At 38.2% G+C, this 72,089-nt stretch overlaps 2 protein-coding genes across 7 annotated transcripts in view; one reads left to right on the top strand and one right to left on the bottom strand.

Moving 5' to 3' along the window:
* Positions 1-20,112: 20,112 nt before the first annotated feature.
* Positions 20,113-63,143, bottom strand: LOC118237088 (PH and SEC7 domain-containing protein 4-like). 6 transcript variants are annotated; one of them, XM_035435517.1, is made up of 17 exons: positions 63,055-63,143; positions 61,908-62,279; positions 61,578-61,685; positions 54,225-54,309; positions 53,484-54,039; positions 48,809-50,221; positions 48,258-48,338; positions 47,882-47,994; positions 43,407-43,465; positions 37,725-37,814; positions 34,651-34,694; positions 33,655-33,824; positions 30,386-30,456; positions 29,217-29,362; positions 25,186-25,330; positions 21,224-21,370; positions 20,113-20,564 (listed from the first exon to the last, which is right to left on the bottom strand). In XM_035435517.1, exons 2-17 carry the CDS (start codon positions 62,064-62,066, stop codon positions 20,289-20,291), a joined length of 3,663 nt encoding a protein of 1,220 aa, XP_035291408.1. In that variant the 5' UTR covers positions 62,067-62,279; positions 63,055-63,143; the 3' UTR covers positions 20,113-20,288. The 6 variants fall into 6 exon arrangements, with proteins under 6 accessions (XP_035291408.1, XP_035291409.1, XP_035291405.1 ...); XM_035435518.1 differs by having other exon boundaries at positions 54,225-54,303; XM_035435514.1 differs by having other exon boundaries at positions 61,578-62,279.
* A 3,615-nt stretch (positions 63,144-66,758) lies between these two features.
* LOC118237091 (zinc finger protein 436-like) overlaps positions 66,759-72,089 on the top strand; it is a 13,035-nt gene continuing 7,704 nt past the window's right edge. Inside the window, exon 1 of the mRNA XM_035435524.1 lies at positions 66,759-67,120. Coding sequence (XP_035291415.1) covers positions 66,892-67,120 — 229 coding nt within the window. The 5' untranslated portion in view covers positions 66,759-66,891. The remainder of the gene's footprint in view (positions 67,121-72,089) is intronic.

Below are 72,089 nucleotides of genomic sequence, written 5' to 3'. Positions count from 1 at the left end.
CAAGCAAAGAAGAGAGAAAAGTATTTCCTTGTTCATACAATGGACACAAACACATTGCATTCCAGGCACTGCATAGGTACTGACTGCATAGGTGTGCACACAAGGATTTAAACTCTCATTACAATCAATTTCCTTGTGGTGTCCCCATAGGCACTGGATTAAAACAATCACCTGACTAATCATACAATTAGCGGTCAACAGTGACCCTCATGAAAGCAATTTGTTTTCATAACACAGGGTAAGAAAGGAAAGTAAACATGGACAGAATGTCAAAATAAAAAACGGTGAGTGATAGAATGCAGTACCATCCACCTGGCACACTGCTCACAGACAGATTCAACATATTCTACACAGTTTCCAATTTATCCTTACATGCACACAAAACAACAGTAGATCAACATTTAAAATTATAATGTACAGTTTATTAATAATTGCTTCAGCAATTGTTTAGCTATCACCAGATAAAGTTAGAGAGCTGTAGCATCTTAAAATCTTACCAGTCTAACCGTATGACGACTGTAAGGGTTAATTTAGTTGGCAAGCTATATCATGGGTAAGTAGGATAAATCAGGCAGAAGTATTATTATTATTAGTAGTAGTAGTAGTAGTAGAAGTAGTATTTATTGTGTTATTGATGTGCTGTTATGACATCATTAGTGATGTATTCTTTTTCATCATACTCTTCTATAATAATACTAATAATAATAATAATAATAATAGTAATAAGTACTTACTTGGTGGTACATAAAGAAAGTACTTATTAGCTATAAAGTGTAGCCTAGACAGTGCATTCCGAAACATTATGCCAATATAGATTGGAAGATGTATTTGTTTAATGGCAGCTACATGTTTAGACAGTCTAGTTGTGTTCACCATGCATGTAACTGTGATATGGCCGCTTGCTGAAAACGAGTAGTAAAATTGAAGAATTGTTATTTAGAAGGTATATTGCCTCACATTAACAGTAATTTAAACATATGCAAAAGTTAACCACAAGAGAAAGTCAGCTGCCAATGAATGGGCAGAATGTGCACTAGAGGCCTACATGATGAAACAGCTTAAAAAAAAAAAAAGTTAAGTATAAAAAGGTTAAGTATGCTGATAAAAAATATTTTTATCGGGCGAATATTCTAGTTGAAACACATGACATATTGTGAAGCATTTTTGTGGTTAGGGGTGCAGTAGCCAATTTATGAAGTTTTCAAATGTTACCGTGGTGTAGTTTCATAAGATGAAGTAGAACAGTATTCGTCTGCTGCAATGTTATTGTTATAAATTAGCTTGGTGGTTTGCTTCACAGATGACTGTTCATCTGTCCTATTATATGTGGCTCAACATTGAATTTTCATTCCCAATTAATTCTCTATGGGACCTTTTCCCTAAAAAACTTATACTAAATAAACTAAATAGTTGGAACTATTTGGAATTTCAAAAAGCTTTGAACAAGCACACTGCTCTGAACCAAGCTGAATATTATGAAGCTGGAATGGCATGTCTAGCTTAAATGCTGTAGGAGGCATCGTATGCAGAAATTTGGGCGGAAAAAATAACAAATAAGAAGAATAGTAAGTATTCAAAAGAACAGGTAGAGGGTTGCTGAAACAACTACACTAATTTAATAAATCCACTGTTTTGTTGTATGGAGACCAGCAACAAAGGGAATCATCTGTCCGCAGGGCATGAAAGAGCATTGAGTAGCTGATAGATGTCATCCACGATTTTATTAATGCATTGCTGAGTGAAAAAATTTCACGAGAAAAACAGGATAACTCTAAATGATGTGCATTTCTCAATGCATGGAATCAATGGAAGGGCAATCCCTTCTCTGAATTACATCTGTAGGATTGTTGGACTTGTTTTTAAGCATTGTCCAATCAGAAAGTTGGACTATACAGGAACACAATCACCAAAGCAATGTTCAGACCTACCAATAAAACTCAGACTTGAGCCATGTACAATGAGATGGGGCAGTTGGTATTCAGGTCCGTTGTGCCATTCCCGGTGCTTCAATTTCTATTCTAGGTTTGTGGACCTGGATATGGACACCTCACCAAGTACTGTTGTGATGTGCAACAAGGGTTTATGGGCACAGCTTGCACTAATTACAACAATAAGAATGAACAACTAAAAAATGCTGCCAGATGTTCAGTGCAGTCCAAACAATAAATATGTTTCAAAACATTCAGAAAAGTTATGAAAAAACTGAGAACATATTACAGCCCTGATGCACTCCAACAAAACTTCCTAAAGAAACCATAGGCTATGTTTTTCAGAATGGTGCATGGGCATGGCTGGTGAATGTTTGTTTAAAAATGTTTTTTTTTTTTTGCCACAAATCATTTTATGAAAAAAATACTGGACAAAGCAAAACATGTTCATGAGGATTATAAAATTTCCATCAATAAGTTTGTTTGACTGCACAATTATGTTGGTCAGAACTAATACATGTAGAAATTTCTAATGATTATTACTTGTTTAATTCAAATGCTAATGATTTCTACATTTTTGTTTTATGTTGATATTACATTTATTACATATTACATTTAATATGCCAAAAATATAGTATTAATTATAAAACTGTGTTTGCTTGGGGTCTAACGGAATTTGTGGACTGGTTGAAAGAAACGTGGCCCTTCTTTCCAGCCGGCACATGGCATGCTGCGAGCTGTCACACTGGCAAAGTGGTATTTTAGGCATCGATATTGACGGGCCTGAGCTGTTTGGTCATTTCGTGTTTGGCTTTTGATCACAAGCAAATATGCGCACTTGACAAAATTCCCTCTGGATTCAACTTGAAATTAAAATTTATAAAGGTAACCTGGTGGGGGCAGTCTTTCTGGACCTTTAAAAAGCATTTGGCACCATTAACATCAATATTCATATCACTAATCAAATTAGACTTTTCTGACGATGATTTGGATCATAGGAATTGCGAGCAATGTGTTATCATTAATAAAAATAGGCTTTCATAGAGATCAAAACAGGAGTTCTGCAGGGCTCCATTCTATACTAAATGATCTCTAAGAATTATGTCAAGGCGTAAGTCTCAGGGTGTGTGTCAATATGTTTCTTGTTCAGGAGATGGCATGGCAGATGCAGTAAATTAACTACATTTAAATGTCAATGGACAATCAAATAATGTTGGACCATCACCTAAAATTATAGAATCACATAAAAATGGTAATCAAAAGTAAATTTATATACATTTAGATCTATTATAAACTGTTTTCCATTCCATGCTGCAAATACACTACGTAACCAAAAGTATCTGGACACTCATTTTTTTCATAGTTTGGGCTAGGCCTTTTCCAGTGAAGGCAAATCATAATGCTACAGCATACAATCACATTTTGAAGGATCCTGTACTTCCCCAACAGTTTGGTGAAGGCCCTTTCCTGCTTCAGCATGACAATGCCCCCGGGCACACAGGGAGGTCAATATAAAAATGGTTTTGTCGAGAACAGTGTGGAAGAACTTGACTGGCTTGCACAGAGCCCTGACTTCAACCCCATCCAATGCCTTTGGGATTAATTGGAAAGCCAACTGCGAGCCAGGCCTAATCGCCCAATCGGTGCCAATCTCCCTGTCCCTCTTCGAACCTCTCCCTCACTACCCATCTTCCGTCGTGGTCTGACTCATCTCTTCAGACTATATCTGGACTAACTACTACCACACTGTATATTTCACTTTAAATCCCCCCCCCCCCCCCCCCCCCCCCCCCATGACACTTGTTACATGTACCCCCATTCCAGCACCTTTTGGTAATTTGTATTTGTCCTAATATTGTAGCTTGTTCTTCTGCCTAGTTGGCTTGGCAGAGGTTAGGTCAGAATAGTGTTCACTGTGTGAACAAAACTGTGTTCTTGGCCAGAAACAGCTGTACAAAATAAGTATTGTATCTTATTGAACCTGTGTTTTGTAGTTGTCCATGACCATGAAATTCACGTTTGTACATCGTATTGGATAAAAGCGTCTGCCAAATAAATGTAATGTAATGGTGCCCAATCTCACTAATGCGCTTCTGGCTGAATGGAAGCAAATCCCATGCAGCAATGCTGCAACATCTAGTATAAAGCCTTCCCAGAATAATGTAGGTTGTTATAAGCAGCAAAGGGTGGACCAACTCCAGATGAATGCCCATAATTAGAAGAAGAAAAAAACTTTTGGCCATGTAGTGTATCTTCATGGATTAAATGATTTTGTTCACATTTAAACTATTGTGTAACCTCAAGCAATCTCTGCTTTAATCAAACATTTCATGATATACAGTACAACCTTGCAATACAAATTTTGTACAACAAGCCAATTAGATTTCACCATTACCATGTCCTACAGAAACTATTTTTGGATCTTTCTGTTGAGTTTGCCAATACTAAGCACATCTATAAATGTTTATATAACCAGGCTCCAATGCTTTCATTTATATGGTGAAACCTTTTCAGGTGCCTGATTCAATTGCCACCTCTTTTGGACAGACAACCTTCTCTGTACAGAGGGTTAATGCATGGAATTATTTACCTACACTACTCAAAAATGACCATAACTTGGATCACTTAAAAAACAAACTGAAACCATTTTTGAAGAACAACAGTCATATAGTCATATGTGATCTCTTCATTTTGTTTCTTTTTCATACACTCACTTTTCTCTCATTCTTTTTATTATTAATTTTACAGAACCTTGTAAATACCAGCAAAGACATAGCAATGACACTGGCATAAAATGTCATACATACAATGAGGTACTGATTGAGCAGGAAGGAAAAATGAAAGGCATTTTCAGTGTTCAATTCAGAGGTTGTTTAAGGGAAGGTTTGTGTGGTCTTACACCTTCAAACTCCTGAAACCATGCACAAACCAACTTAATTCTGGAATGAAACACCTTCATTTTGATATGAGAAGAAAATATATTTTAAGTTGTCAGAATTAAGGTATCATCTTCCTAGGGCTCAAGTTGGGGCAGTATGCAATTTTAATGGTGCGATTACTCTGAGATGGATACTGCTACAAAGGAATTTGAAGGAGATGCTTGTGGAAGCAGGCATCAGAACACTGGATTTTATAAGAATAGTTTGCATAGAGCCTTCTTGAACTGTTGTTTGTGTGTATTCAATCTATGGAATATACTGTCAAGTGAAGATTCTGTGCGCTTACATGAGGTCTAAGGGTTCCGAAGTTAATGTTTGTGAAGGACGAGAGTCTGTGGTCATTAAAGTTATTTCTGTAGGGAAACCCTAAAAATTGGGCATGCCCCACAAAAACTAACTTAGCAGATGGCATGGCCTATCTAAAATGCGAACTGTTAACGGTCAACATAACTGTTTGATAACACTACATTGTCTCACAATATAATGCATCTTTCTGTCCATCTGAATGTGAATTCATCCCCAAGCTGACATCTTTGAATGGGTGATATTCATAAATTCAGGACAGGGGAGGGAGCAGTGGGGCTCACAAAAGCCACCCAGCAGAAACATGTAAATCACAATCAGTAGTAAAGTGTGTGTCTGCCTGACAAGATAATTAGGTATTTAAGGAGCTGTGCATTCTGGCTGGTGCCTCATTAAGACAGCTGGCATTTGGACCTCCTCCTGAGCCTGTGTGGCATTCCACTGGTCATCTATTGCTAGTCCATCCCCTCCCTTACTGCTCTTCTCTTTCTTCTCCTCCATCTATCCTCATAGCATAATGTTCAAGAAATCAGCTGTGATAAGACTTTTCATTCAGCAATACAATGTGTTTAGTCCCTATTAGTAAACAGCTCTGTCAGTTTATTTTGCATTGAGCATTTTGCAGTGGTCTCCCCTCCTCTTTATCCGAACTCTTTCTCTTTGTGACAATGCTGAATGGGCAAACTGCATGCAACCAAAATACAAACAGGGAAGCCTTACTAAGGCAGGTGACACAGTCCCTTTATCACGTAAAATAATGAAGCACCTAATCAATAGTGCTACTAGATGGAGTGGGTGAAAAACAGACTCCAACTTTCAATCTACAGAATAACAATGAAAACAGCAACACTACCTCGGTCTTTTGCGTCTTTCCCACTGCCCCATGTGTTGTGTGACAGCCATTAGTGGTAGTGGCAGGGCAGTGCTGCCAGCATGGAGCCCTGGAGCACAATATGGGCATCAGGCTGGAACAGCAGAGTGATGCAGAGTGAGTAAGTGAGTGAGAGCTTGGTGAGCTGAGAGCAACTTTGACAGTGTGTGTGTGTGTGAGCATGTGTGTGTGTATGTGTTTGAGAGCATTTCCCTGCTACCAATACACTGGGACAAAAATAGAGGGTCCAACAGAGTGGCTCCTGCCAAAAAGGCAATGCAGAGTAAGGGCCAAGTCAACCAAACATAAATATAAAGTTTACTCTCCACAGCGAAGAACTTGCTGACCACCACCTTAATAATGCACCCTCGGCCAAAATGGCTGAAAAATCAATTAGTGCTGCTCAGAGGACTGCATTTGAAAAACTCCAGGATTCACTCCTATTCAGTTGGAATGTATTATAATACTTGAATTGCTATGTGGAGAATACTGACTTGGACAGGCAGCCAAATGGCAAACAATGTAAGGTAGAAACTATGGATAGAGCCGAATACAAATAACATATTCAGCATCACTCGAATAATGCATTCTCCTTAAATGTTTTCTCCTCTCAAATTTGGCCAATATTATTTGGATTTGGAATTTTTTTCCCATATCTTTGATGCAATCCGATCAGAAGTCAGCAGCAAGTTTTCAATTAGACACACGCAGACCTACAGAGAGGCAGCAAGTGGGAGTTTCCTTTAATACTAGATAGGCATTTTGGTGACTTATAATTAAATTACTTCAGTGCAGTAAATGCTATATCCTTCTCCTTCCATGACTGTCCTAAATATCTGCACTTTTAAAATGAGAAGGAAAAAAAATAGACTCAGTAAAAAAATACAGGCAGTTCATGCCATTTTCTGCACAACTCTCTGACAATCGACAACAGCTGCTTTTACCCAGGCGCTAACGTGTCACTGTCTACTCAAACATGCTGTTCTGGAACGATTATGTGTAATAATGTTCAAGGTCACTCATTTTGATCAAACTCTTAAGTGATATTTTTTTAAGTAGTGATTTTTTTTTAAGTTATTGACACTTATTAATTTTTTACATTTTGGCCTGTAAATTCCAACCAGAATTCCCTTTCGGAGCAGACTAAAAGCATGTATCACACAAATGCTGCTTTTTGTGCTCCTATCACGTCGATGCTAGCCCTCGCTTGTAAGTGACCCTTACGTAAGTGACACTAATAATTAAGCGTAACTCGAAACAGAGGGGGAGGTGAATTTGGACTAGGGGGTTGTGTTTACGTTTGTCCCTGTTGCATGTGTGTAGATTTGAATCATATTTCAGAGCACATATGCAGGTGGTTTAAATCTGATTTGGAAAATAAATTGTATGTCATGTGGGGTTTTTTTGTGCTGTTCAGACAATAAAAACAACAACCAGATTCCAATCATATTTGCAAAAATAAAATAAAAAATAAAAAAATAGGATTTGTCCTGCCGGTGAACCTTACTCTCAACAAGCTATCAGAAGGAAACCTTTCCTGCAGTTTCATCACTAAGTCAATGTCTGAACTCTCTAGTTTCAACACAATACTTAAATAAGCCAGAGGCTTTTCTGGAACCAATTGCTATGGACTGATGAAACAAAAACTGAACTCTTTGGCCACAACCACCAAAGATACATTTGAAGAAAACAGGGGAAGCATTTGAAGAAAAGAATACATTTCCAGCTGTTAAGCACGGAGGTGGATTTATTATATTTTGGGGTTGTGTGGCAGCCAATGGCACAGGTAGTATTATGCAGGTGGAAGGAAGAATGGATTCAACTAAATATTTTTAAAAATCCAAGAGGCTAATTTTGCAGAGTCAGTGAAGGAATTGAAGCTGAAAAGAGGTTGGATATTTCAACAAGACAATTTAATCTGCTAAATTCAGCAAATAGAAATAATTGTGCAGTAAGTGCAATCAACCTCTGCATCTTTTACAAGTATTTCTAGCATTTTCTATTTAGTCAAACATGAAAAACTCCTCAACTGGCCATGTCTCTGCTGTACTTCCAGGGAAATAGCAAGGCTGTGGGATACCTTGGTCATACATATATTCAAATTGTGTCATGTACATTAATTCTAGTGCCAAATTAAATAATTTTTATGCGAATATGGCTCAATTTAGGGAGTGTCCGTTCCTGAAAAATGATCGTCCCTCACACTAAGCTGGTCTCAGAGTGCAGCCAAATCTGGACTCCGGAACCAGTATGTCTATGTGATGATGGTTTTTGAACAAAACTGTTTGGCCACAGTAGGGCACAACACATAGAGCCATAAAGCCTTACTGTTGGTATAAAGTAATACATGTAACCTTGATGTTGCCTTGTGGATTTCTTTTAGAGAGTCATGGAGCTTGAAGCCCATCAGACACCTCATTTTTCCATCTATGTGGACGATGCTGGGTTCAACTTGGCCAAAACACGCCGGCGAGGACAGAATTTGATCGGCAAAAGAGCTACAGTGGGTGTTCCAGGCCAGATGGGTGCCAGTATCACCATGTGCAGCGATATCTTCAGATGGATTGCTGCTACACAGACCGCTCATTGGGCCATACAATACAGAGCAACTCATTTTGTTTCTTGATGAGCTCCATGGCAGGCTTGTGCCAGTGGAGGAAAGAGGGGCGGTGAGGCAGTTCTTTGTTATTGTATGGGACAATTTGGCATTTCACCACTCCTGTGCAGTCACCAAGTGGTTTGCAGCCCATCCTACTATGATGTCACTGTTCCTGCCGCTGTACTCATCATTCCTCAACCTCATTGAAGAATTGTTTTCTGTGTGGAGGTGGAAGGATTATGACCACAATCCACACAATCAGATGTCACTTGTCAATGCAATGAATGCTGGATGTGAGGACATATCCGCAGAGGATTGCCAAGCTTGGATCCAGCATGCCAAAAGATTCTTTCCCCGGTGTTTGGCAAGGGAGAACATTAGGTGTGATGTGGATGAAAACATGTGGCCAAACGCAGGAGACCGGGTGGACTAACATGATTTGTGTGTTTCATTTTTTGTTTCGTTTTTTGAGCAAACTATTACAGTATTGACTTTTGTTTTCCTTACAGCAATTTTAATTTACTGTAGTTTAATTTTGAATTACTTTATGGCAAAAATACAGAAAAAGAAAACCCTGTTTTCCTGTTGCATTTCTATGACTTCCTGTATTATACTGTAGTACATTCTATAAAGAGTTACCATTCTTACTGTATTTTGTAATGAGAACTTTGTTCACTGTAAAATAAGACAATGTACACATTTCTTATACTAACAACAATAACAAACAAAAAACAAAAAAAAAAAATATATATATATACATATATATATATATATATATATATATATATATATATATATACATACATATATATATATGTATATATATATATATATATATATACACAACAAAAAACTAGGGAGCACAAAATGATTTACTACTGTTAGTGTTTTTTAGGTAATTGTGTTATGAGCGACAAAGTGTTGCTGTTGGAGAAAACTAGTGCTGGTGTTTTAGTAGAATTATTTGATTTTGAGTATGCAGTGTTTTGGTAGTTTTGGTGCATTTTGGGTGTGAATTTTTCCAATACTTTTTCATGTTGTTTTTGGGTAGGCTGCTTTTTTTTTTTTTTTGAAAAATCCAAACTACAAATCCCAGCATTGTTTCAAGAAGCCTTATAAACACCTTATTATACCAAGGGGGGAAGTTTGCACTTTGCAAAATGTAAGGGTTATTTGGTTGAATTTAGTTGAATTCAGTTTTGCATAAAATTCATAATGCTAAATCATACTTTTGAGTTGTTTGTGGCTCAGAGGACCACTACAGGATGTTTTGGGTCTTTTACTTCCTTCACATATGATGTTTCCTCTGGAATATTGACACCAGCGAATTTCTATTAATATGAAACTACAGTACATTACCTTCTTTTGGCTTGTCATACGGAAATGATAATTGTTCTCATAAAAACTAGTTAGTAATCATAAAAAAATTCAACATAGACAATATTTTTGGTGCAGTAGTTTTATGGATTTAGGCCACATTTGAGGAGTTATTGTTTGGAGATGGACATTACACCCTGCACTGGTAAATTAAACGAGCTCAGGACATTGTTGGAAGACATTAATGTTTTAGAGAAATGGCAGCTGAGAAACTTGAGCAGCTCATGAGTGCATATTCAATAATGGAAAAACAGGTTTGCAGCACTGACAAAACAATAAACTATTATTTTTTTAAATTTGAAACAAAAGCTTACCAATGAACAGAAAAAAATATTTCAAATAACTCACATTTCTCAGTGAGAATTCCAAACATTTCTGTATGAATTGCTGAGGTGGTAGTTTATGTTTGCTGATGATGACATTATATATGTGACAGGCAGGATTTCAGATCAATCATCAAACATTGCCATTACAATACTGTCATGGTAGATACCCCCTGGCTCTCTGACATTACTGGGTAGTGTGGGCTGGAGAGAGATGGGGTGGGGTTAAGTCCTTGGAGGGGAGGGGGTGTGGCCAGGACTGAATGGGTGTCATGTTTCTATGGTATTTTTATGTTTGTTTATTAATGGATTCTTGTTTGTGTTTGGAATAAGTGCTAGCTGTATTGGAGGAGGTATTAAGGGTACCCTTATGTACCATTCATTTAATTCATCACCCTAATGCAATAAATAGCTATTGGTTATGCCAGTGCATCAGTGAGTGGCACCTCATCTTATCCTGTTAAACACATCCTGCATTGTCAGGTGTTTGTGTTCAGTGTGTGTAGGTGTCCTTGTGTGATTGGTCCTGGTTAGTTTAAATGTGTGTTTGTTTGATAGTGTGGAAAAAGAGGGCCGATGGACACACTGGCTGGTTGCCTCTTGCGAGGGCCAGTTGCTACCAGATTTAATCAACAAAAATTACAATCGATCTCCCTGTGCATTTCTGCTGTGGGTCCGGGCTACTGGGGCAGCCCATGACATTTTGATGGCAGTGGTGGGATTTACAGTCAGTTGATGCTGATTGGACCTACGGCACAATGAAGGGTGCAGGTGGACAACCTGGTGCGTGTCCTAAGACATGGCAATTTGTGGGGGAAGACGACGTGGACCTGCCGGTAGAGACAGCGGCTTTTTCTACACCGGCACCGGTGAGAGAGCATTGGGACCAACCGGACCAGCTCAACGCTTTATTGGAGGTGGCGGGGGTGATGAAGGTGATGCTGGCAGGGAACAGAGCGAGAGAGGAGAGGCAGGACCGGAAATGGAGAGAGATGCAGGAAACCATGCTATGGATCAGAGATGGCATTCAACCACGTCAGAGGCATACAGGTGATTCACCAGACGAGCTACTTGGTGCAGAAGCCGGTATCTACATCCATCAGCTACAGCTGAAGCAGAAGGATGCCCAAACACCAGCTACAAGCCAACCGCAACGGCAACTACAGCAAGGTCTGATCAACCACGGACACCCGCAATGGCTGCCAGACTCAAGATACAACGACAGACTAGTTTCTGGCCTAAAGGTACCAACGCTCACAGACAAAGATGAAATCAAAGTGTATTTGGCAAGGTTTGAAAGAATCACCGAGACCTGTCAGTGGCCTCCAGAGCAATGGTCAGTACGGTTGGCGTGCCAGCTGTCTGTTAAGGCAAGAGAAGCTTATGGACATTGCTATGGACATTAACTATATTAACGATTACACTCATCTTAAGCAAGCAATCTTGGAAAGGTATGAAATTAACCGATTGGCTTACTGGAGACGGTTTCATGAAGCCACAGTGCAGCCGAGATGCCCAGAGAGCTGTATGTGTGACTGAGGGAGCTGGCGAAGAAGTGGATCCCTCCCGAGGAAAATACAGTCCAGATGGTGATCGACACAATTGTGTTGGAGCAGTTTTTGAACACCCTGAGGTCAGACATACGTGTGTTTGTATTGGAGAGGGGTCCTGCAAGCGCTGCAGAGGCTGCTTCGCTGACTGAGTCCTACCTTGTGGCAAGAAAAGCCACTGATAGTTTCCGGAGGAGAGATGAGACTTTTGCTAGATCCCATAGGTTTGGGGATAGTAGCGGCAGTGGAGTGCAAAAGTTTAGATTCAAATCAAAACCTATGCAGTCACTCAGCACTGACAGGAACAGAAAGGATAAGGATATCATCTGTCATTTTTGTGCATGCAGAGGACATAAAGCAGCTCAATGTATGGCCTGTAAAAATTGTCTGGTCTGTTTATGTTATGCCCGGGTTCGAGTAAGTTTCTCCGGTTCCGCCATCCAGATTTCGAAATAACAAGCGTGTCTGCGAGATCACGCTCAATGGTAAACGTGTGACCGCATTGGTTGATAGCGTATCTATGTTCCCAGGGTTCTATGTTCCCATGGTCCTAAGTTCCCAAGATCCTATGTTCCCAGGGACCTATGTTCCCCAGTTCAATATTCTGTTAACACACATTAACCCTCCTATTGTGTTCGGGTCAAATTTGACCCATTTCAAGTTAAATATTTCATAAATATTATCCAGTTTTTGTATCGGAACAAGGCTTCAAAACAGCTATATAAACACAACAAACCCAATGGTTATCATTTTATTTGATTTTGAAGGTCTCTAAAAAAAATTGTTACATCTGTGGTGTTCCTGGTCAAATCTGACCCAGCAGAGAATATTAAAGAGTTCTGTGGATAAAATTTTACTCAGACTTGACTCAAACTCTTGTTTGGGTTGGGTTTGATCCACAAAACTACCAAGAATGTTTTATTACTGCATGCCATACTATTAAAAACCAATGTTCTCTGTGGGTCAGATTTTACCCTATTTTTGATGATTTGATGATTTGGTTTGATGAGATTTTCAACATCAAGGTAAATGTGGCCTTTGGACCACAAAATAAAAAAGTAAATGTAGACTTTGTGGTTATGAATGGATAACAAGTTAGTTATGAGTTAAAATACTATATTGGGTAAAAATAATTGTTTGTTGAATGTTTTGCGGTGAATTTTAAAAAATGGTTAAATTTGACACGCGAACGCAAAAGGTACGTGCTCCTTTCTAGCACAATATGAGGGTTAAGTAAACTTTTCAAGGTTTTATGTTGTCAGGGACTCATTTTCCCAGGGCCATATGTTCAACTCCATACTATGTTCCCTGAACATGCCCACACATACAAACACCAATTTTGATTTTCTGACATAAGTTCATAATATCTGTAATTATGTGCATGATTTGGTTCCAATTACTGTAGATTCCCATGCTAACACACATTCAAGTCAAAGGCTACATACCACTGGGGAAGAATGACAATCTACAGTATACCCTAATTATTATGATTTTTATTTGAACATCAGCATAAACAATAGTCAAATGTATGCACCAAAATGAAGAAAAGGCCATACTGTAGCATATTGTGATGGAGCTACGTCTCCGTTACAAACAGTGCTAAGCATTTCAGAGCATTTTAAAAACGGAAGAAGCACGCCGGCAATTATTTCTTAATGCCGGTCTAATTATGAATTGCTATGATCCTGTCTGTGTACTGGCAATGTGTTGTCAAACATCTGAAAACACAAGACAAAGCATATTAGTGTTTACATCGCTAGTGGGGTGGTAAATGGTAAATGGTAAATTGATGCCTCTCATTCGCCAGAGCAGTTAGGGATTAGGGGTTAGGTGTCTTGCTCAAGGACACTTCGACATGCCCAGGGCAGGGTTTGAACTGGCAACCCTCCGATTGCCAGACAATCGGTCTTACCTCCTGAGCTATGTCGCCCCAGCGGCCAGCTAATAGTGCATGCATCGCTATGTGTTTGTGCGTTTCACACTACCATTGTGCGGCTCGTTTGAATCTGGTATCACTATGTGTTTGTGCATTTGGACTGCATTTATATAGCGCTTTTATCCAAAGCGCTTTACAATTGATGCCTCTCATTCGCCAGAGCAGTTAGGGGTTAGGTGTCTTGCTCAAGGACACTTCGACACGCTCAGGGCGGGGTTTGAACCGGCAACCCTCCGACTGCCAGACAATCGGTCTTACCTCCTGAGCTATGTCGCCCCATGTCTTACCTCTTCAGCTATGTCGCCCCATTTAACATTAATACAGTGTGCTCATAGAGATCACGTTTATAACTGTGTATTAGCATGTCATGTTATCTTTATGCTGGCATTTAAATCATGTTTGAAATGTTGCTAACTTTAGAAACTTTAGAAATTAATCAGAGGAGTTCTTACCGTGTGATGTAGCATGCTTCCTGGTTGCGTCATCACATTGGGGCAAAAGGACGCGGCGCAACTTCCTACAAGTTTTTGTAGTTTTTAGTTGCCGCCAGTTTGATTGGGACTGTCTGTTATTCCCGGGGTTGTGTAGTTTATGGTAAATAAAGGGGTTTATGATGTACCTAAAGTATTTAAATGAAATGTATTGATTATCTAAATGGGTTAATTATTGATTGGATTTGTTATGGGTAATTTCAAGCTGTTGTAGAACTTTATTGGTATTAGAGGTAATTGGTAGGGTCCAAGGGAGGAGAAGCTATTTAAGCCCAGCTACCACCATCATTATGGGTTGGTTTGTTGTTGGGTACAGACTGGTCCAAGTCAGGGCGGTGTATTGGTATTATTATTATTATTATTATTGAACCTTTCAAACGTAGTTACATGTTACTTTCTTTTTGTTTTGCAAGTCTTTTTGTTTGTGTATTTTTATTATTATTTCACTTTTGTTCACTGTAAATGCTGGCATCCTTTTCTCCACCTGTCTAGAAGATAATAAATCTCACTTTGCATCTTAATTTTTGGTCGACATCATTGGTTTTCCACCACCGTAAGGCCTGTCCTCTCACACCTATAAAAAAGAAAACTTGGTTAGTTTTAGTATGACGCTTTCTCAGTAAAAAACAAACAAAAACAAAAAATACATGATACCGGACAAAACATTGTCCGAACGAAAATAATAGAACGAAAATAATAACCTGACAGGCAGGATCTCATTATTATAATTTTATTTGAACATCAGCATGAACAATAGTGAAATGTATACACCAAACTGAATAAATGCAATACTGTAGTCTATAAAACACAGTAAACGGTCAAAAAAGGAACAAAATGTTAAGTACAAACATGTCCCAGCCTTCACTTATGCTGAAGCCAAACTCCAGCTTTAATGTAGGTGTAGGTCTCTGTTTGATACATTCACTGTACTAAATGGCTGTTTCATCTCAGGGCTTCCCGTGGCTAAAATGAACTTGTTGAATACAGAGGCTGAAGGACTGGCTGTGGACTTGGTGAACAGAAAGCCTTCAGATATGAACTTGGATAACATAAAAACAGAAGATCTTGATGATCTACTGATTCAGGACCGGAGTGAAAGCTGGGGAACAGCTTTGTCAGGTTCCCATTATGTGGGAAAATCAATTATCAATTATTCCAAAATCAAATTGTATTAGGTTAATTTCTGTGTGAATACATATACTTCCTGGGTGAAGGGCGCAAGCCAAATGAGTGTGTATGTAAGTCCTTAAACTTTTGGCAAGCAGGTGACCTGAGGCTGCTCTTTAAATGGTTGCTTCAGATTTTCCACGGGCCGCAGCTCACTCCTACTTTTATTGGCAGCGAATTGGTCTTGTTTTTATGTTTTTTGATCTAATGTGATTGGACAATTCTCATAGCTATCTTTCATGTTCACACCGGCCATTAATATTCTACGGATGCGCGACTGTCATTCCTGCTCCTTAGCTAGCTGACCCGTACTTTCAGGAGATGGCAACTTCAAGTGGAACCGCGGAAAACAAAGAAAATTCGGTTATTTCCTTACAAAAACGCCCTTTCACAAAGCGTTCGCTGGAAGAAAAAAAGAGAATAAAGGAGCTTGGACCGGACCGACCCGATTTACAAATTTAGCAGCAGGCAAGTGATCAAGGACAAGCCTACACGCGGGGCTTCTCCCGCTCTTGTTATAACAAACGGAGTTGGCTAGCTGGATGTGGCCTAAGTAATGCGTTTTATTTTTTTCCCTGTTTGCTATTTCAAGGTGTCGGCACCGAAGCGTTGTGGACAACGACGGGGGTACAAGACCTATAACATCTTTCTGAAAAATGCAAACGGCACGAAAGTAGCCGCAGTCATCTAGACAATAGTATGAGAATAATTTTTTTTTGGCAGGCTTAGCATTGCTGAACAGCTAGATGAAGGCTACAGGGCATAAGAAGGTACAACGAAGAGGTGACAAAATCGGCACATCCTGTCCGGAATAATAGACTTCGTGAAATTTTGTGGAGCCTTTGAGTTGGCTTTGCGTGGCCATGAAGAGAGTGAGAGCTCCGATAATCCCGGGATATTCCGTGGGTTGGTGAATTTTGTTGTCTCCTTTAAACTTCAGCATTCACATATTCACATTTTGTCCAGCAGATGGCTCTATAAATGACCTTGGAGTTAGCTAATATGTTACTGCTCTTTTTATGATTTCATAGAATGTAACAGTGGCAGTAAAATGACTTTAGTAGTTCCATATTTAGAAATTGAGCTGTTGCCTGTTGGAAACTTTTTGTCATCTCTAAATATTATTTTATATTATTAAGGAGGGCAAAATATGTTCAAGTAGTGCTACTGGCCAGTGTTTGGGCAACATTACAGTGTGTTGTGTTGTTTTAGTTTTTTAAATTTTTTTTTTTTTTTTTCTGAGCTATGAAGTGCTGCTTCAGTTTGTTTGTCCCCCCCCAAAAACTGCCCCCCCCCCCAAAAAATTTTTATCACCAGCCGCCAATGTTCACATACAAAGAAATGCTCCTTTTCAAAAGCTTCTGAAAACGCTTTCAGCTCAATGGAAATGATGCATAATGAATAATGACTTTTTCTTGCCTATGTACAAAGAGCAGATTGATTGCATAGGGCGATTTTGCAATATCAATACCATCACTGTAATTTTAGCAGTTTTTTGACTTGTTGCAGACAGGTATTGGATTATGAAATACCATAATCATCAACCTGGAATGTCATTTTCAGCCCTCCTTTGAGGAAGATGACTGCCTTGTTATTTCTTTTGTGATCTGTAGTGCTTTTACGGATCAAGATGGGGTGTTTTGTATAACAGCTTGAGTCAGTCTAAGCTTAATAATGCTGTAGGTATTATAGTACTGTCATAATTTAAGAGAATGCTATTTTTAAACGCTGGTGTCTGATTTCATGGCCACGAATGTTAAGGGATGAAATGACTGATAGGCTTTTCACAGTTGTCTCTATTTTTATTTACAGGCCCCAGTTGTTAATGGTGTGTTTTACTTTTTTGCCATATTTTCACAGTATTTTTAACACTGTAGTGCAGTTTGAGCAATGTAAATGAGGGGCGGGAATTACATTTAGCCCCAGGCCAAAATATGACCAAACAGATGGCAGACAGACCAGACCATAATTCTAATCATCCGTATTTTCTAAATTGCCCATAATTTTAGCTCATAATTTGAACTTCAAAACGACTGTATGCACCTGTCAAATATATTTCATTAATAATAATTAGAATTTAATTTTTCATTGTACATTGTCACTTTTTAAATAGATTAAATTATGGCTAGTCCTATATTTTGTTCTGTGCAAGTTTTATAACACCATGCAAGAACCTACTCCAAGCTTGGCAGCTTGAAAACTAAATTCTGAAACAAAAGGTTGACTATGAAAATCTCAAATCTGAAACAGGGAAGATATGAATTCATCCTACTGTCGTTCTTTTATACTAGACCAGTGCTTTATATGCAATGACGGTCGCAGTTCCAAAACACTTTTATCTGAGACACCATTACAGATAAAGTTTCAATGTTTTGTTTCCATGAAAGTCAGACACAACGCAGAGCATTAAAGATTTAACTCTGCTATTCTCAGAGCAGAAATACCCTTGTAAGTTGGATCGCTCATCAAGAAAAGTCAATGGCAGTGTCATTGGCAGTTGTACAGCATTTTACATATGGCATCAAACCATAGGTTTTCAATTAGGTTATCCAATTTTTCTCTTTCTGATGAGAAAGTTTTTTCCATCACATAAGGTTTTCCATCACTGCTGCTTGGTGAAAGAAAAAAAAAAACATTTTATGTAAATTGCCAAAATAATAATGTAAGCATTTTGGTCTACAAAAGTGCAGCACCAAATCTGGACAATAGTGGCAATCCGAGCATTTCAGGATGCTTTCAGCATAAAATGGCTTAATATCAGTGTCTTTCTATTGTAGCTATTAGAACTTGTGTTTTTGATTGCAGTCTTTAAAAATCTATATTTCACATATTCATAGAACAATTTCAAATAATTTGGATACTTTACACAATATACAGATAATGCATGTTATTTAAATTAGTAAACAAATAATAAAAAAAAACATTTATTTTCAATATACTTTTTATGGATAATATTTTGACTCTAACATTTCCCTTTTATACTTTATTTTATATTACAGTGTGTATATTGATGAATGGCATACTCTGTTTTGATACATTTTCCCAACCCATTTTTGTCCCTAGAATTCTGATTTACAAATGCAAGGTGCAAAACATGACACTGTACAACTCTATCTTGCTTACTGTGCTAAATTGTCCAATTTGTGTTTGTGAATTGATTTTATTCTTAGAATTTGGATGATGTAACAGAACATACAGAGGATCATGGATATTTGAATAGGAACATAAACATGTATACACAACTTTTTTCCCATGAACTCCATGTACTCTCCATGAGCTGACTGAGAATCCATAGAGTTGAGCACAATAATTGGCGATTTCCAGTATCAATATCATGACAACAGTTCATGCTAAATGCTAAATAATAATGTTTGATTCAGTCAGGGGTGTTCCCTAGCCTTCATTCACAATTCTTGCAACATACTGCCTTCCTGTGGCCAGTTTTCAGAATTGCAATTTAAACATGATCCCTTAGTATTCCAGATACCTGTTAGTCATAACAAATGTAGAAACAGCATGTTTATTATTTAGGTCTACATGATTTACATGTCATTTTCCAGCATTGGACAAGCCTGTCACATAAATAAACATGTTCACTGAGAAAATGGCTCCAAATTGTTTCAGAACTAATTCTTTGGCAGTTTTCCCCTGAAAAAATAAACTTCCATTACTTTTCCCAACAAGTGAGAATCTACGTTCCCTGAATTTAGATAAATAATTAGGGAGAACTTTATATGAAAGGCGATATGGAGATGGTAGGTAATGCAGAGCATGATTGTGTGAGTATATTTCTGAATGCACTTTTGATTTCCCAGTCCACACTGGTTGGTTTACAGAGACTCTTCTGCCTTGGTGAGGCACTTCTACAAAGCTCACAATATTAAAACTGAATATTATAACATTAAAAGCACAATATCTAAACATGTAAAACTATTGGATGAATTGCTTTCACCTCATTGTACAGTACTTTTTATATGAGGACTAAAGATGTTTCACCGATAGAAAATATACAGTACTGTGCAAAAGTCTTAGGCACCTGTAAAAAAAAATGCTGTACAGCTAAGGTGCTTTCAAAAATAATGAAATGAAAGGTTATAAATATCAAAAAAATAATATAAAGAGCAGTAAACAGTTAAAAACTAAATAAAATCAATGTTTGGTGTGACTACCCTTCGCCTTTAAAACTACATGAATTATCTTAGGTACACTGTCCTGCAGTTTTATAAGAAAATCGGCTGGTACGTTGTTCCAAGCATTTTGGAGAATTTGTCACAGTTCTTCTGCAGATTTTGGCTGTTTCGCTTGCTTCTGGCTCTCCAGGTAATCCCAGAGACCCTTGATCAAGTTTTTATCCGAAAAGTAGTCTATTACTTAAAAATACAAAGACGTATCTGTAAAATTTCATTTTTTGGAAAATTCATGTTTGGAAATCTCAAATTTGCTCTTTTCTACTGACACACTAATGCAGAAAACAAAAAAATAAACACCTAAGACCAAATATATACTACATATTATATTTAAAAATCTAGGGTGCCTAAGACTTTTGCACAGTACTGTATTGGTTTATTTCTTTATGTTCCATCTGTTATACATGTGATTATAACTGTGATAGGGTGAACACAGAACAAGAACAAACAAATCTCAGATTTATTTGAAAACATTTTTTTCCAATGAACCGAGGAAGGACAGCACTCCTATATTGGTGACCTCCAGTTGATATGTAACAGTACAGTCAACTGAATATAAACCACAGATGTAATATTTTGTTTCATCTATAGGTAAATATGGTGCAGTAGGCCCTCTCTCACAGCTCTCTGTTGCGTCGTGGGATTATGATCTTGCGATAGGTGCGTCTCTCAGAGATATTGCGCTTGACTTTCACTATGGGGGGTGGGGCCAACTCCAGGTTCAGGGAGGGGCTGGAATGGGACTTCTTCAGGCCAGCTTCCTCTTCCTCTGTGTCTACGTACAGCTCCTCATCGAAACGCTCAAGCTCCACAGCCCTCACTGCACCGCCAATGTGTCCACCAAGGCCCTTCCACACCTCTAGCATCTGCTTATACACCTCATACCGACTCTTCTGGAGAGAGGGAGAAAGAAAAGGGAACTCAGATGGATAGAGCCACTTCATCACACAAGCATAGGATAAACCGTAAATTAAAGTTATAAATACAGACCCACTGATAACACTGATAACATGAAACACATAAACATCCCTCCATGCATGTACGAAGACACACACAGTCACACAGTTCACATACACAGCAGGCTATACCGGTTATAGAGTATTAATATAGCAGAGTACTAGCAGTGATTGTTTTTTTCCAAATGTGTTTTTTAAATCTTAGTTTTATAAATTGTTAAATCCTTCAGTGAAGCTCAACTCTGACTTGTCAGTGAAAATGCACATTCTGAAACTGCTGCTTTATTGCTAAGGAATTACTGACAATTCAATCACATGGCTAATGATTAAAAAGCAATGACCTAAAAGAATGAATGGAATGACTGACTGTACTACACATGACAGCTTCAGAGATACTACCCAGGGACAGATCCCAGACATGACCCCCACACATGGCCCTTAGGGGCAGTCCCAAAGGATGACCTCTAGCTATGGTCCTTAGGGACAGTCTTAAGGGATGACCCCCAAGGGACCATCCATAGGCAGGAACTGAAGGGATGACCCCCAGGATTGGTCCTTAGGGATGGTTAGATGTACTGTAATTCCCCCAGTCTGACCTCGTGCAGCAGATACTCCTCCCTCTGTCGGCGCTCCTCAAGCTCGCGGGCCTTGGCCCTTCGGCCCTCAAGCACAGACTGCTGCAGGAAGGTCAGGTCAGTTGAGAAAGAGTCCAGCATGCGGGAGTGAGACTGGAGCTGCTTCTCCTGCAAGGACATCAACACCAGTCAGTGCTCTACACATATTAATACAAGAACTCAGACAAGAGTTTTCAACATCAGTCAAACTTCAGCTACTGCATTCTAAGGCTGCGTTCACACCAGACATGTTTTAAAAGCAGGAAGCACCTTTTTTCAAAATATTTTCAATGAGTCTTAAAGGCATACTATGCAATTTGTCAGCCCTTCTAGACTCTGTATTTGTAAATAAAGAAGTCTCCTCCATTCTCAACCCCACGCACATCTCTCTTGAGGACACACCCACGAGCGCGACAAGCAAAATGTCAAGCAAAGTGGTGAGTTGCTTGAGATATTGAAGATAGCATTTTTAGCAACATGAATGATTCCGTATAGGTTGTAACAGTAATTTGACAGTGTGATCTTTACGGAGCATGTGGGAACATCGTACGGAAGTTGCTCTGTAGTGCTGTTGCAGCTATTTTGTGTTTTTCCTCATTCCGTGTTTAGCTATTCTATACATTTAGTTTAGAATTTGGATGTAAACACAGAATCGTGTGTGGAATAAGAAAAATTAGCAGGCCATAGGTAGACACAGTTGAGGACAAAAGTTTACATACACCTTAGCCTCGTGAGCCTGTCTCTTGTTTCACTTCGTTCAACAGAGCCTGGTCGATGCTTGACGTTCTAGGCATAACCAATCAGAGTGCAGAGGGGCGGCGCTCCAAATGTGGTGACAATTTTGGCCCACAGACTGTATGTTTTGGCCAGGCATGGTCTGAAACATGCACTGGAGAAACATTACCGGAGGCAGTGTTGTGCAAGTTCACACTTCACAAGAGCAAGCTCAAAGTTCAGTTCACACAGATTAAAATGAACTAGTTCACGTTCATAGTTCACAATGGGACAGGCAGTTCGATTAACCAATAGGGAAGCCGCCGCTTCGGGAAGCGAGGCTCCTCCCTTTTGCCCCTGAAAGTACATGCGTTCATCCAGACTATATACACCTAGGCTAAAGACATTCAAACTCAATTTTTCACAACTCCACACATTTCATGTTCCCATACCATTTCCTATGTTAAGTCAATTAGGGTATCTACTTTATTTCCGTAAGAGGTCATTTCAAAATAATAGCTTAGAGACAGATTTATTTCAGCTTTTATGTGCTATATCAGATTTTCAGTGGGTCAAAAGTTTACATATACTTTGTTAGCATTTAGTGGTGGCATTGCCTTTTAATTGCTTAACTTGAATCAAATGCTTGGGGTAGCCTTCCACAAGCTTCTCACAATAATTTGCCAGATTTTTTGCCTATTCCTCCTGATGGAACTGGTGTAACTCAGTCAGGATTGTCGGCCTCCTTGCTCAGACATGCTTTTTCACTTCAGTCCACAAATTTCTATGGGATTCAGGTCAGGGCTTTGTGATGGCCACTCCAATACTTTAACTTTGTTTCACTTTCACTTTAAGCCATTTTGTTACAACTTTGGAGGTAAGATATGATCACTGTCCTGCTGGAAGACCAAGTTGCGAGCAAGTTTTAAATTTCTATCTGATGTCTTGAGGTGTTGCTTCAGTATTTTTAGATAGTCCTCCTTCCTCATGATGCCATCTATTTTCTGAATTGCACCAGTCCCTTTTCCAGCAAAACACCCCCACAACATGATGCTGCCACACCCATGCTTCACAGTTGGGATGGTGTTCTTTGGATTAAAAGCCTCACCCTTTTTCCTCCATATATAGTGCTTATCATTATGGTCAAACAGTTCAATTTTTGTTTAATCTGACCAGAGAACACTCCCCCAAAAGTCTTTGTCCTGGTGATCACCTGCAAACTTCATTCTGGCTGTTTTATGCTGGTCTTGGTGTAGGGGCTTCGTCCTTGTGCGACAGCCTTTCAGGCCATGGGGATGTAGGATTCTCTTAATGGTGGATGTAGATACTTTGGTACCTGATGCCTCCAACTCCTTCACCAGTTCCTTTGTTGTCTTGGGGTTCAGTTGAGCCTTTCGGACCAAAGTTCGTTCAGTCCCAGGAGTTAATTTGAGCTTCCTTCCTGAATGATGCAGTGTCTGTGTGGTCCCAAAATTTTTATATTTGCATACAATTGTTTGTACAAATGCGTGTGGTACCTTCATGTGTTTGGAAATTGCTCCTAAGGAGGAACCGGACTTGTGGAGGTCCACAGTTTTTTTTTCTGAGGCTGAGTTTCCTGGATTTTCTCATGGTATCAAGGGCAAAAAGGCAGTGGCTCTAAAGGTAGATATATATACAGTACATGTTTGTTATATATACAGTATATATATATACAGTATATGTTTTCCAACTACCTTCAGTATGCAGTTATTGTGTGTCGCTTTGGATAAATGTGTCTGGAAAATAAAATGTAATCTAATATTACATTGTTATATTTCTGAAATATAGCATTAAAATGAATACATTGAAAGTTCAGCAAATATTAATTTAGTGTAATTTTCTACAATTCAATGGAAATACTACAACATGATTAGAAAGTTTGTTAGCTTTGTTAGTGAAGTTAGCTACATGCAGCTAGATAGTATGCATGCTGTATCAAATTCAGCTCCCCTGATTAAAATAAATGTCTACATCTAGCTGTCTAATGTAACTATCTACAAGCAATGTTACTTACAGGTCCAACAGAAAACAGGTAAACTCCACATCACTTTTCATCCCCTTGGTGAATCCAGCTGATGCCGCAGAGGGGAAAAAAATTTGAAGGTTGACGCTACTTTTTCAACTCTGTCAGCTTGTCTTTTTTCTTAGCTGTATCTAGGCTTCTTAGCATCTGCCATTGCAGCAGCTATCAAGCAACAAACACTTCGCTGGAATCGGATCCCAAACCACAGGCTCTATAGCCAAGCTCACCCCTTGCCAAACAGAAAAGAGCACCATGGCCAGAAACGTCCCAGACACATGTTGTAATAACAACTACAAGTTACACGAATTTGGTGAAAATGCATGAAGACTAAAATTGGCAGTGCATCATAGATGTACCTTAGCATAGTTATTTTACAATATTTTCAAGCAAGAAATTCTGCATAGTATGCCTTTAAGCATTTTTTTATGCTGCTTTTGCACGACCTGTACAAACACATGAAAATAGAGGTGATATGATTCTGGGCAATAAAGAAGATGGAAGAGAAGTTGGTCATTTCAGTTTCTGCCCATTCAAAGTTGTACAAGTTCACAAATCTTGACTACCTTGACAAAAATAAGTGGTCCAAAATCACAGCGAGAAATTAGGGCCATGATGTGGATGTAGATGGCGAGTTATTTTTGGGTGAAATTAGCAAATGCCGATGGATAGCCTAGGTAGTGCTTCTCGCGTTTCCAAGTCGATAAAACGCATACAGTGTGAACCCAACCTAGGAGTGCATTACTTTGACCAGCATTAATAGTGTGCTACCATTATCAGATGTAGGTGTTAATCAGTCTCTACTTAGTAAAACTAGTTTTGAGCTCTTTTATTCCTGCTGAATAAGCTCTTTTATTCCTGCTGAAAATGTCAGTGTATGTATGGTTGTAGTGAATTTGTATATACTACTAAAGTCTACTGAACTTCTTGCATCCTATGGCATGGCTGTATATCTGTATAACTGTATATCTCTGTAAATAGCATGTTTGCATATTTTTCATATTATTGTGTGTGTGTGTATGCTATTTGTGTGTCTTGCAGTTATTTAATCTATGCATCTCTTACAGTATCACTGCTGAACATCACTGTTCAGCTTGGAGAATAAAAAAAGATCTATAAACAAAGTATTATTGGTGTATTTCCCAATATGGTATTTTTGTATTTGATGCACCCCTTGTGTGAACAGTACCAGAGTAAGTGCCGACTGCATGGCAGGTAAGATGGGTCTGCTGAACCTCTTCTGTGATCCCACAGCAGCAGGGAATGGAGGAGATGAGTACAGGGCTGATACCAGGTTTATCCTGTTGATCCAGGAGCTCATATGCTCTAGTGTGCTGCAGAATAAGCACAAACACACAGGAATGCTGCAGCTACAAATACAGGTAATGAACAAAAAACTGGAAGCACAACAACGTTTCAAAAATATAGGGTTTTTGTGGTTCTGCAATGTTATGTTCAGAAAGTGAAACTACCCAGATGATTAGTTAGAGGACAGAAATCCCTCTGAGGCTCAGTCATTATGTGCTTACACAATTTTTAAAACCAAAATGAAATACAAAATGTTGAGGATGCATGTACTGAAAGTAAGAGAATTGTGAGTTAATTTGAAGACAGAACAAACTTTCTTCATTAATTTTACAGATCATGGTCAGGATCATGGTGAATGATGCCATCCTGTGATCACAAATATATGTTTGGTATGCAGAGTGTTGAAATTTTTAATATATACAGTAATGCATTCAGAGAACATGCAAGCAGTTAAGGTGTAAATCTGAAACATATGTCCAAAATTTTAACTCAAATGTAGAGGGTGAATGGGGCATGGTTATTTTCATGAACTGTTATCATGATACACTGCTGGAAACGTAAGTGCTTTTGAATGATAATTTCTTTAGTTTGTGCTCTTGCATGTGTGAATGTTTGTGTGTGAGTGGGCCAATCATATGCTTTTTAGTTTTAATGACCTTTATTGAAATAAGTGAGATGATTGGCCCTCTCTAATAATTTTAAGATTGCTTGAAACTCAGCGCTGGTGCCTCTGACAGTGAAACAGTGTTTTTCCAAAGTCTACAATAATAAATTTGTCAAGGGCAGGAGTAGTCTTTCTAACTTTCAACCGCCATTTTGTTTAAAATGGAAACTTTCTTTGGGGATTTTTATGAAAATAAACAAGAAAGACCAAAGTCAACGCTAGCGTTTAGTGATAATAACTATACAACACTTAGGAATACGTGTTTATGTTGGCCAAACACGCAAGGCTCTCCACCTATGCATCAACATGTGTGATGGAACAATTAAAGCTATCAAGCTGAAGATATTCGTACAGACATACAATTTCTTATTCGGCTAATAAAATGGCATTAAGGACAATACAGCAAGATTTTTTTTTTTTAAAGGATAATGACAAATCATCATTAAATCCTCTTGGTTCCACAGTTTCTAACTCACATATCGAATATTCTTCTTGTTTTTTGACAATGTGAACCCCCCAACTCCCCCCACATTGTGAGATCTGGACTTGTTCAAAGAGCAACAAAGAGTGCAGCCCATGTTTGGCTTTGATACAGTGTCTAGCAATAGCATAGTCTGGGTTCCTGTTTCAAATAGCAGCTTTGTGCTCTGCTATGTTTTACCAACCTAAGGGGCACCACAAATGCATTTAAGCATGTATTCATGTGTGGTAGAACAATTAATGAACCTTTTAATTTGGTACCGTTCCATATCAACTATTCTGTGCTACTGTATGAATTTAACCAAATTTAACATAGATTTATCATCTCGTAAATTCGCATCTGGCTATGAATGTAGCTAACAAGGCTCTGTAGTTGGGTTCATCATCTAGCAGTCAGCCTTGTCTTATTATCTTCATAGCTAAGAAACCTACATACAAGTCTATCAAGTTAACAATCGCACCAGTAAACTGTACGTACGCAAAAGAATGTGCCGAAGTACACAATAATGTGACAGCCTTGTATCCAATAAGGGGTTGATATGTCCGAATGACACCCACACTGGAAACAAAGAGTGTGCACATCTACTGTCCTGGTAATTAAACTGGCTGCTTCCTGGAACACTAACAGTTTGCGATTCCAGCTGCCGGTGTGTTATTGTGAGCTTGGCTTTAAATATAAAGATGCTAACTAGTATGGGGGAATTTTGTCTCAAAAATAAATAAATAAATGTAACATTTACATTTATTTATTTATTGTTGAGACAATAATATCCCCATTACGTAGACTGTAATTGAACAGCTTCACTTCCAAAGTTCCATTGAACAATTAACTAAAAATCAATTTTATGTGTTAGTGCTATTGGCTGTAATCAATAAAGGCTAACTACACACCAGCAATTGCTTTGTGTAAGTTTGATAATCACTGCAGTGTAGTTCACACAAACTACAATTTTGTGAGAAATATGTTGTCAAGCTTACATGCACACACTGCTGTCTACATTCTAGTGCACCATTTTGCCCTCCCTAAAGCAATCAACGTTAGGAAATGAAAGCGTCATTATTTCGATCCAGCACTCAAACATTTTCTTAGCTTTTTACTCATTATTCAGCTGGGGATTGCAACATTAGCCACTTAGCACAACAATAACTAGATAACATTAGCTGGCCTAGTTAGGAACCTGTCTGATTAAGAACCTATTGCTTGTTAGCTAGCCAATAGCCAGCCCATTAACAGTTGCATTGACATACTGTGTGTGTGTGTGTGTGTTTCTGCATGTGCATTGTTTCACAAGCTGCATTTTTATGTGGGCATATCATTGACAGAGTTAAGGCAACAAACCACCTTTAAATGTATATCTTTCCAACTATTTTATAGTTAGTCACCTTTATTAGTGGGTCTATGATGCCATGAGGGATGTGAGGATGACTAGAATAGGCTGTTTCTCCTCTCTGGCTGCTGTAGGCTGTGCCTGTTCCCTCCCAGAACAGGGGGGCCTACAGGACAGCAGGGGCCTGATGTACAGGCATGTTTACCAGAAGCTGAACAGCAACTAGCTGAGATGCTGCCCATTGCTTTCAGGGCCATTCAGGCCTTTTATAAAAGCACAGCCTGCTGTCCCTTACGGGGCGAGACTTTGTGGAATGCTGACAATGTGCATCTGGCTCACTTCAACCTTTAAAGCCTGCTAAAAGCTTATTCTCTCTGTCTTTGTGGGGAATATCCCTTTTTCTGTTTTGTAGTACCCAGATTTTGATATTTTCTAGTTTACTGTGTTTTCTTTGATTTGCTGTTTCTTTTTTTAAGCAGAAGGCCAATTCTTCAGTCCAGCTGGATGTTTCTTGCTCAGTCTCTGCCCCACACAGTGGTTCCTGCTGGCACTGTGCCACATATAAAGGAATAAGGCCACTAAATGGGACAAGGAGGCAAATTCAATTCAAATTTTCCAGCTGTGGGTGTGTGTCAGGATCAGAGGTGGAAAATCCATGTTCAGAAATTAGAATTCACTCCCAGTATCTTGTTCCAATAACCTGGAATTGCTAATTAACACAATTCTTCAGCCAGGAAGTAGAACTAATTACTGCAATCAACTGGCTGAGTTCATGGGTTGAACAAACACATGGCAAGATTTTTACATTCTGACCCCTGGACCTTCCACCTCTGGTCAGGATGAACTAATTTAATTTGCACAACCCAGGATCGACTGCCCATTTTAGTAAACAGGAATGTTTGTCAAGTCAGGATCTGGCCCATGGCCTACAACCACAGTGGACAGTAGTACATACACATAAATCACAACATACACACTGTCAAGCACCATGGAGGACTGTAAATACGAATATGAACATAAATAATGAAGCATATAAAAACTGCCACATAAACCAAGGGATGCAAACACAGTCAATAGACACAACATTATTCATTTACTAATTTGTTTTGTCACTGTCTCATGCGGCGTCTTGCATTTCATTTATAGAAGTGGGTAAACTGGGTACAATACTTGTATTTATTCTGGGTTTATGCAGCTGCACATAATTTGCTTCTGGAAAAGAGCACAACTACTAGGGGCCTGTGAATCTTCTAGGTCTTTTCTGACCATTTTATACTGTACACTGTCTGTAATATATCCTACATGAGAAAATTTTACTGGGGTTTACTGCACGCATGCATGCAAACACACACACACATACAGTGCTCACATGCATGCACACGTATGCAGTTAAAGACACACAGCTACATACATTTTCACGCACGTGCACGCTGTACTTACGATGCCTGGAAGAGGAAGACTCGCCAGTCAGCCGTTTGCAGGCGGAAGACGTGTGGCCTCTTTGTATAGTCATCAGCCCTTTCAGCCAAGGCATGGTGCACACTGACTACCTCTGCTGAGTTCTGCCACTCTATGTTGTATTCATCCTGCGGGAGTGAGGGATGGATGGATGGATGGATGATGTGAGGACAGGAACAGGGGTGGAGTATGCAGAATTGAGTGCGATAGTTTTAGGTTTAGTGAGACAGGGTCTTCAGAGTTATCACTTAAACACTGGGTTCTACAGATTGCAGCTTTGAAGGAATACTGTGACATATTGAGTCACAGGGACATTTTTTTGGATTGAGGAGGTAATGGAGAGATGGGGAAATTAAGTTTGATAAATTGATGAGGGGAAAGAAGATAACACAAATCTAAACCACAAAATTAGAATTTTTATAATGCTGATAATGGTGTAAAACCCTCTATCCCCTTATTATTGCCTGTGAACACCTCAGTCTCACTGGTTATCTTGTATATGGAGCTGGCCTCCATTTCAGAATTAACAAATAGCCTGTGCATAAACATATACTGTTGTCCATAAAAATGTCTCTGTATCTAGGAATTGTAAAAATAGAGGCTATTTCTGTACCAATCAGCTAATATTGGATGTGAACAAAAACTGGGGGCTGAACCTAGAATTTACACTGAATCTTTCTGCAAAAATTGCAAACATTGTTTTTTTTTTCTTTGTGTTTGCAGCTAATCGGGCACATTATATCTCACTGCAACTTGATTCTAAAATTAAGCCTGTTGGGTTGTCAGGGTGTCTACACGCTGTCATGAGAAATGTGTTAAAAATACACAGTACACAGATATTAGAAACTTTTCTACTTTAACTAAAATGCATCATGAGGTAATGACCAACTGATGCCTACCTCCAGGAAAATGGGTTTTGTCACAAAAATATCAAAAAAAGAGGAAGCTATCAAATGTGTGCTTAAATACAACAAAAATATGCAAGAACGTGTACAGGAATCCACATTTATACAGCAAATTATCAGAAGACTGTTGTGTCAGAATGTATTCATTCTTGACAGAGAAATGAAAGTGAGAGAGAGTAGCTTTAGCTAGATAGCTATAGTGCTATAATATCTATTTTAGCTTGAGCACTATAGAAAAGCTTTTACCTTCTGCAGGTACAGCACCATTCCTTTCAACACAGCATAGAAGGTCTTCCAGCTACGCTTCCCCCAGGGAGCTAGGAAAAGCACATTCAGATATAACAAGGTATATTTATCAAATCTTCTCTCCCCACAATTTTTTTGGAGGGTTTCCCCCTCACAACAGAAAGAAGATTCGTGAGAAATAGTGTAAATGTCATATAAAATAACTTATTGTTGGGCTGCTGGGTGGCTCATTCAGGTAAGACACCATGCTCTGGTGCATGGATGAGCCCCACAAGTTGCAGATTGAATTCGGACCATCCAGGCCACATACTGTGGCTGGTTGCTCCACGGGGAGACACAAAATTCCCGATTGTATCGCCCAGGACACAGGAAGGTTCAGTTGGTTGGGGGGTCCACATTTTATTGCACGCTAGCAACACCTGTTGGGTCATCACTAATAAATTATTCAACAAACATTGAATTGTTTAGTCTGTGACAAGATTGGAAATAATCACACTGATTCCCGTTTAAAAAGTATATATACTAATAATAATTACTCTGAATTAGTTTTTTGTTGTTACAGTTATAAAATCCATCTATTTGGCCCTCCTCACTGGGTACCATGCTGTTTGGGGCCAGGTGTGAAAGGTTTTCTATCAGGAAACTTATATATTTGAACAGTTAACCACTTAAGTAGCAGCCCCCTTTTTAAGAAAAGCCTGAAAATGACACAGCCAAAATAAAATGGTTACTATTCTTGAACAGTTTTGACAGTTCACCTTGGTCTCTTCTAAAAGGTAATCCTTGGAGGTTTTACTCAAAATATCACTGAAGAAAAAGTAACAGAAGCTCAAACACAGTGGAAGTGGAAGTTTGCTTCTCACCTAAAAGATTTTTTTGAGTGGATACAGATGGTTGTGGCTGTGCCTGGTGGGCTTAGAAACACAATGTAGCCACAGCCACAACACTGGACAAATCCTTGTTCAGATTTGATGACAATATCACCAAACATGAGCATTTTGTATTGCTTTTTCAGAGCTTTGTTGAGGCAGGATTCCAAAAATTCCATTTAGAGACTACAGAAGGACACTTGGTAAACAAATGATATTATGGTTGTTTAGATGTGTAAAAATGTAGTTATTGTATACCATATACTTTTTGAAAGAAATGTGTCACCCTCCCCCTAACTCTCCATCTCCTTCTCACCCTCCCAACCCCACCCCACCCTCACTCCACCCCACCCACACCTCCCTCTCCTTGCAACCTCAGGCAGCAGCAGAATATAAACACATTTGTAATCTAGTTCATTAATCCATTTATTTAAGTCCATTGATTGAAGTTTTTGTCAAATACCCACCCCCATCAACATATCAATATATTCCCAATTCTCAATATTCTCAAAATATTTTGATTTTTATTCAGTGTGCCTACTCCTTATTTATGAGAGTACTGAATAACAATACAAATATTTTAAGGATGTATTTAGATGCTCACTGATATGAAATGAGATCAAGTCAAGATCAGTGAATCAGTCGAGATCAGTGAATTTGCCCTCTGCTGTGAATTTAAAGCTGTTTTCACTGTCCTCAGAATTATTCACTCAGATGAGTGAGTTCTTCTAAGGCCTCCAAATGCCAAGTCTGTTAAGACTTGGCCATTTAAAATTTAAATTTTGCAGTAAAAAAGCCTTTATAGGCAAGTCTCAGGACTCATTGAGACTCATGAGCAACATTTTCAGCATGCGGACTGAAAAAGTTGTGGTTTGTTTACACAGGAGAAACAAGTTCTTTATGAAAATCGAACAACCGATACTCCATTAGAAATGTCATTTCATTATCTAAATTCTTCTCAGTCACCACTATAATAGCCTGCCACTGGCTGGCAGTGTACTGGGCAGAAGTTATACTGGCCATGTTGAGACGTTGCAGGTCACGTTGGCTATACTGAGGGGCTACTCGTCCAGTACTGGTCAGAGAAGCTTATAGGTGGGCTTGTTTTGGTCCAGAGAATCTATTCAAAGTGAAGATAACATTTTTTATGTTTATAGTACTTTTGGTGTGTATGCACAGATGAAACGGACAACAATGATAATTCCTCTGGAGAATGTCTAAGCAAACACTGGACATTCTATCGAGGTTTCTCTGAGTTGGTACGTTTTTGGGACTAAAAATGACTGGATTTTGTTCGCTGGATTCTTGCTATGACAAGCATATTGACTTTTTCATGATTTGTGTTGTCTGTGGAGTTCCAAAATGTAAAGAAGGGGAGCCCCCAAGCTGGTTCTACCACCCCACATGTTACAAAATAAGGAACCATTTTTAGTGCAGTTTTAGCGCTGTCAAATGGTATATCGTGTGACCAGACTAACTGAAAATTTCACTGTAAAAAAACAGAATGAATACAAATAAACCCACTCCGCCCATGCAACTTAAGGGGTTAAATGATATGTAATGCAATTATTTTGGTTTGGCACTGAATGAATCTGCTTCATGTACTTCTGTGCATGCACCACCATGCACTAACCTTTCAAACAGTGAGCATGTTACATGTTACATCTCCCCTACTACACAGGAGTAATACTGAAAACCCCCAGTACAGAAAACAGATTCAAACACCAGGTAGAAACCGGGGTGGAAGAGGGTGAGCAGCAATTTTTAGAGCAATAATTATTTGAGCAACAATTCTTGAGCAGCAGCAACAGAGTTTACAAAGCGCAGCACAGGCAACGTGCACCATGAGAGAAGTCTGACCGCCAATTTAAAAGGCGCTCCATTAGTGATGTGTGCATGTAACAGATTGAGTATGAGAACATGCAATGATGTGTGTATGGGATTGGCTGAGTATGAGAAAAAGTACTTACTGCAGCAAGAGTTTTCTGACCAAACTTGCTATGTGCATTTGATGCGTGATGCATATTTGTACAGTAAAAATTCATAACTAGAGCTTTGTGAAATAGGGGTTGCACTTGAACAAGTTTTGCAAAATCAACTATTTGTAAAATAGGGTTCATACATGTGCAATCCATAATATAACAGGCCCCTTGTTTGTGAGTGTCATAAGCACATGCAGTGCCAAACAAAGTTCAAACTATTTTTACTAATACTGATTTGAAAATATAATTAATTATGGCACTACACTTATTCTATGTCCAGGTGCACAAATGTGTTTGCGTATGTGTATGTGTGTGTGTGTGTGCATGCGTGTGTATGTGTGTGAGTTTGAGTGTATTTATGTGTGTGCATGCATGTGCATCCATCCACACATATAATGTGTCATTGTTTCTGACTCACTGCGTTTGCCATCTATGTCAGCGTGCGCCTTGCGTGTCAGGAAGCCCTGTTTGTAGACCATGGCTTTCTTGTCATGAGGCAGATCCTGGAAGGGGTTGCTCTTTGAGCGGAGTAGTGGGTCTGCTTTTTCATCTTGTTGTAACACTGAGCTCTTCAGTTCTTCCTCATCACTACAGAGGGGAAAATAGAGAGCGCTGAGATGAAAGTGGATTGCATAAAAGAGAGCAAGAGGAGCAGTCTTAACAATATTGAAAATGTGATAGTGCTCACAGGCAGTATAGAATTTTACTGTAACTCTATGAACTGGCAGCTGGCTATGAGATGCCTCCAAGAGTTTGCTAGAATAACTCAGCATTATAGAAAGCAGAAAGCTGTAGTGACCTAGGGGTTCAAACTCTCTGTTTTCTGGCCCATTCAGCCAGTTACAACAAATTTACAACCAAGAAATTGGCTTCAGTGAAAAATCTTCCAAAAATGAAATAGGCTAACTCAAGGTTAGCTAGTTTTAGAAATTTTGTATCCAGCCATTCAAAATGATTAACCAGTATTAATCATTATCTGTTGTGTTCTATCCTCCTATCCTTCCTTCTATCCAATGTATATAGGGCCTCTAGGAGGCACTGCTAGATAATTAGTGTCAAGATGATGACGTCTAAGAGAAAGCAGAGTTCAAGATGGCAAGCGCATGTTACAAGGCCCACATTTGGAAGTAAATTCTTGTGTAAAGCTATTTGCTGTGACTTATTACTTTATTATTTGTATGCTTAGTTCCCAGGGTCTCAGTTACATCCACAAACAAGGCATTCTTATTACTGGATAGGGCCCCTTATCCCACATCTACTTTGTTCCTATGATAAAGCTTCACAAAAGTATGCAATGCACATCACCCTGGAAACATTCATTTGCAGGATATAGAGTCAGAAAGCAAAAGGCGAGTAGTTGGAGGACACACTCTATCCTCCAAAGAGCCAGACCAGACTTGGTTCAGTAACTCACACTGCCCATTCCAGAGGTTCATTCTTTATGCCGTTGTACAGATCCTGAAAGACAAGAGACATAGTCACCAAGGAAATAATTCTTCCTTCACCACTCACCATTACCCGAAAGTGAAATTCCAGAACCTGACCTGTTCACTTTAATATCTTAATTTATTTTTACACTACAGTCAACATGATTCATTTTGCGAGAAGAGTGAAAATAACAATTATTTTGGGAATGAAAACAGAATAAACAAATGCAGACATTAAGGCTTGGTTTAATATCCAGGCCTTAATGTAGCCAAACTTTGGCTACATTTAGACTGTCATGATTAACTGACAGATCTTATTTGTATTGGTGTCGGGGAAGTGAGGTAAAATATGTTTATGTTCTGAATTCCGCAGTTTTAACTGCTAACACCTTTGTTTAATGTTCGGCACTCAGAATACCGAACCCAAGTAAATCAGCAGTTAGAACACAGTTATCCAATATATAAAATATATTTACTTTATTTAATTAGGTAATTATTATTAAAGATATCAACTATCAATTAAATCACCAATTTTTTAAAAATAATCAGAGCAACATGTTGGATCCTTGATGAACACCTCAGAAACAGATAGATTAAAATAAATAAATTTCAGTTACAGTGAGAATTCAACGTCTAATCTAAAGGCAAAGGTCAACAACCTTAAAGGACCATACCAGTGTTACTACATGTCATTGTCCATTTTCAACATCGGCCACATAGTTTACATAAACCTTGACCATTTTTCCCAAAATTGCTTTATTTTTGAGATATCATGTTTGTTTACGTTTTGTCCAGACAGATGTCATTCACTGTCATTCATGTTGAAACGGTGTGGAAAAACACTCTACGAGACTTGAAAGTTGCTAGGTATAGGTAATTCACCCTTTTGAAAACTACGCCGTTTATTTTATCTAAAATTACTGTATTACTCTAATACAAGCCATTCAAATTTGCGCATAATATCAAGTTCAAGAGCGTCTCATTTAGGCGTACGCCGGCCTCAATAACAAGCACAAGCATCGAGGTCAACAATTGACTGAAAGTTACACCTCAGACTTGTGTCTTTACCGCTTCCTGGTTACAAAGTCCAATCAGAGCCAGCCAGAGACATTTTGGCCAGTGTGATGTAGCCAAGGAAACGTGTTCTTTGCGCGGAAACTACAAACAGAGGGTGCTTGCTATTGTACTCTGTAGTCTGTGTAAACACAGACTACAGAGTACAATAGCAATAACACAGACTAAAACCTGCATTATATGCCTTTTACTTGCACTAGTGTTGTGCCTTTCCTCTGCTGGTCTGGGAATGTCGTTAACCAGGTCTGACACTATTGCTCATATTAATCAGGTGAATGCACTTGCTCTCCTATATTGTAAGTCACTCCAGATAACAGCACCTGGTAAATTGTGTTTGCTACACTTTGAATGTTTCAATTCACCCCAACTTAAAGACACAACATGGTTAAAATTGCATTTCACTGCTACAACTCATTCATTTTCCCCAGTTTCCTATGCAGAGTCATGTTGCATCACATCCTAAAAAAAAAAAAAACGAATTAAGTAAACATACAAATTACCATTTCTGAAACTGCCACTTAGCCACAGCTAGGGAAATTCGTAAGTACTTACCAGGGACAAAATGGCAAATTTACTACAAATATAAATGTGGCTTGATTCAGGAGTTTTCTGGCTTTCCCCTTAGGACCAGTATACTGGTCCTAGCTTTCCCCTCATGTCTAATGGCCTGAATCCACCTGTTTCTCCTCATTTTTTTCTCCTCCTTTTTGCACGGTAGGACACAAAACTTGAAATCGGGATTCTTGGCTTTGTTATTTGTACAGCCCACCATGCAACAATGTTTTGGCATTTTTATAATTGTGATAATCCCCTGACTGCTAACTATATGGAGTGCTATGGATTGTTTTCCCCCATCGTGGGGGCATAGCCTATTACAGGTGCACCGATGCATACTTAGTATGTAACTGTAGCAGGTCCTAGCAGTTGATTAAAATTCTTTGCATTTCACTCATCACGAATGCCTTTGAAAATACATTTTCAGGATTAATAAGTGGATTCAAAATGCACATTTCTAAACAAATTTTCGGTTCTTGGAAATCACCACCAGGAATTGTAAATTACTTGACTGTCTTTATGCGAGGAGTCATACAATTGTGGGTACCTAAAAACTTGCGAAGCAAGTTCTTCCTCAAATTCTATTTTGTGCTTCTGTACCTCTGCTAGTGCATCCGTAAAATTTAGCATGTACACGACATGGCAAGAGAAAGCGATGTGGTACCCTTGTGCTGGCGCATGTCAGCTGATATGACATTGTTTTGGCCTTGCAGACCCTTGCGACCTTCACGAATGCTTCAGGCATTCCCATAAGGCGAATCAAATGGGGCAACCAGCCTGTGACATGGATCAAGCTGCGTGACTTGGAACTGGAGTGCCTTCCCCTTTTCCAAAACAACTCCTACGGATTTCGCCCCAGAAACCAGAATGCATTCAGACAACGGAAGCATTTCAGAGGACTCAAGAAAGGCTGTAACTCTGGGCATATAGCAACAATAACATTTACAACTAAATGGTGTTAATAGTTAATGTGTTGACTGGTTGCTGTAAATGTGTGTTTTAACCATTTGCCATAGTTTTTAATATACGTCCGTTTATGTTATCTCTCAACCTAGATTTCTAAGCCCTCTAGACATCTAGATTCCATCTAGATTTGGGTTCACTGGGGCATCAAGCATAGAAAAGACCTTGCACGTGATCTTAAATACAAACCGGTCATTACACGGCATATTGTTCTCAAAGAACATTGATAACCATACCTGTTTGGCACAGTTCATGTGCTATTGTTTAATCACTAGCTCCAGGTGGTTCCAAACCTCCTTCCATTTTAGTCTTTGGTCCCCACTCAACACGCACACTCAACACGCTGCACAACCCCACACACAGGAGAACATGCAACTCATGAGCTTCACTGGTATTATGTCTGTACTGAAGGCTCAAGAGACAGGTGATAGAAGAAAATGATAGTTTGCATCAATGGAGATTACTTTACCTTCAGTAGATTCTTACAGAAATGTTCCCCTTCATTCATACCATCCAAGTTGGACACAAAGGTGGAAATGGACATGGATTTCCCCACATTCTGGATAAAGACACAGACATGCACATCTGTTTTCACACACACCATTTGTGGCCTGCTCCGTTGTACAGTTTTCACTATGAAGCCATTGATTAAATTTCATGAATTAAATTCCAAAAAGGCCATAGAGATGAACACATTCCCAAAGGTCAAAATCCAATATGGCTGAAAAATGTTTGATAAACAAAAAATGTGTTAAAAATCGAATGTATTGTTGACAGCACATAATCTGTCGCCACACATTTTCGCAATGTGTCCAAGTTTTCCTTTTTTTTAAAATGTGCATATTATATGGTACACATTATCCTGGACAGGACAATATCAGATTTGTTCAGTACAGATTTTTAGAAAGTAATATGGCTATCATGAACTAAAACATTTTTAATTTATTTATTTATTTATGTATTTAATATTGGTTTAAGATACTATGATCCTCACTTATTGAAATTAGCACATGTTAAATGGATCAATTACAATATGTTAATACGAGGGGTGCTACTGTACCTGTGCCTGTTCAACCAACAAAATTATATATCTGTATTCGGTTAGAAATCAGGAAGTGGATTAAACCAAAAATTTTGTACACAAGAAAAAAATGCCTATCCTAATGTACATTGGCTTTGCAATTTAGCTTTCAAAGCACCAAATAATTAAAGACTGACATATCATTTTTCATCCAGTAAAATAACATACTTTCTTTGTAAAGTATCTGACTTATAAATGACTAGCCATTATATACAGTACAACTATATTTAATAATAGTCTCATATACATATACATATACATGATATATTTTACACCTATGTCTGTTATGGCTAGAGTTAGCTCTAATGCTGCTCACATATTGATTTTGAGTAGTTCTTCAAAAATGCCTTATATATCCATATTCCCCTCAGTAAGAACCACTCTGGTCCTAACGATCCATTGAACAAATGCCCATCTCCATCATATTTTCAAAATCTCAAAATCCTAGTTTATGATTATGTTTTTTACGACCCTCAGTTTTTATTTTATTATGATTTTATTTTATTTATTTATTTATTTTTTTACAAATTTAACAGGTTTATCCAATACATAACCCCTCATGCAACCCCTCATTTTGTTCACAAGACTTGCCCCTATTAGGAAATGTCAAAATTTGCCTAGTTACTTGTGCTTTTTGTGTAAATAGCACAGATATTTTTTGAGATATTTGCAATTTTACATTGGAAAATTTAACATTGATTAACACGTTCGGAATGTGAACAACACACTCTCAGCTGCAAGTTACAATCGGTTGCTGCCGCTGCCATCTCGCTCTTGTTTTCAAAGCTTCTAACGGATGACTTCTCTGCAATAGGTGGGTAATGTTTGCTGCAGTAACATTAGAAACAGCAAAGTGCATTCAACCCAAAATGATATTGCTTTTAATTAATTCCTGCCAGCTACATAACACACTGTGCATTTCAACATTCCACATGTTAATTCTTATAAGAGATTGACACTCAAAACTTGTTAGAATGGATACTCCACAGTTATCTGTTCAAAATATATAATTTTGAGGCAAGAAAATTCGTTTTTGTGGTGTAGGTTACGTGTTTGAAATGGGCAATTTGGAAAGGTTTTGGAACGTCTTGGAAAAACCCTTAAACAACTCCACTGCTTTTAGTTAGCGGCAAAATTCTTTCTGCAGTGGTGGAAAACAGGTTGAGGAAGTACATTTTTTTTGCCCCTAGCTGATGTGAATTTTATAAAATAAGCAATAGAAATGCATTTTTATGAACATTTTGTATATAACATGAATAATTCTTCATATTTCCTAAATTTTGATACATAGGGGAGAGTGGGGAAATAACGTTTTTGCAGCAGCAGCAGCAGAAGTAATTGCATCTGTTTTTAACGTCTGCAAAAAGCAGGTGTTAACTTCAAGATCAACATGGCCTTTCATAAGATGAGACATCATCAGAATGTTTAAGTAGGAGAGAGTCACCATAAACAGTTTTCATACATGCACAAAATATTTAAATAATACACGACACATGCTAATTACATTGAGGGTGGTACCCTCTGGAACCCCACAAAAAATATTCTTTATTTACACATTTTCTCTTTTTATCTAAGCCCTGTATTTCAGTCAAAAGGTGTCCTTTTGAAGAGAATCTATGTACAAAACGTCTTCACACTGGTTACTAACAGTATCACACACATTAAATTCACTTAAAAATAATCAAACCACTTAGTTTTACATTGCTTTGCGCTCTGATCTGTACTCAGCTGTCAGGCTGCTGTAAGTCAGGCTTGTAAGAAGTAATTAATTTGCACATACAAACAGTGCCTGTATGAAATGAGACAGAGCCTCCCAGCACCCTTTTTAGTTATCAAAGTTTGTGAAGGAATTTCAGAGGGAAGTGGGAGGTGAGGGAACTCACAGCCTCACACGCAGACATGCAAACACACACGCACGTATGTGAGCAGGCAGTGTTCTCTAGCCTGATATCAGACAGAATTTTCAACTCGTTACACTCCATTTCCATCTTCAGTCTGACATTGCCTCCACTCTAACTAATTTCGGTGGGGGAGGGACATGCGATTTTCCCTAACCAATCACGAGAGACCAGCATATCCACATGAATCCAACACACTACGTAAAGTAAAAACAAACTGCGATGTCGGGCGATATTGAGACGACATGCCATCTATGTAAAATAAATTTGTTAATCAAGGGGGTCATAACAAATTCAAGAATATTATTCAGCCACAGCCTAAATACAAAAGAGAGGCCATTAAGTGAAGGCTTCAGAGATGTAGGGGTAATTCTCCCTTATAGACCCGATTCTATTCTGGGAGGATTTGTGTCAAATGTTTTCGACTACTTGTCAGGGTTGAAGATTCACTAATTATTTTAAAGAAATGGCAATGGGAGCTTAACGTTACAGACACTAACGAGGAAGGCTCGGGAAGAGAAGAGAACAGGGACCGTGATGCGCCAACAAAGATGCCACAGAAAAAGAAGCTATGCCAGAGTCTCAACCCGGCATCTCACAGCAGTATTAACACACTGGCATGCTGAAACGTGGCAAAATAACCTAACTTGTTATACTGTGGTTACTTTGTCATAAAATTTTCCCCAACCGTGAAGAATGCCTTACTTGTTTACATTTTGAACAGATGTGGCTCCTAGGTAAATCTATCGTTGTTTTCGTCGCAAAACTTTCGACACAAGCAATATCCTAAAATTTCTTCTTACCTTGAAAAGTTCCTGACCCGCAACTGTACAAATCTGTTAACATGGCGGCACAAATACATTGAGAAATACTATTTTTGGAGAGAAAAAAAGCGCTATATTCTGTAACTGAATTTAGAGCAAACCTACCATGCACAAAAATATAAAAACGCTTGTCAATCTGTTTATAATGTCATCATAGCGCATAGTGTTTAAAACCATAAAACCACCCCCTTAATAAAATAAAATAAAATAAAAACTGTAGGCTACACGTTAACTTTAAATATAGGCCAACTAGTCTGATTTTGACAAATTTGTGATTTAACTGGTTCACGATTTAGTTCATAAAGCTCAGAAGTAACTTAAACATCCACTGAGCCACATCTGTTCAAAATGTAAACAAGTAAGGCATTCTTCACGGTCGGGAAAAATTTTATGACAACGTTATGTTAGCATGTAGTCCCCATCCTCTCAAAAGTAATTAGTACTTTTAATCGATTTAGAACAGCCTCGATAGCCGCGTCTATCTTGTCTATAGCGGTCGCCATTGTTGTTGCTGTTAATCCTTGGTTCCGGGCTTCCGGCATACAGCTTGACAACGCTTGACAACAGCTTGACAACGGTGCGCTGATTGGCTGATTGGCTAATCGTTAGTCCCGCCCGTGGCGCTGATTGGACAATCGCTTTGGCAGCCGAGAAATCGCAGTTTCATGTCACGATACCAGACCTGAATCTGCAGTGGGCAGGATTCAAAGGTCTGGACCCAGGCAAAGTGTTCTCCACAGTAACAGTTCATTTGACTTTGCTGACCTCTCATCTTAGACTTGTCCAGTACGGTAAATACTGGCCAGGATTTTCCTCCCACTGGCGTAGCTTATAGCATCAAGTCATAAACAATTTACAATAATATAGTGCCTTTTATCACTATCGATATAGCACTGCACCAGAATGCAACAGGGGAACAGAATCAGTAAAACTTTGTGTGTAATACATTTAAAATAGCTTACATAATGACTATAGTAGAAACTAATTTTTTGCAAGTAACTATAAATCACAAGATATATATTTTTACAAAAGACTGTGTTTATGGAATAAAACTTAGTCCTGCAATTTGCAGTGTCTCTTATGCAACGATTGATGAAGCGTGCACTAAGCTTTCACTTGTGCACTATGCATAAACAGAAAGAGAAAGTAACTTTGTACACAGCACTATAGCTAAGCCACAATTTCTTCTAGAAGGAAGGCATGAACTATGCTTGAAAGCTGTGTAAATGTCGGGACCATAGTGCCAGTCCCAAGCCCAGATAAATGGGAGGGTTGCATCAGGAAGGGCATCCGGCATAAAACATATGCCAAATCAAAGATGCGGATCAGGATGATCCGCTGTGGCGACTCCAAACAGGGACAGCCGAAAGAAGAAGAAGAAAGAAAAAAAAACAGTCATTTCCAAGCAGCGGCTAAAGTCACGATGGGTAGATCATAGAGAGGGTTTATTTTTTCAGGCAGTAGCATGCTTTTAGGTAATTTACTGGGTTGTGTGATTGAGATCGTTTTTTCACTGTTTGTAAGGTAATAAGATGCTTTTTAGTTTTAGAAAAACAGCACTTTTCATGTTTGACATGTATGTACATAGAAATACTTGTTTTCTTGAAAATGCTTTCAGCTCAATGGAAATAATGCATTGACTTTTTCAAGCCTATGTACAAGAAGTGGATATATTGCTTATGGCTGAGAGGAGGTTTTTGGTGATGTCAATACCATCACTGTAGTATTGGCAGTTGTTTCACTTGTTGTGGACAGTTATTGGATTATAAAATACCGTAATCATCAACCTGGGGTGAAAATTTCAGCCCTCCTTTCGGGAAGGGGACATCATTATTATTTATTTTTTATCTCTAGTGGTTTTACTTATGGAGACAGGGTTTTTTTTGTATCAAAGTGCGAAGAGTCTAATCTTTATAACAGTATATGGGTTATAGCACTGCACCTTGAATCAATGATTGATAAAATTTAAGACACTGTTATTGTTGGGGGCTGGCATCTTATTCAATGGCCATTGGGGTTTAAGGATTTAAAATTTTAAAATATGACTGCAACTGTTTCCACAAGAAAGCATGGCTCCATAATCCCTCCCCAGGGCTGGTCAAGAGGTTGTTTAAAATACGATACATTTATAGTCAATAAAATGCCTACATTTCATATTAGTTGGGCTATTATTATTTATGCCTACATTTCATAGTAGTTGTGTATGGCTTTACTATTTATTATAGTAATTAACTTTTTGATGGATGTACATGTTGCTTTGGTAACATCTTATCATAAGCCATTTAGTTTGAGTTCTTGACCAACCTGTATGAGAAGACAACATTAAAGCTGGGTCATTGTGCACTTACCTGCCCATGTAGATCTGTGTTCAGCAACATTAGAGCGCAGGTTAGGGTTAGCACTGCACCTGAATGCAACAGGGGAATAGAATGTGGAACCAGTTAAGCACAATACTAGAGAGTCCGACCCACTACTCAAGGCAGAGAATCAGGATGTCATGATTGACAGTGACGAAGGTGGCACTCAAATCAAGCAGGATAAGAACAGAAATATTGTTACTATCAACAATTGAACTTTACATTACATTACATTACAGGCATTTGGCAGACGCTCTTATCCAGAGCAACGTACAACAATACTTTAATAATTCACTACCTTTATTAAAGCTGTTTCATTTCTATGATTAGCACGGAATCCATTTTTCAAGCATGCTGTTTTCACTGAGATTGGAATTGATTTGTTTATAGACCACTTTTTCTAATATTTTGCTTAAAAACGGCAGGTTGAATATGGGTCTAGAATTGTCGTGAGCAGAGGTTTCAAGATAATATTTCTTGAGCTGTGGCTTTATCAAAGTGGTCTTAAAAACATTTGGGGGAAAAAACATCACTAATAACGAATCAACAATTTGTAGAGTGTCTCGAGATAGACAGTCAGATGCCTCTTTAAATAATTTGGTTGGAATGGCATCTATAGTGCATTCATTTTGGAGGCCATATCCCAAAGTGTCATCCCATTTATCTTATTGAAGGTAGTTAAACGTGCTGGGGGTGGATCATTTAGGAGGTCCAGAGTGGGACTCACTATACCAGCACGGATTTTTGTAATCTTTTCTTTAAAAATGATGCAAATTCTTCGCAATTTCCAGAGAAATTACAGAAATAACAGTTTGACTGTTAAGAGAGACAAAGGATTGCGGATTCAATAGCATATCGATAGTAGCAAAAAAGTACTCTAGGATTGCTTGCATTGTTAGAGATTATTTTAGAGAAGTCTCTCTGTCTGCATAGCTTTATTGTAAACAGCAATGCGCCACTTGAATATGGTGGTGGACCTGCAGTTTAGTTTTGCACCATAGTTGCTCAGTTTGGTGGCAGTTCCTTTTCAGCTGGGAAGTAGTGCTGTTTTTCCATGGTAGAATTTGGCTACAAAACAATTTTTTAGTTTTTTACAGGTGCTACGGAATCTACAGAATCAGCATTTCTTAGTTTTCATTAAAATCGTTTACAAGATTGTAAACTGACAATTGAGTCACATGGTGGTGCTAAAGAGCACAACATTGTTTTAATGCTCCTCATCTGAACATATATCTGCACCTAATTTGTCTCTTTCACCTTGGATTGCACCCATTTTGAAAATGCTATTAGACAGATTCCTTTGTCCCAAGTTTTGGCCTAATCACATGAGACCTATCGAACAATGGTACAGCATACACCCCTTTTGTCACTGTGTGATTTTGGCACTGATGGGTCACTTGTTTGTGGCATAATATTGGCTGGGTGTGCTCAGACCCCGTGTACCACTGCTTGCAGCAATATTTTTAGTTCGTTATTTTTCGTCGATCCCATGAAGGTGAAGGACGAAGGCTGTTTTGTTAGTTCATTTATTTTAGTTTGTGAAGTCTCTCACTGACTAGCCAATAAACAACGGTAGAAACCGGATTTTTCCCCACAACTTGTCCAACCTATTTTTATAAAGTCTATAGTTGACACAAACTGTCCTGAGCAGCGCGGGTAGCTGATTTAGCAAGTTAACAAGATGGACCAATTTATTCATTCACATCATCAAGGGAACCTGATACTGAATGAAAACCATGTGGAATACTGACTAGGTTAGTTTAATTTATCTGTCACAAGAACTTGAAAAAAATGATAGTAATCCAGTAAATGAAGCTATGGTTCTGGCAAGAACATGTTGTCAACACTACCACAAAGTAATAAATGTTGCCATTTAGTTTGTATGGCTTATTGTCTTCAAAAAACAATTGTTTGCAAAGAATAGTGTGAAGTGCTGTTACAGTTTGGCTAGGTTTCAACTATAAATAAATGCTTATCTACTGATTTCTCCATTCACATTATTCAACAAACTCTGATTCAAACATTCATTGATTTCTGTAGCACAGACAACTTGCTAACAAATCATGACATAAAACATAACCCTCACTCAGCATTAAAAAATGACAAGGTGCCAGTTCGCTTACATAAATTTGAGATTATAATCCAATGTGCATTAAATTTTAGATTATGATCCAATGTGCATTAGGTAGTTTATTTGTTATCTAATGAATATTGGATTATAATCTCAAATTTATTTAAATGAACATAAAGTTACTATTAGTCAAATGATGTATAGTTAACATGAATTCATGGTAGCTTGTGAAGTTTGCTAGAAGTGCAGTATAGCTACCTACAGAGAGTGATCACTAGCAAGTGAGAGAGATAGGTAGATGGATATAATTTCTAGCTGACTAGTGAGAGGGAGATAAATCACTGGCTAGCTAGCAACCGAGAAAGAAAAATTGCTAGCTAGCTAACGAGATGGATAGACATGGATCACTAGCAAGAGGTGAGAGTGATTAGAAAGAAGAATCCTATAGTGGTTAGTACAGCTGAATGCAGCAGAAGACATGTTTGGACTTTACAAAATGGTGAGATCGAATCAAACAACACACCATTACACCTACCACTGAAGCACTCTGCTTTATGCGCCAGGCAGCCAAGATGGGAAATTTCCTTATATATCCATCCATTCATCCATTCTCTAACCGCTTTGTCTAACCAGGATGAACTAGTTAAACCATTATTTTTTTGTATTGAAAATGTATTGACTTTATATTGTCACAGAGAAAATTGGCCTCTTTTTGGGTTTTACATTGACTTGGCATGGGCAGGGTTTTCTTTCTGCAAGTAGTTGTTGCAGTTCACTCTTTTGCCACTGGGGGAAAAAGCTTCAAAAAGCTTAGCGGGTTATTGCCACTTGGGACGAATGCTCTGACTCCAACATGATTAAGACAAACCTTGGACATCTTTATGGACACAGCAGTAGTTATCTGTTTTTTTTATATAACCTTTATTTTTATTTATTTCTATTCATTACTTTCTGTAGAAGTAATTAGAATGAAACATTCCAGAGTGATTTTTGAAAAACATCTCACATGGGGGAACATGCCCCCAAACTAGACCTCATAGACCTCATAGTAGACCTCATATTACCAACAAAATGTTTAGGAATACAATTATTGTATAAATATTATAATATATTGATATTAAATAGGCTATTGAATTTAACTACATTGACAAACCTATCTGAATAATTAGTTTTTAAAAACCTATCTTAGTTTTAAGAGCATGTTTGCTAGTTTCAGTTTAGTTTTCATTTTTGTAAAATGTTTGATTTTATTATTTCTCATGCATGAAATTCTTTTAGTTTATTGATAAATGTGATTATTGGTGACGATCAGGGCTCCACATGAACTTTTTGGCTCACCAGACACTATGACTGACTGCCCCCCCCCCCCCCCCCCCCCCCAAAAAAAAAAGATATATTGGAGAATGTAGCTGCCTAGACTTATTTGGACAAAACTTTTTATTTGAAACTATTATAGCTATCCAAACTGAGTAAATGCTGTGTGTGTGAGAGAGAGAGAGCGAGAGAGTAGATAAATCAGTTTTAACTGCAGAATATGAATATGCACACTCCACTAGCATGTGGAGTGCCACTAAACTAAAAGTTTAAAGCCGCAATGAGTATATAGTTTGTATGCGTTGCTATGTTTGGCAGTGGTTTGATTTCAGCCAAGTTCTTCTTATCAATTATACTCCCAGCTCAACGGTGGAGGCAAGACATGAGAGAGCAAACCGGATGAGCCAATGGGATGAGCACACAGTGTACACCCACTGCTCGGGAGTTGTAGTATCATGCAGTATCACTGGAAATTGACTTAATTATTGCATATGCCTTTTGTAAACTACAATGACTTTTTTTTCCTTAGAAGTGCTACAAAAAGTTCACCCACTGGTAAGAGTGACAGGAGTTACTGTACCTGCCACTTCCAAATTCTAGCCGCATTTGGTGGGCGGCAAGTGTTAATGTCAAGCCCTGATGATGACTGATAATGATGTACAAACACCGAAAAGCGCACAAGTATACTCAGCACTTGCCAATTACATATTTTTTTGCTTTTGGATTTACTTTAATCCTGCACTGGGGAGAGAGTGCGTTTTTAGGGACCACGCAGGTATGTTTTGTGGAGACTGATGAATGGCTGGTGTTTGCACACAATCCTGCAGGTGGGATTCCTTTTATGGGATTGCTAGGGTGTTCCCTAATGCAAATCAACATGAACAGGCACGCCTATTCAATTTACGAAAGATTGACGTTCATCCTCTGATACACCTAGGATATGTACAAAATCAAAGGTCTGCGCGTGTTTCATGAATTCCATGTTGGTTTTTCGTAGGAACCCTTACTAAGAACAAAAGTAAGAACAATTTAAGTGAAGTTTAGTAAATGTGGCCCACAGATAGAAAATCAGAGGGATTACTTGGGGAGGAGAAACTGTCAGGGTTGCACTGATGGAAACGATGAGAAAAATGCTCCAAAACTCGCTCTCTCTCCTGTGTTTCTCCAATCAGAACCACCACCTTGAGGAATGACCTTAGAAAAAGGAGGTGACAAACATGAAAATGGTTGCTTTCACCAAAATTTGATTTTGACTAGTTTATGTACTTCTTAACATTAAGAACACGTTGATTAAAAAAAATTCTAATCAATATTCAGTTGTGACATACAAAGCATTCAGCAACAATATTCTGACTGATCCATTGATTCATTCATGGTTTACTGATTGATTGATTGATTGATTGATAGATTGGTGATGTATCCATAATGATTTTTCAGTCTGCCCTACAAATGCTTACCTCAAGCCTTGGTTCAAGCTCTGACCAGTGAATTCAAAGAACTTTAAGTATTCCTCTCCAACTGTATGACTGAACTCATTGCTGAGATGGAAGGAAGAAAGAGACAGAAGTGAGGATGAGGATATTAATTGAGAAAGTAAATTAGATCAGTTTAGTTTAATTTGTTATTCACAGCAAGTCCTGAGAAACAGTGTGCTTATCTGAAGTTGAATGTTTAGTTGGAGCATGCACTGATTGCACTTCCATTTCAGCTCAGAGTAGACTGTTCCCCTGAGCCCTGACCTAGACTGAACCAATTTAACCCTACATCTGGCAGTGATCACATTTTGCAAAAAAAAAAAAAAAAATTGTCCAGTGCAAGAGATATAATTTACATTCTCTATAAAATTGAAATATTTCAATATGAAAACTGAAATATCATTAACAACACATATTTCTATCTGGTCATTAGTCTGCTAGTCACACCTGGAGTGCTTATACCCATCATCCTTTGACAAGATGTCAAATCATGTGTTTCCTAATTTTCCAGGCAATGGAAGTGAATGACATACTCTTTATTGAGGTATTTGACGACATCAGTGCGTCGCACATCCTGCAGCTTGTAGAGCTTCTCAGCAAGTCTGTGTGCCTCTTCCCTGTCCATACTCCCTTTGTTGTTGTGGTGGATGGGTCTCCATTTTTGCTCCTCGGTCTGTTGCGTTGGCAGAGGTTTCAAGATCTTTTTTGCATGCTCTGTATTGTCTAGCCCTAACTTGTGCTGTGCTATTGATTGGTCTGCCAGTTCAAATTGCCCTGACTGTTCTGGCCATTTCATCTGCACTGGCTTTTCTACGTGTTCTGGCAATTCTAAATGATCTAGTTGTTCTATCTGCCCTGACTGTTCCAGCTGTTTTGGATTTTCGATCTGCACCAGCTGTTCCATCTTTTCTGGGCGTTCCATCTGCACTGGCCATTCCGATTGATCTGATTGTTCCATCTGCACTGCCTGTTCTGTCTGTTCTGGCCATTCCAACTGTTGTGGTTGTTCCATCTGCCCTGAAGGTTCCATCTGTTCTGGCTGATCCATCTGCACCAGCTGTTCCATCTTTTCTGGGTGTTCCATCTGCTCTGTCTGTTCCAACTGATCTGTTTGTTCCATCTGCACTGGTTGTTCCATCTGTTCTGGCTGTTCTAGCTGTTCTAGCTGCTCTGGTTGTTCTACCTGCCCTGACTGTTCTATTTGTTCTGGGTCTTCCATCTTTTCTGGGTTTTCCATCTGCTCTGTCTGTTCCAACTGATCTAGTTGTTCCATCTGCACTGGTTGTTCCATCTGTTCTGGCTGTTCCAACTGCTCTGGTTGTTCTACCTGCCCTGACTGTTCTATTTGTTCTGGGTGTTCCATCTGCTCTGTCTGTTCCAACTGATCTAGTTGTTCCATCTGAACTGGTTGTTCCATCTGTTCTGGCTGTTCCAACTGCTCTGGTTGTTCTACCTGCCCTGACTGTTCTATTTGTTCTGGGTTTTCCATCTTTTCTGGGTGTTCCATCTGCTCTGTCTGTTCCAACTGATCTAGTTGTTCCATCTGCACTGGTTGTTCCATCTGTTCTGGCTGTTCCAACTGCTCTGGTTGTTCTACCTGCCCTGGCTGTTCTATTTGTTCTGGGTTTTCCATCTGCTCTGGCTGTTCCATCTGCTCTGGATGCTCTGCCTGTTCAGTCTGAACTGGCTGTTTCTTCTCAGACTGTTCTGTCTGCTCAGGCTGTTCCGTCTCTTCTGTCTGGTCTAACTGTTCTGACTGTTCTGTATGCTGTGCCTGTTCTCCCTCCTCTGATTTCTGTATTTGCTCTAATTGTTGCTGCTGCCCTGACTCTTCACTTTGTTCTGGGTGTTCTGTCCAATTCAGAAGCACTGTCTGGTCAGTGTGTTCATGTAACTCTCTGTGATTTGATTCAGCTTCTTCTGTTTGTACTGGCAGTGCCTTCTCCCTAAAAAAGCAACAATTCAAAGAACACATTGACCCTTGTTTTTGCAAACAATATGTTTGGTTGATATTGCTCAATTCAGATATTCAGACTTTCCACTAAATATGGAATAAATATACAATCTTACAATTGGTTTTACAAAAAAAGATGTCCCTTTCAAGATTCAGTGGTCATTTAGTGTCTTGAACAATCCGATTGTGAAATAAGCATGCAAATAGAAACCAGGGGTAGGTATTTATTTCGGCCACATGCAAAAACCCCACTTGCTTTTTATTCTGTTGTATTACTTTTCAGTTCGTTCCAGTTTGATAACTCTTTTATCCAGTAGAGGACAGTGTAAGCACAATGGTGTATGGCATGTCTCATTAGAAATGTATAATAACAATTAAGAGTCCCACAACAGCATGCATTGTTGGTTCAAAACAATGTTGTGCAGTCAACCTTAACGTTACTGTAGTGTACAAGCACTCCTTGAGGCGTAATTGTTTTTTGCTTTGGTTTTTGGAAGATTTTACTAATCTTGCCATGGTAACATGGATTTGGGGAATGGGTGAAGTATAGTGAGGATCCAGATGAATATTGCAAATGTGTACATATTATGGGCTTGTACTGTAAGATTTCAATTATTTACAATGTGTCATTTTTGATATTTGTTATATTCTCATTGGTTGTAATTGACAACTGTTAGCCTTTTTAAATAATACTCGTATTGTATTTTGTATTGGGGGGCTAACTAATAGGTGTTAGTAATATGGCATTGTGAGTGGCTTGCTTTGTTTGAATTCATACCAGTCACATTGAAATTGAGTGTCTTTCAAGAGGTTTGCAGTATTCTCTAATGCAGGCATTTCATATACTGTACTGTAGCGTAAGCGTTCATAGGCAGCTCATTCATGTGTTATGTTTGATGCAATAGTTTACCATGATGCTAAAACACTGCCAACATTTTTCTGATGGTGGAATATTTTATTGTAATCTTATTTTACATAATGTGGGGCATTAGGATCTCCATGGGCTATACTTGTGTTACTTAGAACATGGGAAATATTACATACTGTCGAGTACAGAAAAACATACGAGAGTGAATGATTTACATATTTAGGTTTGTGTTCCATAGTGTGTCACAATGTTTTAGCATTATTTTTGAACATGATATCAATGTTTCATCTTAAACCATCAAATGTATGTGATATATAATGGACAAACAGCATTTTAGGTTTTGGAGAGGTTTTCAATAGGTTTTTGGACCCCTTGATATCTTATATCCCTATAATGATGAAAAGATACAAATTTCTTCTTGTAAAAGTGATGCAAATGTGTGTTTAATGATTCAAAACAGTTGATTTGTATTGAAATATATGATTATGTTATGATTTCTAGCAATGCACTATTTAAACATTTTGGATGTATTTGAACTGATATCAGGTTACACTACTTACTTATTGCTTCATAGATATTTGCTTCAATTGATTTTTAACTAAATTATGAATATAAATTATTCTAATGGTACAAGTGTCAACTTTTCCATGGCTCTTTGATGCTTACATCTAGAGTTATAAAGCCTTAAATAGAACTCTGCCTAAATGGGCAAGGATTGCCCAGATTTGGCATCTGCACAAAGGGGTTAATTTTTTCAAAACAAAGATTTATCATTTGGTATCATTTGTGAAGTCATCAGACAGTCATAATCCAGAATCTTTCAAGATTCTTCAAATCTGTTTAGTTCACACCACAAATGTTATTTTTGATTCATGTTTGGATACTGAGATGATCATTGCAAAACAGCAACTTGTGATCAATTAACCATTTTTTTGTTCATCATTGTCTTACTGAAAGATCCATTTGTGGCTATGATTAAGCTTCCTGGTGGAGAATACCAGGTTTTATATACTGTGTCCTCCATAATGTTTGGGACAAATACATATTTTTCATTTGGCTCTGTTCTCTACAATTTTAGATTTGTAAACAAAGGACTCACGTGTGGTTAAAGTGCAAATTCTCTTCTTTTATTAAATCTTATTCTTACTCATTTTGGTTTGACCATGTTGAAATTAGGGCATTTTTATAGCCCCCCATTTCAGGGCACCATAATGTTTAGGAAATATTAATGTTATATAAATAAGTCATGCATAGTACTTTGTTGCATGCAATGACTGCTTGAAGTCTGTGACCCATAGACATTTTGCAGGTGCTGAGTATGTTCTGTGGTGATGCTTTTGCCAGGCCAGTACTGCAGTCGTCTAAAGCTCCTGCTTGTTTCGGAGGCTGGTTGTCTTAAGTTTTCCCTTAAGCATATGAAATCAATGGATTTAGATCAGGTGACTGACTTGACTAGTAAAGAAGTCTTTGGCTTCCTTTGTTGTTTTAGCAGTATGCTTGTGATCATTGTCTTGTTGTAGGATGAAGTACCATTCAATGAATGTGGAAGTATATGCTTGAACTTGAGCAGAAACACTTGAGAAACCATTCATCCCAAACACAATGGTGTCCGGAAATCTAAAACTGTGGAGCTGAATCAAGAAAAAATATGTCCCAAACATTATTGAGGGCACTGTATAATAAAAAGGTAGGATTTACAAGCCTTTTGGGGGTGGGGATGGTTCAGAACTTTGAAAGTGAAGCTAATTTGAATGGTTGAGAATTATTTTGAATTATTTAATGGAATTATTACTTGAACTACTCTAGCCTTATTTAACAGGTTCTTATTATGTAACTATTTTTTTAAATACATTAAATAACAAGACTCAAACAAGCCACAAGCAGCATCTCATTAAAACCCTTTTTCTGTCCTGGATATCCAAAGAGCCAGCATAAGAAAATGCATAGTAAAATAATGATTAAAATAACCGGTCTATAGCTGGAAACTTTTTTAAATAAAAAAAAATTTTGAATAAAAGTTCTACTGGACTTATTTAGTCAAAAATGAGAACATGGCAAACTAAGATGAAATATTCTATTGAATGTACGCATGGTTTCATTAGAACATTCTTTTGTCTTATGCCAGCTTTCTGAAAGATGCAGAATAGTGGCAAATGCAAAAAGACAAAATGCAACCACATGTTGATCAAAGAAATACTTATTTTTTGTGTTTAAGCTTTAACACATTCTCTGTACTGGGCAGAGATAACACTTTATGAAGGTGTCACATGTAAACAGCTCTGAATCACTGTTTCTGCAGTGGATGTGAAAATCACTGAGTAGTAATTTCATACTTGCTTTTGCATGGACTTTGTGTTAAGACCTGCTAAACTCACCAAAGTCTCACCTGGTACACTGACTGTGGAAATTTACTTTATGAAGTAAATTATTGTGGTCCTTCCTGTCTTCCTCCTTCTTCTCCTCTTCTTCTTCTTCTTCCTTCATTCCCTCCTCATAACCATTAAGACAGCAGGTTACTTCTTTACCCTGTATCCCATCCATTTCAGAGCTGACTGTGTCTTGTTTCAGTGCTACTACACTTGTGATGGGAATGGAGTACTCATCACTGAAGTGCATACAGTTGAGTTGGACAAGGTCACTCCCAGCTCTTGGGTTTGTCGCTGCAGAACACACCGGAGTGAGTTCTGCAGTAGACCCTCCAGATGATTCTGTTATTCCTGCAGACTCTGTCCACTCAGCATGACAGTCTAAGGGCTGATGTTCTTGGTCTGGTTGCCCATCTGTAGATGGTGATGGAGTTTCCATGGACTCAATCAAAGCTTGGGATTCAGCAGCCATTACATTTACCCCAGAATGTGTGGTGGGCTCTTGTCTTGTGCCCTCTGTTGCTTTGTGTGATTCACCTGTCAGAAGCTCTTTAGACGGTGCTGCAGGATCAAATGCTGTTGAAGGACAATGTCAGTTTGCATGATAAACACAAGCTTTGGGTTGCCAGGGACTAGATGTTTGCTTGAGAATAAGCATCATATTCCTTACTATCTGTACAATCTACAATACAGACCACCAAGCTGTTATTTTTTACTGCATGCTGATATGAATTATCATTCTCCCTCTGTAATGTAAGTACCTTTGACATCCTTCAGTTCTCCTCGTGTTAAACCGTCCTCTTCCTGTGAGTTTGTTGGAGGCTCCTCCTCCCTGCTGTCCTGCAACAGCAAGAACACAGCCCCACCCACTGAGTGTGGTCACAGGAAGCAGAAGGGGAGAGGGAAGGTTCTACCTTTGCAAATAGATGTACAGCAGAAATGAAATATATTGCTGTGATGTTCCTGTACCTGTCGGGCCCTTGCTATTGGATCCTTAAAGAACGTGTTAAACTTGAATTTACCCTCGAGAGCATCTTGCACATAAAACATAAAATGTGAGTGACATCAGCCTCACAAGGTAGAAAATAAATACCAGCTCACCCTGCAGTGGAAACTCTGCAATGGTTAGGGACTGCACAGAAAGGAAGTGTAATGAACTGCTAGAAACCGCAGACAGACAAAACAATTAAGTGCACACACAGAAACACACAGGCACAGACTAAGACTTATGTCCCAACTGCAGTTCGAGAGAAAGAAAAAGATCACCAAAAATAAACTGCTCCTTAACACTGACTTTCATGTAATAAGGACCTTAGCCCAAGCATGTAAACTGCCTCACTGGCACACAACTACAATGCACTGCGAAGTGAATTAGAAAGGTATCACTGTGGCAATGCTATTGCCAACTTCTTCTCTGTTTCTGTACAGCTACGTCACTGCATTTCCCTGGGTCTGGATTTCTTTAACCTACAGTCAAATTCAAATATGCTTAATGTCATGACCACACATCAGCAGAACATTACCAAATCAATAAAATGCAAGTAACAATACAAAAATAATAGCATAAGAGACACTTTTAGCTTATTTTATTTTTTTCAGGAAATGCCCCCTCATTTTCACCAAAAAGGTTAAATGTATGCATGCAATAGTAGTAAGAAAATATTTACATAATTGGGGACTGGGGATTAGTTAGACGCCCGTTTAGGGCTCAGAGTAGGAAGTTGTGGAGTCACTGCAAGCTCAGAAATTAATATTCCACAAAAAAGACTCACCACATTGTATAAGAGAAATCAACACTGAAGTTGAAAAATTAATGTTGTAGAAATATCTTCTTGGGGGGAATTCAACCTGACGTGGGTTATCAGGTTGAGTAGGATATTTAAGATTGTTGGTGTTGTGTTATGCTAGTATTGCAAGAGTGTATTCATTTATCATTGCAGTGTTAGTACTTCATGTTAGTTATTAAAATGCTTTTTATTTGAGTAGGGAAGCCAGATCCATGAAAAGCATGGTAAATTTTTATAAAGGAATTGCCATTGTTAATTGTAAGGCTGCCAGAAGAACGATTCTGCTATCATCTACCCACACATGTAAGTACGTGTAGTCTGCTAAACATCTTTGGAACTCTTAAACTGGGTTCTATGGTGAAATGAAACAAAAATAGAGCTCTTTGGCTACCAGCATCAGAGGGGGCTTGGCAAAAAATGAGGTGTGGTCATTAAGAAGACAGCCTGGTTGCCTCTGCCAGGAAGCTAAAACTGGGTCATGACTTCATCTTCCAGTGAAAGACAATGACACAAAAAATTCCTTCAAAGTGAAAAAAGATTAACTGACTACAGAAAGAATTTACAATGGCTATACACTAGAGATCTGCATCCTGACCCAAAACTTATGGGGCACGGTGTAGCATATAATTCTACCCAGCATATACATTTTTCCTGGGCATTCATTTTCCATCGCTCTCAGATGAAAATAACCAATCACTGCTCAACTACTGTACATGTGTGAAGTTGAGTGTTGTCTAATCAGATATGTCATATGTCTATTTGGATGACTATATTTTTCATTTCAATTTGTATGCATGGAGTGCATAATTGCTTGCCGCAGGTGCATAAAAAAATACACAGGTGCATATAAGGCCTGGATTTTTAAGCATTAACATTCATTCTGTGACCTGACTGAGTAGTTCCGAAAAAAGCTGCAACTATCCCGCATAAGTTGTGTAGCACTGCATGGGATAGTTGCAGCTTTTTTCGGCACTACTCAGTCAGTTGCAACTGACATCGATGGCTACACAACATGTTGCTGCACGCTCCTATTTGCACTTAAAGTAACAGCAGTCCTTAACTTTTTGCTAACTGGGTTCTTTCTGGCACACCATCAGTTTTTGTGGCTGGCGCGACCCAGAACGCTGTTAGTTTGGCTTTCCATTCAGGTTGTTCAAGTCTAGTCTAACATGTCTAAACATGTCTAAAACACAGTTTTTCCTTCATCACCCGATCACGAGTTCAGAACTAAATAAGAATGTCTGAGCAAATGTGAATTTCCCAGGGTTTTAGGTGCCATCGATACCTATGCGCAGATATGCGTAGTAGCATGCTCCTTCTACCCAAACATTGACTTATGTGAATCGAAATGGGGTCCACTCCATTAACATTTATGTAATCTATGAGGCAAACACAGGAAAATACAGGAAAGTATCAAGACAGTCAGATCCTGTTCCTGTTATTCCTACAGCATCAACTATGCGCATATGTAGCTACAGCATTTGTGTGGGGGTGGGCATAAACTTGGCATATGTATTCACTCTCATATACGTAGCTAGATATTGATGAGGTAATGAACATAATCAATTACATTGACGTCTGCTCTAGCTAGCAAGCTCCTATATAGCAAACAGAAGAGGTGTGTTAACTAATGCATCACAATGACGCTGAAGCGGCTATGTTTCTTTTGGCCAATATTTAATATTTAGCTTGAATTGGTTACACATTGCACCATGTTGGACTGGCATTCACTCTTATTGTATGTTAGCTAGTTATCGATGGCATAATGTAACTTTTTTGGACAGAAACATGTTATAATATTGTATCTAATCTCATATCAATTTTTTGGTGCCAGTGGGCAATGTAATAAGTACTTCTCTACTTCATCTACTTGTCCTCAAAGATTATGAAATGCATCACCTTTTTGGGAGAAAAATAGGCTACTAAATTCTAATCCCCTTAATTATTAAGCTATTGGAGTCTTATTTCAAATATTTACTCTCAAATCTAGCTACAAAGAAATGTTAAAACGAGAATCCTTTATTCGTTTTAAGTAACTTATGAATGGAAAATGAAGCTTGTTTCATCACATGAAAAGATGTAGACTACTCACTAGGCTACACAACTGTAAATAGTAGGCTATGCTTTACACAGTTCTCATTTATGATTATCAATATTCTGGGGTTTATGAACAAAGACAATTTTGGTGAATGTATTTGTCATTTTCGTTTAGTCACACATAAATTTGTCCAAATGTATAGGTCTACATGAACTGATTAAGCACTTTGTACAAGTTTAGTTTGCGATTAACCTGGTGAAACAAATGCATTATTAGAGTGACCATATACATTTTTTTGTGATAGCAGTACAAAATCACTGTGTAGATGGCAGTAGTAGACCATGGAAACCAAAAGAATATAGGAATATATACATACATACACTATTTGACCAAACGTATCTGGAAACTTGGTCTGGGGCTGTTTTTCATGGTTTGGGCTAGGCCCCTTTGTTCCAGTGAAGGCAAATATTAATGCCACAGCATACAATCACATTCTAGACAATTCTGTTCTTCCCCAAACTATTTGGGGAAAGGCCTTTCCTGTTTCAGCATGACAGTGCCCCCGGGAACACAGCGAGGTCCATATGGAATTGATTTTTTTTTTTGTCAAGAACAGTGTAGAAGTACTTGAATGGCCTGCACAGAGCCCTGACCTCAACTCCATCCAATACCTTTGGGATCAATTCGATAGCCAACTGTGACCTAATCAATGTCAAATCGTTTATTTACACCTGACTTGGCCCAAATCAACTAACATAAATTCTTGGCCCAAACCAAATTGAGTTGGGTCTTATGAGTTAGCTTTGTTAGCAACCAATATCTGATATCAAAGCACTAATGTAGCACTAAAGCACTGAGCTTATTACTGAGCTTGTCAGTTTAATTGAGAATTTTTCAATTGAAATGCTTCTGACAAGTCATGACTATCGAGCTATGTTGTTGTGTTTTGAAAAAAACTATGATGACATAACATGGATATGTGGAACAGTGGGTGTCTGTGGAGGTTGTAGTGGGTATAGAGCCAGCTTGGCTGGCAAGAAAGAAAGAGACATTATTGCATGTAACGTAGATAAAAATGGCAAATGTCTAGTTATGAAATGAAAAGCTTTTGTCTTGGCTCTTTGTGTACAGGTGCTTCTTGTTCATTGTTACATTGGAGGTTTTATAGCTGTTGTTGTTTATTCACTCCCTTTCCACCGCTGAAGTGTGGTAAGCATTCTGGCACAAAATGGCTGCCATGCATTACCCAGATTGGTGCTACACATTGGTGGTGGTTGAGGTGAGTTCTCCCCTTCCCTGTATAGTACTGGGCATCTGTGAACGTGCTATATAAATGCAATGTTTCATTCTTTCATTCAATTATTGATCCGAGGTTTTTTAATTTTTTTCCCCAATTATACAAATTGTTTTCCCATTGTTTTGAAATGGTTTAAGATCTTTGCTGAAGGTTTCAGTGTTATTGCACTTCTACATTTACATCTAAAACAGATGTTGACATTGTTTTGCATAGTAAAAATATAATAAAAGAAACTGTTCTTGTGCGGTTGTCATTGTGTAAGCCTATGCAAATTAATTTTGGTAGCATAAAAACTGCTTAATATGTAAAATGGATATTGCATTTGTTTTTATTTTAATTTACTTGATGTTGTAAAATGACATTAAATGGTCAAATTTACAGTTTTTAATAAAATGAACTTTAATTTTACCATGAATTACTGGCTAGTGAGTTGCATTACTTTTAAAGTTGATATGTGAAAATAGAGGTGATTAATTTAGAAACAGTTAATTACTGTAATTCTACAGTACCATATAGCTGTATTGTAATGGTCTCGTAAAAAGGTTAGCAGTAAATTACTAACGGAAATGATTAGCCATTCACCCATCCATCCATCCATTATCTTTACTCGCTTATCCTGAGCAGGATTGCAGGGGGTGCTGGAGCCTATCCCAGCGTGCATTGGGTGAGAGGCAGGAATACATCCTGGACAGGCTGCCAATCTATCACAGGGCACACACACCATTCACTCACACACTCATACCTATGGGCAATTTAGAGTCTCCAATTAGCCTACCTGCATGTCTTTGGACTGTGGGAGGAAGCCGGAGTACCCGGAGGAAATCCATGCGGACACGGGGAGAACATGCAAACTCCACACAGAAAGGCCCCAAGCCAAGATTCGAACCCACGACCTTCTTGCTGTGAGGCGACAGTGCTATTTTTTATCCTCAGCTCTGTAAAACTAAGTAAAGGGGTTACGTTTGGTAACGATGTTAGACTGTGTACAGTAAGTACTGTACGATGAGCTCTACTCTTCTGCAGTCTTCTTCCTCTTCTTCTTTAGATTTTTGGGCTTCCTCTTATGCATTCATCGTGTAAGTTCCTGTACTTGCATCATCATATTTGAATGGGATTGTTGCACCAGACACCACCAGCTGAAAATAGCATGTAGTAGAAAAATTTCTGAATGCTTATGCATTGAATAGATATACCTACAAATATGCCTGCTTGAAAAAGTAATAAATATGGCATTTTTTAATATGAAAAAGTAAAGATTGCCACTATAAGGATATTTTTCTTGCTGTATTATTTTTTACAGTGTGCTGTGTCTGTGTGACTGCTACCATCAATAATGCTATAGCAATCTGCTACTTGGCTGCTATGTCATACCTGTCAACCCTTTGGTTAGGCCAGAGGCATGGCGTGGCAGTTTCAACAGTTCTAGATGAGAGGGTTCTGATGAGCAGAGGTGCCCCAAATGTCAATTTTTGAAAATAGTTTTTTGTTAATAGTAAGAATAAAATTAAAAGTTTTTAGTATTACCCTAAAAACAGTCATGCATTCACCATTCACAGCTACATATGTAGCCTAACATTAACTAACCAAATAGTATGTAATTTGTCCTGATTTTGTTCTGGTGTGGTAACACACTGCATGTCCACAGGTGTTTACAGCATAAAACCCCCACAAAACTAAAGATATTGTATCATCAAATGCCCTGTCTCTCTGTCATTATGTTGATGCCCAATACAGGCTTGTGTGTAAAAATCAGCCTCAAGGCTATTTACATAACTGAAACATTTGAAAAGTTTATTGTGTAAAATAAGGTTATATACTTTAATTTTTAAAATGGTAGCACTGTGAAATACACTCAAAAATGAAAATAAAAAATAGTTGGACAGAGGTTGCAGGTGAAAGTATTGAGTCATCAAAAAACAAATTGTTGCCTTCATAAAATTAAAATAAATGATTGGATTTACTTAATAAAATTACGGACAGTGGTTTAACATTATTACTAAGTATGTGCAACATAAGTCACATATACTCAATAATATGCGTGCAACCACTGTCCAACAATTATTATTATTTTTTTTTTTTTTTGAGTGTATGTAATGTTTTATAGGCTGTTTTATAGGTTATATGTTTTGGATGTGTTATAGCCTATGTTAAAATGTTATAATTGGCCGTTTTATTCCAAAGTAACATTTTTACCAGATTTTCTTTTTAGGAGCGTATTTGTTTTTAAATTCAAATTCAAATTCATCTCAACAACAAAAAAAAAAAATTTATGTACAAAAATACAAAGTTACTCACAAAGCACTGTCACCTGTGCTCTCTTTCTTTTTTGTCCCAAACCTTATGGCACCTTGAAATAAGGAGGGTCTGTGCATAAAAGTGCTGTTATTTCTATATGGTAAAAAAAAAATGTATTTTAAAAAAATAATAAATAATAAAAATAATTTTAAAAAATACCTTTTACTAAAAGCTGAGAATCTGCACTTTATCCACATATGAATTATTTGATTACAAATCTAAAATTATGGAGTACAGAACCAGACAAGAAAAAAAATGGCTTTGTCCCAAACATTATGGAGCTAATTGTATATGTCTATCGAATTTGAGGGCATGCAGCATCTACACATGATCCACTTTACCAAAATCTACTCTAAATGCTACTGGTTTAAGTAACAAGCAGTGAACAAGTTGAAATTGGCTGGCTTGTAATGTCCCACACTAACAAAGGGAGGAATAATCATGAAATAGCTGACGTGAGTTTTTAGTTTACCATGCAAAGATATATTAGACACTGATAATATATCACTAAACATATAAAAATGGTCATAATATTTTTGAGTTGTACGTATGATTTAAAATATATATTTAAAATATTTTTCAAATCTCTAGTTCTGCATGCAGTAAATTATTAATAAAAAGAGGCACACAGAGTCAGACCTACAGGTCTACGCACCTAATTCTGTCCCCCTAACCTCACCCTGTGCAACTGCCTTACCTGCTCGGGGCCATCACTAGAGTATGTGCCGGGAGGGGGAGAGCCTTGAAAATAGTTTTCCATAAGAATGTTCTTCTCCGTCAAGGCTGTCTTATCACCTTCCTTCATCTGATATGGAGGGTGTAAATGAGAGGGAGGCAAAGAGAGGTCAGTCCAGTACATATCCAAGCTGGCCCCCTCACTGGAGTCCAGCTCATCACATGAGACGTTGCCAGACACTGCAAAATGTACAGCCAGTGTAGGACACTCGCAACATGGAGAGAGGGACATGCAGGGTCGTGTGAGCAGACCTGTGTCAACAGAAGCACCATTCCCTGTTATTTGCCTTGCCTCATTAAGTATATACAGCCCATTTCCATCCTCTTCCCCTCCATTCTCTGGCTTTCTATCTGACATTTGGCATTTCAGGGGGGCCCGCGGGTCCTGTAATCCCTGGGAATTAGACTCCTGCTGAACTAGATCTGAGACACAGCCTTGATCCTCCTCCATCACATCAAACCCAATCAATCAACAAAATGCAGCTGAGAAGGAAGCAGGTCTTAGAGGTTGATTTTAAACTTCTTCATTTGCGATCAGAAAGGTCTCCATACTGGTGCCATCAAAATGTCAGGATGATCACATAAGGTATTCCAGCAAAGAGCAATAAACACGTTGTATTCTGTTCTTGTGTCTTCTTCTTATGGTTCTGTGAGTACATGGGGTCTGGGACAGAGGAGGACACAGTGTGAGCACCAGTGCATTGTAAAATACCATCAATTGCATTTTGATTGGGCACAGACCTATTTAATGGGCCTTAAGTAATATAAGATTTATTATTTGATTGATTGATTATTTATTATCATACATCAGGACAAAGAGTTTGCTTGGGTTGTACATTTCTACTGAAATACAACAGTGGGTGTCTTCAAAAAATTTTCCTTCAAATTGAAAATTGTGAGTGGTAAATTATTTCAAATGAAGGTGAGTGAAACAAAATAAAAAAACAACAACAAAAAAAAAAGAACGCTAGAAACACTTGTTCAATTGACAAGTAAAAACTGCAGCATCACAGTGTATAACAGCGGTCTTGTATTTCAAGTGAACTATATCTAAGTATTTACATAATCTTTTTTCATTGCATTCAAATATCTTTTTGTATGACACCAAATCTTTCAAAATGGCGATCCCACAGTTACCACTTTTTTATCCCTCATGACATGAGCAACTGTCATGTCCTGAATAATGAGCGGAAAGGTCTGTTTGATAAAGTTTACATAAATTTGAGCATATCTCATTTTATGCTTATCAATTTTTGAACCGAGTGGCCTCAGCTATCTCTAACTACCTTGAATAAGTTTGAAAATATCAATTACCATATCAACTGACATTGCCAAACAACCCCCAAGCATCACACACCCCAAAAGCACACAAGATACTTCTAAGATGTCAACACATATCCTTCAAATATACTTAATTCCTGATTGAAAGAAACACTCACCGTGGCCTCCTTTCTACCTGTGTTACCCAGTTTAAATGCACGAAAATGCTCTTCCTCTTACAACACCCCACCCCCCAGACCCACTGAGCGGATGTGAATTGCTATAAATTTTGTTCAAACATAACAGGAGGCGTACACTTCCTTCAAACAGCAAGCAAGCAACATGCACAGGAAGACCGCAAAATGAGGTGGAGAAGAAAGATGTGAAAAACCTTTTTTAAAGAAAAATGAGGGGGGTTGACAGTTGTCCATTCTACACTATAGAGACATCAGTGAAATTTACTTGGCCAAATTTACTAAAATGCACTGGAATATTACAAACCTCTGACATTTAAATTCTTCTTGCATCAGTGTACAATACATCTGATCTTTCCAGCTCTGGTCAATTACCACTGTTGCTATTTGAAAAAGAAACTGATCATTGATATTATTAATTAATATTTTGAGCAACTTTATGCAATCACGAAACTAAAACTGCATTAATCACACAACCCTATCTGAATTGAGTGCACTCCTGCAAAGGGCTTTTGTCATTGGAATCAACTGATCATTAATATTATTAATTAATATTTTGAGCAACTTTATGCAATCACGAAACTAAAACTGCATTAATCACACAACCCTATCTGAATCAAGTTCACTCCTGCAAAGGGCTTTTGTCATTGGAATCAACTTATTTCTCTTCAGTGGAGTTCTATCCTCTTCTACAGGTGACAGGCAGGGCATTAAGAAGTGCTGACCAGAACCTTTTCAGAGGTGGTTACAGGCCAGCCTTCATCACCACTATAATTAGTCCATTAGAACAGGGTTGTCAAATTCCAATCATAAAAAGCTATCCATTATGGTTGTCTATTCCTCCTACTTCTGTCCTTAATTTATAAATTAGCCAAACCGATTTTTATGATAAAATGATACAGTTGAATGTTGTGCATGTACACTATACTCACATATTTTACACCAGTGTTATTTTTACACCAGGGGAAATTATACAACAAAAATGTACATGCAAAAATGTCTCTCCAGTAAATAAGTTTGGAGCCACTAATTCATGAAAATATTTTATTCATCTGTATAATAATCAATCAACTTGGATTTGTGTCACCTACAAAATCTTGCAAAAGATCTTCTAAGACCTTTAATCTATTTTTGGATTCAAATACTTTTCTGTGCTCTATTGATCTTGCCTGGTATAATTGAGCCTGCCAATATGACCAGAAGGTGGGGTTTGCACTTTTTGAGAGTATTTAATTTGGTTCTAATACACCAGATAAGATCAGTAAAGCGTAGAAAAGTATTTCAATCCAAACCAAATATGTATTTGACCCAGATCTGCCTGTCATTTTGTGCTTTTGCTGCTGTTTCCTGTATCATCGTCATCCCCGCCCACAGTAAGTAAAACAGGTTAGCCACAAATTCAATCTAATGAGAGTGATATCCTATCAGCAATACTCTCTTCATTATAGAGAATGAAAAAAAAAAACAGTTGTTGCCACTTTAATTCCAACAGACACAGAGAATGTCAGACACTATAAAAAGTCAGGTGCTCTACAATCAGATTTAACACACACCAATATCATTGCAGCACTTGCACTCAAAAAGGTAATATGATTTGATATGAATTGGTATTAGTCCATGACAACCACAAAGTTGTGCATGTTAAGCGCTTCCTATGTAAGCACAAGCTGCAGTCACTAGTAAAGTAAGGCATAATAACAAACTTATAAAATAAATTATCTGATTTATATTATGTAGGCTGACCAGATGGACTACCCAATCCTGTCATCTTTTTTCAAATCTAATATATGGTCACCCTAACATTATGGTTAAAAAAATGTTTTTGCCCTTACTTAATGTTTATCACTTACACACCCGGAACCATTCTAAAGACAAACTCTTGCATCTTATTAAAAACAATATTAAAGGCAGGCCGATCTACCTTAAACTTCTTTTTTCCTTTGTTAACCTGAGTATTTATTCAACAGAAGTGGAGGAACCTGAAAACTAAGAAGACACAATATAGTACCAGTCATTCACACATAGGCAGTAAGAATTTGTCCACGTGAAAATGTGAATCCCTGCTTGTGTGTGTGAGTGTGTGTGTGTGTGTGTGTGTGTGTTTGTTAACCACCAGCAGTGCTTTGTGGTTGCAGTTAGAACTACATAAACTGCAGACTTAATAACATAGTACATAAATGTAAAGAGATGTGCTAGTGGACAAAATTACTGGAAAAAAGAACAAACTGGCATAAAGATGCAGATAAATGATAGAGATTTTACTCTTTTTTCACCTTTATAAAATTGTTATTTCATCTATTTAATGAAAAAAGAAACACCCATTTTCAAACACCATATCACCCATGTGAAAAAGTAATTACCCCTTTATTTTTATTTATTTATTTTTTGTCCAGTCTCGTGTTTTAAAGTATTTTATTTAAATGATCTTTTAAGCATTATGGCAGTATGCTCGTCACTGTCGTCATTTTCGCTTCCCAGCTATTTTTTATTATTTTTTTATCGCTTCCTTTGTATTCTTTTTTCCCCTCTCCCCTTCTCCTCTGTCCCCCCTCCCCCTCCCTCTTCTCCTCCCCCTCTGTGTACCTTTCCCATTTATATTTATGATTTTTTATTATTCTTTTTATATATGTAATAAGAGATTTTACTCTTATTACAAAGGTTTCCTCTCAGATGCAAAGCTTGAAAGTAGGCAAAAACAGGCTACCAGCTAACAGACCTCTATCCCTATTTCAAAAGAGAAATGCTGTTAAAATATGTCGTTCTGTCACAATTCTTCATCCATGTACCTGCCTGAAAAGAAAAGTGGCACAATAGTATCTTGACATCCTGCATAATTCTTATAACAGCAGAAGACCAAATACATTCTGTTGGCAGTACTCAAAGGCCATCCTATCAAAAGCAATACTATCATGCAGTTCACCTCAAACCCCCAGCTAAGCACACAATATAACAATTTTAAGAACTGCTCTCCCTTGTGGCAGCAAAAGGCTCCCCAAAAAACTGTCTAACAACTTACTTCCTGGGAGTGACATCTGAAAAAAAGGTTTCTGATGACATGGCATTCGCATGCTCTCGGTAGTACAAAAACACCCCCTTTTTCTTCCATGTCTGATCACAAGCTTTTGTCCAAGGGCTGTGACACTGGATACTCCTGGGAAGGGGAAAGGTTGAAAGAGGAGTTTGAGGCCTGAAGGCAGGTAGCAGCATAGAAGGGGAGAGGCCAAATCTCATTCCACTGTGTTCACGGGGCTTCATTTCAATGTACGTACCATGCCAATATTAGTTCAAAGTTTAAAACCAAACAATAAATAAAATTATTTAAATTCTCTGAAAATAAATATCACATATTGCAAATGATGTCCCTACTACATGACAAATGTTGAATGAAACATTCTTGAATTTTACAGGCCATACATAATGTGTAATTATATAACATGTAATTAATGTAACTCATTTGAAATCGTGTATCTAAAACAATAGATAATTTCGTAATAGACTGTACTGGGGAATTTTATAATTCGAATAACAAATAAACATGGTTTTAGATTTAGGCTGCTGTTCAAAGTAGGTTTGTGGAATGAAACATGCTTATTGCCGAGTCAAGAAGCATTCCTCGGCCTTCTGACAACCATTGCTGCAAAACTACTCCGGTGCTCTGGGTGGCGGCATCACGAAAAATAGCATGACCATTAAAAAAATCCGTAGCTTCGGCTTTGTTCTGTAGATACAAGCGGTGTGCTATTATATGACACACCAGTAACACTGTAAACATTTTCATTTGCTGCATTGTGTTGTGTTCTGACAACTATTGTAGCTATATTTATGCAGGCAGTCAACCAGACGTTTATTATGTCAAAATCTAAGAATTTAAAAGCCTTCCTGGCTTCGTCCCTGAATGAGATTTTTAAGGCGACTGTGAATGACATACTGGACTCGGTAGAGGAGACCTTGTCCGAATACCACGAAAAAATACAGAGAATAGAAGCGGAAAATGAAAGTCTCCGACGAAGTTTGCAGGGACGCGAAGACGTAAACGGAGGAGAAAAGAAGGGTAAATGTTAACCAGATTTTTTGTTGTATTATTTTTTAAAGCAAGAGGTAGGCTAGTCTATACTACGTTTCTACTAATTCATTTCAGACAGTTAAGCTAACGAAATGCAAACGTTTGCCCTATTTTAAATAGACATATAACATATGTTACTTGAAAGCGAAGGAATGTTTACAACGTATCCTAGTATGTGTAGATTCTTATCATCACGTGACAGCGCATTGAACAGCCGAATTTTAAAGCCCTAAAGTTAGACTACAGCTTAAATAGCTTAGCTAGCTTGTTGGTTATTAAATAAATATGCCGGGTCATCGCCATTCTAAGTAGTCTACTCCCTAGGCCGTGCTTTCGTAGGCTGACACGGTTTTTTTAAACACTTGAACGCGGTTGTTTTTACTTAAATATCATTTACGTTATGCAATGTTAGCAGTGAATATCAACTTTTTTCAACTGCCTACCAAACCTTAGCCGGAAGTTCAGTGGTCACTCTAACCGCTCATAGCTAGTTACTGTCGCTAGTGTAAACAAAGTTCTCATTAAAAACACGTTTTCAACGTACAAAAATGCGAAGTTACTCACACATACAAAGAACTGTCTATAAGTCATTCATTCAAAGTGGCTAAATCTAGGCCTGCCATTAAAAGTATTGATATCAAAATGACGCCAAATGACTGTACTACAAACAATATAGGCTATCTTGCCTCACAGAAATTAAAGAAGCTGTAGCCTATTCCAAAGCAATGCAATGTCTCCTAAATTGTTTAAACTCACTTGGCCCTGTGTGTACAAGCATACAGTAGATGAACAGGCCAAACGTGTGGATAGGTTTGTAAGAGTGAAGATTTATTGAATAGGCGTGAATATGTTCAGTTTTTATGTATTTAGCTGCCCAGCCTTTCTGTTGCATGAATGATTGTATGTTGCTTGGTATAAATATCTGTTTGTCAATTTGAATGTTACATGCTGTGAGGGAAATGTCCCCATGGGGATAATGTAGTATTGTATGCATGTATGTACAAGATTGATTTTACACTCAGTACTTATTGTAAGTAGCAAATATGCAAGAAGTTGTACATATAGTGACAGGGTTTCCCCCAGAAAAGTTGGCCCGGTGGCAAGTATCTTTTGACGGGGGCCGGCGCGGGCCAGCGACAGACTGATGGCTGCATTAAGGTAGGGCCCTATAGTTTCTGTGATAACAGAATCACGGACGGAATCGCGGAATTGAGAATTTAAAAAAAGCTATAACACAGATTCCATAGGGCCCTACATTATGTCAGTGCTAAAAGCTGACTGGAGATTTGAAGATATAACTACGTAATGTGAATGTTGTTATAAATAAGTCATTTATTCAACAGACATTTTTAAAAATCAACAACTATTTACAGTATAGCATAGTCTTTCAAAGAATCTGACAACAATGTACAGACTTGGAATGCTGTGTTTTCAACAACAACAAAATAAATTAAATTAAATTAAAATAAATAATATCAAAGTTTTTGCACTCTACAAAAAACTTGAAAAAAGTCCTGATTGGCTACTGATTCTTACAGCCTTGGAATGCTGGGCACATTTCAACAACAACAAAAGAAATTAAAATAAATAATATCAAAGTTTTTGCACTCTACAAAAAACTGGTATTCAAGTCCTGATTGGCTACTGAATCTTACAACAAGCCTTGGAATGCTGGGCACATTTAAATAGGGATGGGAATCGCGAACCGGTTCCAAGTTGTCCTATTCATTGGAATCGTATGGCTCCGAGCTTATCGATTCCGCTTATCGAAGCCAGCATGTGTTTTATGACAGCTGCGCACTGCAAAACAATGACGTAACGCCTTGGGGGAGGCATGCACGCAGGCAGCCTCTCTCAGGTGTTTGTTTGGGACGACAGCTGTCACAACAAATTTGATCCAGGCTGCCAGCCTTGATACATTTTGTTGCGATAAAGATTCTAAGACAACTCAGCAATTTCTGTGGATTAACGGGTTATTTTCTAGCCTGAAATGCGATCGTATTACTAAATGGCTACACATGTCATGTAACTAGCAAGTAGTTGGCTATCTCCCTGGATGTGAAGTAAATGTTTTTACCAATACATAATAATAATAGATGCGATTTTATCCATGGAAATAGCTATACAAAAAGGCAAAATAAATGTCGTGTTTGCGATTGCCGTCGTAGATGTCAGAAGGAAATGTCACTGACAAAAAAAAGTTTGCTCTCTGCACTGGTTTGGGCTGGAAACGAGCTGTAAGAGCGGGATATGCACAACACTGCCTACTTATTTGCTACTGAATCTTACAACAGTGTACAGCGTTGGAATGCTGGGCACATTTCAACAACAACAAAATATCTATGTATCTGTATTACTGACTGTTTGGCTAGCTAGCTAAGTTAGCTAAATGACCACGTTGTCGTGCACATCAATGTCACCAAGCTAACGTTATTAATAAACAAGTGAAGTCGTTATTTAGATGGCGATTAATAAATCATGTAATCTTACAATGTATCGAACGTTACATTCATGCTACTGGTTTAACGTTACCTACACACTGCTTAAGTTAATATAAAAAGAATGTACTTACCGACGAGATGAAGTGATAAAACAGTTTGTAACGAGGTTAGTTAGCCTACTAAAGAAATGGTGCCTTGCTAGGTACCGTTAGCTTGTGATAGTTGGAAGCATCAAGTGTTGAACGTCACTCTATGCACAGCCCTGCTGTTTTCCTATAGTGCACTCACGTTTTAATCAACAGATTTCCCTGGTAAGCTTTCCAACCAAGCCGCCCCACTGTAACTGTAGTTTAAAAAACATCTTAAAAATACATTTAAAAAAAAAAATAATTCCCCGATGCTTAGGCCCGGCGGGCCGCCGGTCTTGCAATACACTGGCGGAAACCCTGAGTGAAATGAACTTGACAACCAAGTATTAAACATCTTTTCTGGAGGAAGATGCTTCCTGTAGGTATTCACCAGCAGTTTTGAACATACATTTAAATGTCTAGCATTGGGAAATTGTAGTTATTTTGACTTTTATGTGACACAAGGCCTGAATGACGACATTGTGATATGGTAAAATTAAAATACACTGGGCCAAGTGACTTGAAACAATGTAGGAGACATTGGGTAGCATTGCTTTGGAATACAACTTCTTTCATTTCTGTGAGGCAAGATAGCCTATATTGTTTGTAGTACAGTAACTTGGCGTAATTTTGATGTCAATACTTTTAATGGCAGGCGGCACTGCAAATATCGGTTTGCATGTTAAAATTATACAGAGTAAACCCTAGTGCAACAGCTATTGTGATGTACTAGCCGCTTCACGCACGTCTGTTCCATAGACTGTATAAAAATAGGTCTATTCCCAACATAGGGTGCAAATCAATAAACAGTGCATCCACACATTTATTGAATGAGTGCAAATCCTTTATTGGAATGAAAGCAAGTCGCAAAAACACAAAACACACAGGTTAAACTTTTAAAGGATAACGCTACGTCATTTTAACACTGCTGTGATTAAGAACATTGCTTGCTTGCTAGGTAGCTAGCGGGGCTAATGCGGCTAGCCGTCCCACTTGCAGTTCCTGCCTTGTCGGGTTGATGAAGTGTCTTCATTTAAACATGGCTGTCTCCCAGAACACAAACAGAAGCTAGTTTAAACTAGTGACTAGCAAATGAAAGTTATTTTATTTAGATCCAACACTCAAAGGTTTGCTTCATTGTTTTTTTCATAACTATTATCATTAGCATGTTAACTAGATAACGCTAGCTAGGAACATCGCTGATTAAGAACCTACTGTTTGGTAGCTAGCAGGGCTACTGCCGCTAGCCACCCCAATCACAGTTCCCGGCCAGAAGGGCTGTCTCTTTTATTACTGTCTCTTCAAATGCTGACAGAAGCTAGAAAGCTAGTTTTAACTAGCTACTTAGCACGTGTCAGTGCATTTATTTGATCCAGCGTTTACTTAACTACTCTTTATTTATTATTCAGCTGGCATTAGCTAGTTAAGAACAACTCTGATGATTAACTAAATGCTTAGTACTTAACTAGCAAGCCAGCAGAGCAAATGCCACTGTTGCCACCCCACTCGCAGGTCCTGCCAGCAGGACTATCTCCGCACTAACCAAAGCTAGAAAGCTAGTTTCGTGTCATGTACCAAAAACGTCTGCATCACATAGTCAGTAGATGCATTACCTTGCTCCTCCTATCCGAATATTACGTTACAGCATTGAAACGAGCATAGATAGCAAACTAACTATCAGGCCATAGATTCCAACATAGAGCCTACATAGGAACCTCTATGGATTCCACCAGCGCTGCTCAGAACAAGACCAAGAAAACAATGGCAAAAGATTACCCAATCAGTGGACAGGTCCAGCCCCGCTCATGTTAATTGACAGGAGGGCTTACAATTTTTAAAAGTGTCATTATGAAATGAAATAAGCCATTCGGAAATACAACATGAATTAATTAATTAGCCTCGAGGTGGGAATTATTTAATAATTTCGAAATAAAATGAAGTATTTATATAATTATTAACTTATTTAATGATTATTTATTTATTTAATTCCACATTTATTTATTTAATTATTTATTTATTTATTTATTTATTTAATTTTGTCACATTTAGTCCTCCATACAATATAACCTGCGGCTAGCTCAGAAGCTAGTTATATTACTAACCAGTTTAGCCAACAATATCTTACCACATTACCATGTATAAGCATGTAAAAGTCAACAGGAATTCGTACGCGTAGTAAAACTATTGAAAATGCGTGCTTCATGTGTTCTTACCTGCAAATAGAAAATAAAAGCTTTTAGCTGACCACATTTCAGACTGCCGTAATTTTACTCAATTTTACTGCCATTTTTCAATTCCACGAAAAGACCAGGAAGACTATGGACTAATTTATGGTGCATGGTTCGCATCTGGAGGGCACACTTCGCTGCTCGGCTAGCAGTAACTTCG

This window comes from Anguilla anguilla, chromosome 10, assembly GCF_013347855.1.
Source record: "Anguilla anguilla isolate fAngAng1 chromosome 10, fAngAng1.pri, whole genome shotgun sequence".
NCBI lineage: Eukaryota > Metazoa > Chordata > Actinopteri > Anguilliformes > Anguillidae > Anguilla > Anguilla anguilla.
The sequence above is the reverse complement of the archived record's forward strand: the minus strand, read 5'-3'. Positions and strand labels throughout refer to the sequence as shown.

Excerpts from the sequence above, each read along its gene's own strand:
- LOC118237088 (XM_035435514.1), bottom strand. The coding sequence starts at position 62,066 with ATGGAGGAGGATCAAGGCTGTGTCTCAGATCTAGTTCAGCAGGAGTCT. Across the intron at positions 48,339-48,808 it reads GTCAAATACCTCAATAAAGA|CAATGAGTTCAGTCATACAG; the intron begins GTATGTCATTCA and ends CTTCCATCTCAG. Across the intron at positions 20,565-21,223 it reads AGGAGTATCTGCTGCACGAG|AAGAGTCGGTATGAGGTGTA; the intron begins GTCAGACTGGGG and ends CCCTCTCTCCAG.